General features: G+C 39.0%; 3 protein-coding genes across 3 annotated transcripts; all 3 read right to left on the bottom strand.

Annotated features, from left to right (window-relative positions):
• Positions 1-32196: 32196 nt before the first annotated feature.
• LOC138882831 (uncharacterized) lies at positions 32197-35832 on the bottom strand. Its single transcript, XM_070163466.1, has 10 exons — positions 35564-35832; positions 35407-35488; positions 34980-35160; positions 34784-34917; positions 34471-34689; positions 33473-33758; positions 33249-33306; positions 33037-33169; positions 32297-32415; positions 32197-32200 (listed from the first exon to the last, which is right to left on the bottom strand). Exons 1-10 carry the CDS (start codon positions 35830-35832, stop codon positions 32197-32199), a joined length of 1485 nt encoding a protein of 494 aa, XP_070019567.1.
• On the bottom strand, positions 33681-37432 carry LOC104231873 (uncharacterized). Its single transcript, XM_009784934.2, has 5 exons — positions 36598-37432; positions 35407-36218; positions 34784-35160; positions 34471-34689; positions 33681-33758 (listed from the first exon to the last, which is right to left on the bottom strand). Exons 1-2 carry the CDS (start codon positions 36778-36780, stop codon positions 35832-35834), a joined length of 570 nt encoding a protein of 189 aa, XP_009783236.1. The 5' UTR covers positions 36781-37432; the 3' UTR covers positions 33681-33758; positions 34471-34689; positions 34784-35160; positions 35407-35831.
• Positions 37433-37568: 136 nt separating this feature from the next.
• Positions 37569-42209, bottom strand: LOC104231872 (uncharacterized). Its single transcript, XM_009784931.2, has 9 exons — positions 41877-42209; positions 40493-40625; positions 40243-40343; positions 39194-39319; positions 38972-39092; positions 38778-38862; positions 38380-38493; positions 38224-38263; positions 37569-38003 (listed from the first exon to the last, which is right to left on the bottom strand). Exons 1-9 carry the CDS (start codon positions 42054-42056, stop codon positions 37851-37853), a joined length of 1053 nt encoding a protein of 350 aa, XP_009783233.1. The 5' UTR covers positions 42057-42209; the 3' UTR covers positions 37569-37850.
• Between the last annotated feature and the right edge of the window lie 29880 nt (positions 42210-72089).

Here is a 72089-nt window from a genome sequence, read left to right as displayed (position 1 = left end):
TTTTCCGCTACCCAACATTCATATCCTGATCGATAATTGCGCTGGGCGCGAGATCGGATCCTTTGTGGATTGCTATGCGGGTTATCATCAGATCCTAATGGACGAAGAGGATGCTGAGAAGACAACGTTTATTACGCCATGGGGAACCTACTGCTATCGGGTAATGCCGTTCGGGTTAAAGAACGCTGGGGCAACGTACATGCGAGCAATGACTGCTGTGTTTCATGACATGATACACAAAGAAATAGAGGTGTACGTCGATGATGTGATCATCAAATCTTGGCGTCAGGAGGACCATGTAGCAGACCTAAGGAGATTTTTCCAAAGACTCCGGAGGTATGATATCAAGCTTAACCCGGCCAAATGCGCATTCGGGGTTCCATCAGGAAAGTTGCTAGGATTCATCGTCAGTCGACGGGGGATTGAGTTAGACCCATCCAAAATTGAATCCATCCGAGATTTGCCACCGCCAAGGAACAAAACAGAGGTAATGAGTTTGCTGGGTAGACTCAATTACATCAGCAGGTTCATCGCTCAACTCACAGCAACTTGTGAGCCCATATTTCGGCTGCTGAGAAAGGATGCTGCGGTAGGTTGGACGGCAGAGTGTCAGGAGGCTTTCGACCAAATCAAAGGGTATCTGTCTAATCCACCCGTATTGGTCCCACCTAAGCCCGGGAAACCCCTAATCCTTTACCTGACGGTCTTGGAAAATTCATTTGGTTGTGTGTTGGGGCAACATGACGACACAGGAAGGAAGGAGCAAGCCATCTACTATCTTAGCAAGAAATTCACAGTGCATGAGGTCAAGTACACTCAACTCGAGAAAACGTGCTGCGCCCTAACTTGGGTAGCTCAGAAGTTGAAGCACTACCTGTCTTCATATACTACTTATCTCATATCCCGCTTGGACCCATTGAAGTATATCTTTCAGAAACCTATGCCCACGGGAAGGTTGGCAAAATGGCAAATTCTGCTCACAGAGTTTGATATCATCTACGTAACAAGGACGGCCATGAAAGCCCAGGCACTGGCAGACCATTTGGCAGAGAATCCCGTTGATGAAAAATACGAGCCTTTAAGAACGTATTTTCCTGACGAAGAGGTGATGCATACGAATGAGTTGGAATTACCTGAGGAACCGGGTTGGAAGCTTTTCTTCGATGGAGCTGCAAACGCAAAAGGGGTTGGAATAGGAGCAGTACTCATTTCTGAAACAGGACGGCATTATCCTGTTACGGCTCAACTACGCTTCTATTGCACCAACAATATGGCCGAATATGAGGCTTGCATTCTGGGTCTGCGCTTGGCTGCTGACATGGATGTCCAAGACGTCTTGGTCTTGGGAGACTCGGACCTCTTGGTACATCAAATTCAGGGTGAATGGGAAACACGAGATCTAAAGCTCATACCATACCGACAATGCTTGCATGATCTGAGCAAGCAATTTCGATCGGTAAAGTTCAAACACATCCCGAGAGTTCACAATGAGGTTGCGGATGCCTTAGCCACCTTAGCATCAATGCTGCACCACCCTGACAAAATGTATGTTGATCCTCTACACATCCAGGTCCGTGATCAGCACGCCTACTGCAATGCCATAGAAGAAGAAGCAGATGGCGAACCCTGGTTTCATGATATTAAGGAATACCTCAGAATGGGAATATACCCGGAACATGCCTCTGGAGACCAAAAAAGAGCCCTTAGGCGTTTGTCGAATGGCTTCTTCTTCAGTGGAGGAGTATTGTACAAAAGAACCCCAGATTTGGGATTGTTGAGATGCATAGATGCCGGGCAGGCAACGACGGTTATGGCGGAAGTACATGCCGGAGTTTGTGGGCCACACATGAGCGGATATATATTGGCAAGAAAGATCCTTCGAACAGGGTGTTATTGGCTAACCATGGAACACGACTGTATCACTTTCGTAAGGAAATGCCATCAGTGCCAGATACATGGAGATTTGATTCATTCTCCGCCAACAGAGTTACATACGATGTCAGCACCCTGGCCGTTTGTAGCATGGGGCATGGATGTCATTGGGCCCATCGAGCCAGCAGCGTCCAACGGTCATAGGTTCATTCTAGTGACCATTGATTACTTCACCAAATGGGTTGAGGCTAAAACCTTCAAATCAGTAACCAAGAAGGCAGTGGTGGACTTTGTTCACTCCCATATCATCTGCAGATTTGGGATCCCAAAAGTGATCATCACGGATAACGGTGCGAATCTTAATAGCAGCTTGATGAGAGAGGTATGCCAACAATTCAAGATTACACACCGCAATTCCACCCCATATCGTCCTAAGGCAAATGGAGCAGTCGAAGCAGCCAATAAGAATATCAAGAAGATACTGCGAAAAATGGTGGAAGGGTCCAGACAATGGCACGAGAAATTACCCTTTGCCTTGTTGGGTTACCGCACTACCGTCCGGACTTCCATAGGCACAACTCCTTATTTGTTGGTGTATGGAACTGAGGCCGTGATACCAGCGGAGGTCGAAATTCCGTCCCTCCGAATTGTCGCTGAAGCCGGGATTGATGATGATGAATGGGTCAAAGCTCGATTGGAACAGTTGAGCCTGATAGATGAGAAAAGATTGGCAGCAGTGTGCCATGGTCAGCTGTACCAGAAGAGAATGGCAAGAGCGTATAATAAAAAGGTGCGCCCCAGGAAGTTTGATGTAGGGCAGCAGGTATTGAAGAAGATCCTCCCACATCAGGTCGAGGCAAAAGGCAAATTCGCCCCAAATTGGCAAGGGCCTTACATCGTGACCAGAGTCTTGGCCAATGGTGCTTTGTGTTTGACAGATGTCGAAGGTAGATGTGTCGACATGGCTATCAATTCAGATGCAGTCAAGAGATATTATGCGTAATTTCTTTAAATTATGGCAATTTTGGTTTATTTGTTTGTATTTGGCATTTGTTGAATAATGAGATGACGGAGGCAATTCTTTCTTCTATCCAAACACTTTTAACCCTCGCTTCCCCCTTTGAGCCTTAAGCAAATTCTTTCAATACCCCTCTTTTGGAATCACTAATGGGAAAGATACGAAAAAAAAAAAGAAAGGAAAAGAAAAGAAAAAGAAAGAAAAGGAAAAGAAAATGAAAAGAAAGAAAAGAAAAATCAAGGAATATAAAACCGTGGGAACTACGTTTGACCTGATTCCTCAAAGAGGATACGTAGGCGCCTCACGGCTCGGTCATAGTATGCATCATAGCAAATATAGGATGCATAATGTACATAGTGTGCACAATATAGCACAATGTGCGTAACGCACGTAACTCAACATAAGCGTAAAAAATAAATTCCCCAAGCAAGAAAACCGGGGCAGAGGTTATGTTTTAAATTCCAACAAAGGTCTGATTCCAAAAGTTGTAGCACATCACCCTTCAAGTTGTTTTCATTTTTATAGCCCTTCTTCAATACCACACCAAAACCAACATCAACATCCAAAAGACCTCCCGATCAATGTTCGAGAGATGCCAAGTCCGGCGAATAAGACCGAGAATAATACACTAATCCCCAGCAAAGAAGAGGATCGTGAGACTGAGAATGAATTGATAGTCAAAAGAATCTCCAGAAGAGAGGGTCGTATCTACAACGCCCCGATTCCTCGAAAGAAATAAAATGAGAGAGTCTTATCGGTGAAAACCTTCACAGGCACCGAGAGGCGATGTAAGATGAGGGATATGAAATGAGAGAGTCTTATTGGTGAAAACCTTCACAGGCACCATAAGGCGCCGGGAGATGAGAGAAAGGAGAGAGTCTCATTAGTGAAAACCCCTCGAAGGGCACTATGAGGCGACAAGACGAATCAACAAAAGCTACCACATTTGCAACAGCATGGACAGTCATTTATCATCCCCAGCAAGTCAGACCATCCGGCAAATCGATTGATACAAATAGACTGGGTCGGGAATCTATGGTGCACGTCATGATCACGGGGACCAGTCATGTCCTCCAGATAAGTTCTTTGGATTGTCTCCTCCCACAAAATATTGGTTCAGAAAGTCTTTCTCTTTTCCATATCTTTATTTCTTTTCCTAAAATGTGTCTTGAAAGGATTTTTCAAAGCTTACTACCAGAAACCGAAGGGGAATTCATCCCAATGCAGGATAATACAAACAGTCTTAAGGGCCGGTCCCAGGCAATGCAGTGATTGTGCCCGGAAATTTTTGGAAGAAGTAAGCTCCAAAAGGGAGTGGTTCCGGGAGTTAGAAGCAGACTCCCACATCATGTGTTTAAAGAAAAAGCAGAAAAGGGGATAAATTGAAAACCAATCCCCAACAGGATAGAGACCCCCAACAGGCAACTTTGCCTGCCAACCAATTATGGGGACAAAGAGCAAGAAAGGGGGAAGAGAGAAAGACGGCTCGCCAGAAAGGCACCCTCTACCACCACGATTAAAACTGATTAAATCCTTTTGTCTGCTGCAGGAAAACAAAGGGTTGATGAGGACAGCGAGATGCAACGCCAAGGAAGTCACCAAAACCGGGGCAGAAAATTTTCTACCGATTGTCGAAAATTTTCTCGGAAGAACGGGGAAGCAATTTCAATACTTTTAAGTTCTAGGTCGCCCACCAGTATAATGCGGGAATACATTTCAGTTCTAGGTCGCCCACCAGTATAATGCGGGAATACTTTTAAGTTCTAGGTCGCCCACCAGTATAATGCGGGAATATATTTAAGTTCTAGGTCGCCCACCAGTATAATGCGGGAATACTTTTAAGTTCTAGGTCGCCCACCAGTATAATGCGGGAATACTTTTAAGTTCTAGGTCGCCCACCAGTATAATGCGGGAATACATTTCAGTTCTAGGTCGCCCACCAGTATAATGCGGGAATACTTTTAAGTTCTAGGTCGCCCAACCAGTATAATGCGGGAATACATTTAAGTTCTAGGCCGCCCACCAGTATAATGCGGGAATACTTTTAAGTTCTAGGTCGCCCACCAGTATAATGCGGGAATACTTTTAAGTTCTAGGTCGCCCACCAGTATAATGCGGGAATACATTTCAGTTCTAGGTCGCCCACCAGTATAATGCAGGAATACTTTTAAGTTCTAGGTCGCCCACCAGTATAATGCGGGAATACATTTCAGTTCTAGGTCGCCCACCAGTATAATGCGGGAATACATTTAAGTTCTAGGTCGCCCACCAGTATAATGCGGGAATACATTTCAGTTCTAGGTCGCCCACCAGTATAATGCGGGAATACATTTAAGTTCTAGGTCGCCCACCAGTATAATGCGGGAATACTTTTAAGTTCTAGGTCGCCCACCAGTATAATGCGGGAATACTTTTAAGTTCTAGGTCGCCCACCAGTATAATGCGGGAATACATTTAAGTTCTAGGTCGCCCACCAGTATAATGCGAGAATACTTTTAAGTTCTAGGTCGCCCACCAGTATAATGCGGGAATACTTTTAAGTTCTAGGTCGCCCACCAGTATAATGCGGGAATACATTTCAGTTCTAGGTCGCCCACCAGTATAATGCGGGAATACTTTTAAGTTCTAGGTCGCCCACCAGTATAATGCGGGAATACATTTCAGTTCTAGGTCGCCCACCAGTATAATGCGGGAATACTTTTAAGTTCTAGGTCGCCCACCAGTATAATGCGGGAATACATTTCAGTTCTAGGTCGCCCACCAGTATAATGCGGGAATACATTTCAGTTCTAGGTCGCCCACCAGTATAATGCGGGAATACTTTTAAGTTCTAGGTCGCCCACCAGTATAATGCGGGAATACATTTCAGTTCTAGGTCGCCCACCAGTATAATGCGGGAATACATTTAAGTTCTAGGTCGCCCACCAGTATAATGCGGGAATACTTTTAAGTTCTAGGTCGCCCACCAGTATAATGCGGGAATACATTTAAGTTCTAGGTCGCCCACCAGTATAATGCGGGAATACTTTTAAGTTCTAGGTCGCCCACCAGTATAATGCGGGAATACTTTTAAGTTCTAGGTCGCCCACCAGTATAATGCGGGAATACATTTCAGTTCTAGGTCGCCCACCAGTATAATGCGGGAATACATTTAAGTTCTAGGTCGCCCACCAGTATAATGCGGGAATACTTTTAAGTTCTAGGTCGCCCACCAGTATAATGCGGGAATACATTTAAGTTCTAGGTCGCCCACCAGTATAATGCGGGAATACTTTTAAGTTCTAGGTCGCCCACCAGTATAATGCGGGAATACATTTAAGTTCTAGGTCGCCCACCAGTATAATGCGGGAATACATTCAGCTCTAGATTTTGGAATCAGTCACCCCACCTGAAGACAGAAGGTTACAACAGAGATCCCCAAACGGGAAACAATAAAATCCCCAGCACCAAGAAGCAGACAACTGCAAAAGCAAGCGCACATTCAAAGGGAAGAAGGAACGCGTCTCAAAAGAAGTAGTTTGGGAACGTTGTAGCATGCCCAGTATAACAATTCTGATGAAAAGCCATACCACTGAAGAAACCATTGGAAGATCTAAAGAAGAAAGCCGTGTCCCCAGCAAATCAAGCAAAGTGATGAGAACTGACATTCAGAAAAGGTGAAGGACCAGCATCATCTCCAAGTTCACAAAATAAAGGCGTCGGAGGAAAGCATTAGCCGACAAGAAAGCAAGGCAACAAGAACAAGTTGAAGATGGATGAAATTTCAGGATCCTCAGTTTAACTTAGCTTCTTGTTTTCCTTTTAGAGCAATGTAATAGGGAGATCGGTTGAGCAGTAGCATCCTACAGCAGCATACAACAGCGCACAACAATAGCAAACACTACAGTCACACGGTAGTCCCAGCTACCAAAATTTCCCGAACTACATTGACCTGATTCCTGTTTCAGCCCCGGATATGTAGGAAACCTCTGAAGTAAAGGTTCGGTCAAATCTTTTTCAAAAAATGCTTCACACGGAGTATTCGGACGGGCAAAAATCGCTCGCTTATCTTTGCGCGAAAACCCTTCGTGTCTTCGTGCAAAGAGGGGCAGCTGTAAGCACGTGATTTTTGCTTTACGAGCAATCGCTCCAAAAGAAAATAAAAATAGTGACAAATGATTTCGCTGTACAATTTTTCGATCTTTCCGTGACATGTGTTGTTAGTCGTTTGTGAGTCTGTCCATTTTGCATCTAGTCCTTATCAAACAAAAATACAAAAAATATATGTGGCGTTAAGAGAAAATTCAAAAAATATAAATATATGTGCATCGTCCGTTTTAGGTTGTGATTTAACTTACTTGGTATGATAATTATGTTGAAATGCCATATTGTTATTTGTTTTAATTTCATTTGTTTTATTAATTATTTTTATTTTTATTTTTATTTTAAATTGGAAAACAAAAGAAAGTTGAAATCAATTTGGGCCCAAAAAATAAGACAAAAACAGGCCCAAACCAACGATCTGACCCGGTCCAAACCCAGCCTGCCCAGGCACGGACTCAAACGACGTCGTATCGGCGTCCCCATTTGAAGCCGTTGATCTGATTCAAAGGAACGGTCCAGATCAGGTTGTCCAACTCACCTCAACGACGCCGTTTCAGGCAAGTTGAATCTGAGCCGTCCAACCTCATTGATCCAACGGTCCCTGGTTCCCTCATGACCCGACCTATTTAGCCGGTTTAACCCAACCCCTCACCTAAACCAAAACGACCCCGTTCCCATACCAAACGACCCCGTCCTGTTACCCACCAATAGATCTAAGCCGTTCAGATCACTTGATCTAACGGCTCCAATCTCTCTTCCCCTTCCATATATAAACTTGACCCTTTACCCCGCACCCCCTATCCCTTCAGTCATCTCCTTCCCCAAGCTGAAACCCCAAACCCTAGCAAGCCGCCCTAGCTTCCCCTCCGCCAAAACCCGGCGGCACGAACGCCGGTGACCACCCCCTTCACACCCCTAAAGCATCCAACCACCCTGAACATGAATCCACTAACCACGAACCTCGAATCACCTCCTATCGTCTCGAATCTGGATTTGAAGATTCGAGACAAAACTCGATCTATGCCAAACCACCCCATCTTCATACCAGACACCCCCCTGACCGTCCTCGTGACCAAACCAAGCTTGGTTTGGTCCGAATCTACCCACAACTCCCAAAAATCCAGATCTGAAAATCCAGACTTTAGAACACATGCACATGGGGAATCCGGCCGGTTTGGACATGGGTTTGAGGTCTAATAGACCTTAATCAAAGTGTTCTCATGTGAGAACACCCTGATTAAAGTTTGTTCGGCCTCAAAAGTTCGAAGTTGAATCAGATTTGGGTCTGTTTGATTTAAACATTTTCGGTAAGTTTTCCTTTCTTTTGTTTTATTTCTAAATAAGTTGTCAGCATATTTCTTTGTGTTTGTTTGTTATTTTGTTATTTTTCATTCGGATTTCTTCCATCTCTGTTAAAGGCCTTTTATTTGGCCAATTGTCTTCTGTTTGTGTTCTGAATATACCCTGTGATATACGTGTTCATCAATTAGATTAATCGTCAAGCAAGTTTAATTCATATAAGTTCCCAGTGTTTGAACAAATTTATCTGAGGTCATTCGGGACTCTATACGTGTTGTTTATATGAACGATTGATTGTTATGTGTTACGATTAATATAGTCGAGTCGATATATGTCGTCAATTAGTTTCAATCGTTAATGGTAACAACTTGATTCGTATTTCTGCTGTGATCGTATTTGAGTCTCATTAGGAACTGAATTGTATTGCCTGTTGATTTTGTTCAAATTAAATTAAAAGAACATCTAGGGGAAAGGTTATAATGGCAGATTCAGATTTTGGTTTTTAAACACAATGCCATTTGGTTTGGACTGTGGGCAGCATGTGTATGGTTTGCTTTAAGGAATTAAAATAATCGGACAGCATGTGCTGTCAGATTATATTCCTACTGCCCATACTTTGTTTAAACAAACAAGTGATCAGTACACTTTAACAACCAAAAAGAGAGAGGGGCTGTCAGGGATTTCATGGGGGCTTGGTTATTTAAAACAAGTGAGTGGAAAAGCAACAGGGGGGCAATTTTGAGTTGTAAAACAGACTGTAAAGTGTTAAGGTTAGGCTATAAAAGAGGAGACCTTCCATTAGAAAAGGGGGTTGATTTTCGAGTCTTGAGAGAGTCTATGAGTAAGAAAACTGGAAAAGGAAAAAACAGTAATAAATTTCAGAACATTGTGAATGAGTATTGCCTAGAAGAAACTGTGTAAGAATCCAGTTTGATCAGGTTGTCTTCGTGGCTTTGCTTTTTCTGTCGTTTGCCAAGTTTTCTTGTGGTCATTGGATTTCTGTTGCTGTTACATTCAACATTCTGGGCTGTTATTTCCTACTCTGTTTACTGGGATTGCCCATTTGTTGTTCGACTCTTTGCTGAGCTTCATCATCGTTGTTGCTGTGTTGTTGCTGTGAATCTGTTGTGCTGTTGTTTGCTGTGTACTATTCAGCTGATCCTTTTCCTTCTTCTTTTGTTCCTCTATACCAGGTACACAACTAATACTGTCCATGTAATTTGAAAGTCGAGCATGAATACAAAAGGGAAGATTTGAAGACATCTATGTCCACATGTAGTTGCTATATAGATGATTATGTAGTGTGTAATGGTTTACAATCTTGTTTGGGTATTGGATTTGGTCCTTTCATATAGTGAATACAAAAAAGGTAGTATGGTTTAATATCATATGTTGGTTAGGTTAACAGACAAAAGGATTGGCAGTATACTAGGCTATGTCTTGAAAAATTAGTTGTGTTTTGCAATTAGCGTTCTCTTTTAATGCATGTCAAAGAATAAAACTATCCGCCTTAGTTAATTTTCATTCTCTTTTGATAAACTGCCTCGTTATAATTATCAAGCCACACCCTTATCACAATTAGCACAAGTCCGCGCCCCTCAACCTTATGAAGGTCGAGCCCAGGTCAAAACGGACCAAACAGACCCGCCTCGGATAAACAGTGGCCCAGGTCTGGCCCATCCCGCATGAGCTGGATTTGGGCCCATAATATTCGATCAGCTGTCCGTATGCATGGTCATGTTTCCTTATTCTGTAAAAACGTTTCGGATCCTGCTGTAAATAATCTGCAAGCATGTAAATAATTAAGAGATTTTCTTTTATTTTAGAGACGAACTTAATAGAAAATATAGTCATTATAGGTTCATCCTTTAAAAATAAAAATGAGATGAGCCTCGACAAACAAAAATGTAGAATCTGCGGGGCCCTCTAAATGTATATATTAAATACTTAGATTTCGGGACGGGCCGTTTAGCAAATTTCACGGCCCTTCCTAAAATAATAACGCGATAGTCTTTTAGGCGCGTGTTTAATAATTTACTTTCTTAAAACTTGGGGTGTGCATTTCATGCGACCCAAATCCAAATCCCAAAACGTCAAATAAGATATGTTCCGGATTGTGGGTGCATTTCATGTGACGCAGTCCAAAGACATGTTTTAAGCGACGTTCACATTCCTAATAATAATAATTAATAAAGTGGTTAAAAGATAAAATTTGCACATGGTTCATAATTGTATTAAACATCAGATAAACAAGCCGAATATAACAGTTGAGCGACCGTGCTAGAACCACGGAACTCGGGAATGCCTAACACCTTCTCCCGGGTTAACAGAATTCCTTATCCGGATTTCTGGTATGCAGACTGTAATATAGAGTCATTATTTTCCTCGATTCGGGATTAAAATTGGTGACTTGGGACACCCTAAATCTCCCAAGTGGCGACTCTGAAATAAATAAACAAATCCCGTTTCGATTGTCCTTTAATTGGAAAAAACTCCCTCGCGCCCCTGCGGGCGCGGAAAAAGGAGGTGTGACAGCTCTGGCGATTCCACTGGGGATCAACCCAGAACCACTGGTTCAGGGTTAGAAATTCGAGCTTAGATAAATTGTTATATTTGGCTTTATCTGATTTTTTTACATGTTTTAAGCCTAATGTGCTAAATGTTGCTTTTACCGCTTTGATACTATGTGAACTGTATATAAATTGTGCCGAAATCCATCTTCTCTCTGAGTCTTCTAAATCATGAAGAAGGGCGTACTTCGTATGACTTCTTTTCTGTATAGTGTCAAATCCCAATTTAGAACGAGGTTCGGATAAGTTGCTAAGCCGGTGAAGCTTCTGTATTCCCGGTACGCTGCCCCCTCGGCTCGAGCTGTCCGCTCGGGTAAGCCAGGTCTAGAACAAACACCCAGGTTCTGAACCTAGTATAACAAAGCCACATGCCGGATCCCTAGTAGGAGCGTTTATTTGCATCACGTGCATTTGACTTAGGGGACTCAACACAGGGGTTGGGTCCGTCTAGGAATAGCAACCTGAAATAGAAAAAGGCCATCCTGATGCATCCTACTCACTGCTTGTGCATTTATTTGCTTCAAACATGCATGATGACCGGTTTTGAATGTTGGGAAATTTTTACAAAAAAAAATTATATAAAAAAATATAAAAAAAAATAGAAATAAACAGACCAGTTAGTTTATCACCCGAACTACGTCGGTTTGATTCTCACCGGATGTGAGATACGTAGGCAACCCTCATCGGGTCCAACTCTTTTTCCATTTTTACCAAAAATGATATACCATAAAGCATATATGTATATATGTATACACATGTATATAAATAATTTTTTTTTGTTTTTGTCCAAAGATTTTGGTTAGAGTCAAAATAAAGGTTTTTGTTTTCACCTAAAAGGTCACCCTAATAAATGTGCAGGATGAACACAGAGCAAAATGAACCATTCTCAGCCCTCAGCGAGGTCCCTCTACAACTCCACATGTGGTGGAATGACTTGGAAGCCGATAGCAAAGGGGTAATAGGAAGAATATTGGGAGGTTTTGTAAATTTGTTGGGTGTTGAGCCGAGGACAGATATTCTTGAAGCTCTAATACCATTTTGGGACCCCACCTGCAATGTATTCCGTTTTGCTGATTTCGAACTTTCACCGACACTTGAGGAAGTTGCCGGATATGCGGGACTGAATGAGAAGTTAAGAGGGCAATATTTGCTTTCGCCAAGGCCGGTGTCCCCGCATGCGTTTCTGGATCTACTAAGCATTAGTCGGAAGGTACAACATGACGATTTATCGAGAGGGTGTTGTGATCTCCATTTCTTGTATCAGCGGTACGGAACCCCGCAGGGTTTCGAGGAACCGAACCTTGGGCTAACTCACGGCAGGAACAGAAACAAATGGGAAGCAAGACGTACTTTGGCTTTTATCACAGCATTCTTGGGAGTCATGGTCTGCCCAAGGAAGGACAAAAAGATAGAGATAGGTCTGGTAGGGATGGCCGACGTAGCAATCAAAAGAACCAATAGTACTGTGGTTCCTTTGATTTTGTCCGAAATCTACCGGGCTCTAACTATATGCCGAGAAGGAGGTACGTTCTTCCAAGGTTGCAACCTGTTACTTCAGCTATGGATGCAGGAACACCTCCATCACCGAGTAGGATACATGAGCCACGGGTTGACCGAGAGGAATTGTATCAGCGGATTCAAGAAGCGCATGACAGGCGCCAGATTTCCTGAAGGTGTCGAAGAATGGGTTACACGGTTAAGGTCAACAACATCTGACCAAATTGAATGGGCATTTGGTTGGTTGACTGATACTGAGGTTATCTACATGTCGGCTGAAGAATGTCATGTTCTCTTAATGGGGCTTCGCAGCATCCAGCCATATGCCCCTCATCGGGTATTACGACAACTGGGCAGGTTTCAAGTAGTCCCTAATGATGAAAAATCTGAGCAAGCATGCCTTGGAATTGAGCCCGGGAGTCATATTCCCCGAGGGGAAGATTAGAAAACTGTGGCATGAATGTAGATTCTTGGAGCCCAAAACCATGGTACGAGAGCTAGCTAAAGGTGAGGTAGACCCAAAGTACGGTGCTTGGTTCGAAAGAAGGTTTCAGACTCGGCGAAGACCTGCTAAAAGGGCCCACGTCCAACACTTCACCAATGATTCACAAGAGCAATGGGGATGGTTAAAAGGGAGAAAGGTTACCGGGTCGAAATCGGGAAGCTAAAGCAACAAGTTGAAAGGCTTGTATTTGAGAACAATGTACAAGTCGCCTCGGAGCAGGCTGAAAGAAACAAGTTAGCCCAAGAAAACCAAACCTTGAAGGCCCGCCTTCGCCAAGCCAGTAAGAGTAACGTTGACCGACAGAAGCGTCGCTCTGATGAAAGATTGATAGCAAGTTTGAGAAATCAGGTCATCCAAGGCCAAGAAGAATTAGAACAATCAAGAGCTTGCATAACAAGGATGAAGGTCAGAGGGGCAAAGTACGCAATGGCCCGGAAGCAGCATTTGCAACAGGTCATAAGGGATTATGAAATGAGCGTCAGAATATTAAGGGAGACGAGCTCCACTCTACATGATCGGATCGTCAAACAAGCACGAGACGCCCAGGCCGACAGAAGACAGTGCTACGATGCAATGGACTGCATGGAAAGACAAATGGAGTTGTTTCAGGATCAACTTGCTGACAATGCTCAGGCACTGGGGTTAAAAAACCAACAAATCAGGCAGTTGCTCAGTGAAAGAGATGACATCCGAGCAAGGATTGATGAAATAGGGCATTACATCTACATGAAATGCTTGGCATGTGAGCAAACACCTCGGAAGACCCTCCTTGTTTCCATCATGGGCTGCGTCCGCCGGATTATGAACGAGTTGAAGAACCTGCAAAGAGACCTTACACCTAGAGCCGCGGAAAGGCCGAATGATGCCTCGCGGGCCCTTAAATGGGAGAATTAGTTTTGGTCAAGTCCTGTTTATTTGGCTTTGGTTGTTTTTTCCATATGTTGTTTTCTTTTCATCAAACCAAGTTTAAAACCGTGGAGTCTGTACTTCTGCTATTTTTATTTTAAGTACTGTGTAATAGCAAATTTTGATAATGAAATTAAGTGACTCCAGAAGAATTACTGTGTGTCTTTGCTTTGAGGCAGAACTACGCCTGGTCTGATTCACGCGGGGACGTGATACGTAGGCAATCCCCATAAGATTCGACCGCTTTTAATAAATAAATAAAAGAAAATGTAAATAAAATAAAACGCAGAGTTTCGCAGAATACTCTAAAAAGAGACGAATGAACAAACCGGGATGACGCATGTGGTTTGAAGCAAAGCATGTAGAAACGGTTAACTGCCTAGGTGCATTGCATCCTCTATGTGTTATGATCAAATCTGTTAAGCTCTAACACTAACAAAGTTTGTTGTTGTCTGATACCAGACAGTTAGTTGTTAAAGAATTCTGGCAACACATTCATACCAAACCAGATCCAAAGGACCGGTAGCAACAAGCATGACTACTTCTGAGAATAGTAATGAGGAAGAAAGGCCGATGAGCCAGTTGCTAAAAGAGGCAATGGAAAAGATTGAAAGGATGGGACTAGAGATGCATGCAATGCAGCTAGCCCTGGCCAAAACGCAAAAGAGCCCTGAGACACTGGGACACGTGCCGGAGTACCCTCACTCTGGCCCTTCCACAAGCCGCCCAAATCCCCTCTATCATCAAGAAAGAAGCCCTCATGATTCCCAAGCTCCACCACCCCATCAACCTCTCCCAACACCCAATATTCCCATTTTTGTGGGACCTGCATCAGCCCCTTTGCAGCGAACGACCAGTGAGCCATTGTTTCAGGCTCACGATACACAATACTATCCCCCTGAGCCTACATTCCACGCACCGGAACCACAGGCTTACAATCCCCATTTGGAAATACCGGCAGAGGTTGAGAAGCCGGTTAAGGCCCCTGAACAGGATGAAGTGTTAAGAAAGTTCAAAAGCCTGGAGCAATCCTTCAGGAACTTGCACGGGCTGGGCAATCAAGTCAGCGTGGCATACAAAGATCTGTGCCCTTTCCCAGATGTCCAACTCCCGGCTGGGTTCAAGATGCCCAAGTTTGATTTATATGAAGGGCACGGTGATCCCATGGCACATTTGCGGGGATTCTGTAGCAAAATGAGAGGGGCAGGAGGCAAGGATGAGCTTTTGATAGCTTATTTCGGCCAAAGTCTGAGCGGATCTGCACTGGAATGGTATACCAGGCAGGATTTCAGCAGGTGGTACACGTGGGATGACCTGGCGCAGGCTTTTGCAGGTCATTTCCAGTACAATCTGGAGATAGTCCCTGACCGTCTCACGTTATTGAGAACTGGGAAGAAACCCGGAGAAAGTTTTCGCGAGTTCGGGTTCCGCTGGAGAGAACAAGCAGCTAGAGTCGATCCTCCCATGAGAGAGGGAGAGATGGTAGACTACTTTTTGCAGACATTGGATCCAACCTACTTTGGTCACTTGGTGACAACGGTTGGAAAATCTTTCAACGAGGTGGTCAAAATAGGGGTCATGATAGAAGAAGGTTTGAGGTCGGACAAGATCTTAAACTATTCGGCACTTAAGGCCACAACCCAGGCTATTCAAAGCGGCACGGGAGGTGCGCTAAGAAGAAAGAAAGAAGAGGTTGCCACGATCGAGGCAGGCAGTTGGTCCAGGGCTGGCAGGCCGCACTACAACCAACCCAGGCCTCACAGGTCAAACTACCCATACAACCCACCACAAAATTTCTATCCACCTCGAGAACCACATTGTTCCGTACACCAAGCCCAGGTATACACTCAGCCTCCGGTTCGCCCACAATGGCGCGCACCGGCTCCCCAGAACATATATGCACCACCACAAAACACCTACCCTCCACCAAGGGCATATAGAAACCCTTCAGGGGCAGGTTTCCGGGGAAATCCAGATGCCAGGAATGACAGGTTGCGGAAGCAAAGAACCTTCACCGAACTGGGAGAAACCTACACCGCTGTGTTCCACAAGCTGCGGCAATTGGGTTTGGTTAGTCCTGTCCATACTCGGGAACCAAATCCCCCGCCTCAGAATTTGGATCGTTCAATCAGTTGTGAATACTGTTCAGGGATGCTCGGGCACGATACCGAGAAGTGCTGGAAGTTAAGGCATGCCATACAGGATCTTATTGACACCAATAAGATCGAGGTCCAGACACCGGAGGCTCCTAACATCAACCAAAACCCACTGCCAGCGCACCACGAAACTCACATGATTGAGTTGGTGTGTGAGGGAGGAGAATTAAGAAAACCCTCACAAACAGTGATGATGATCCAAGCTGCCCCAAAAGAAGTCTTAACCAGTGGAGGAACAAATGTACAGTCGCAGGGAGAAGGCGTCAAGCCGGTAGTAATATGGGGGAAGAGCCCGTCCGTCATAGCAAGCAAACCCGAGCCAAGCAAGTTGGTAATACCAGGGATCCTGCCCACACCGGCAGTCATGTTGAAAGGGGTATGTGGAGAACGGGTGACCATAAAGCCGGTGGTCCAACTGCCAATGCTTGACAGCAGGGCTGTGCCCTGGAAATATGAAAAAGCAGTGGTGACGTACCAAGGAAAACAGGTGGAAGAAGTCAGTTGTGAAGCGCAAGGGCTGACTCGATCAGGTCGATGTTTTGCTCCGGTGGAGTTAAGAAAAACCAACCCAGTGGCAACCAAGAAGCCAGTGTCAGAAGAAGAGGCTGAAGACTTCCTGAGGAAGATGAAAGTACAAGACTATTCTGTGGTTGAGCAGCTGAGAAAAACGCCTGCCCAGATCTCACTATTGTCATTACTCCTCCATTCCGAGGAACATCGCAGGGCCCTGTTAAAGATACTGAACGAGGCCCATGTACCCAGTGAGATTTCCGTAAACCACCTGGAAACCATTGCCAGCAAGATTTTCGAGGTGAACAGGGTAACATTCTCAGATGATGACCTGCCGGTGGAAGGTACGGAGCATAACAAAGCTCTATACCTAGCTGTCAAATGTGAAGACTCGGTGGTAACTCGAGTATTGGTGGATAACGGCTCAAGCGCCAATATTTGTCCATTATCCACCCTGGACCAGTTAAAGATTGACCGTGGAAGAATCCGGGAGAATAGCATCTGTGTCCGGGGGTTTGACGGAAACGGAACCGCCACTGTGGGGGATGTTGTACTTGAATTAACCATTGGTCCGGTCCTATTTACCATGGAATTCCAGGTGTTGGACGCCACGGTATCTTACAACTTGCTGTTAGGACGACCCTGGATTCATGCAGCTAAAGCGGTGCCTTCCACCCTACATCAGACAGTGAAGTTCGAGTGGGAAAGACAAGAGGTCGTGTTGCACGGCGAGGATACAACATGCACCATGGGCGGAACCATTGTGCCTTTCATAGAGACCACTGATGACAAGGGTCCCTGGGTCTACCAGATTCTCGATACAGGGTCGGCCAACAAAATTTCTGAAGGAGAAATCATCCCGCACCCTAGGGTAGCTGCCGCAACAGTCATGATGGTATCAGAAATGCTGGGTAATGGATTTGTGCCGGGAAAAGGCCTGGGAGTTGAACTTCAAGGGATAGTCCAACCTGTTTCCCTTCCTAAGAATCTGGAAACCTTCGGGTTGGGGTTCAAACCAACCGCAGCAGACAGGAAGGAGGCGCGAAGAATGAAGAAGAGGGTCTGGTTTCTGCCTAAACCAGTGCCACGCCTCTCAAGGTCTTTTGTTAAAGCAAGTGCCAAGGGGTCAGTGATCCCAAAGATTCGAGGACCTTTGATCGGTATAAATGAAAACCTGAATCAGAGTTTTGAAGAGGTTGTTCGCGGATGTCAGTATGGTGGAAGCTGGAGAAGGTTCCAGCAGAGCAGAGATAAAATTTGTGGGGCCTGAGGCCAAGACCAACAATTGGACGGTTACTCCTCTTCCTGTCCGAGGGGAGTCTTGGTAGTAGGCTTTGATTAATGTTTTGTTTGTTTATTTGTTTGATCGGATTATTCAAGGGTGTAATCCAAATTTTACTTTCGTTTTGTAAAAGTGTGAACCCTTTTTATCCTGCAAATTTAATAAAGTTCTTTTCTTTGGTCCCATTTTAATTTTTGGTTTTGTTCTTTTTCTTTCTGAACAGTTCTCTTTTTACTGGTCCTAATGACATGGCATGCACAACGGATCTTCGACCTAGTCTAATAAATCAATCTGAATCTGACTCAATGATGCAAGAGGTCGTTTGTGATAATGAATCCGAATGTGACGAAAGGGAAGCCTTCGAAGAAATAAATCGAGAACTATGCCAATTTGAAGAGAAACCCAAGCCTAACCTAAATGACACTGAGGCTGTGAACCTAGGAGACGCTGATAACATCCAAGAGACCAAAATTAGTATCCACATTGAGCCAAATGTCAGAGCAGAATTGATCAAAACTCTCAGGGAATTCAAAGATGTTTTTGCATGGTCATATGATGATATGCCTGGATTAAGCACCAATTTAGTGGTTCACAAACTACCCACTGACCCGGCATACCCTCCGGTCAAGCAAAAACTAAGGAAATTTAAAACAGAAATGAGTGTAAAGATCAAAGAAGAAGTGATTAAGCAGTTGCAATCGAAGGTCATTCGGGTCACTCGATATCCCGAGTGGTTGGCCAATGTGGTACCAGTCCCTAAGAAGGATGGAAAAATCAGGGTATGTGTCGACTACCGCAACCTCAACAAAGCAAGTCCCAAGGACAATTTTCCGCTACCCAACATTCATATCCTGATCGATAATTGCGCTGGGCGCGAGATCGGATCCTTTGTGGATTGCTATGCGGGTTATCATCAGATCCTAATGGACGAAGAGGATGCTGAGAAGACAGTGTTTATTACGCCATGGGGAACCTACTGCTATCGGGTAATGTCGTTCGGGTTAAAGAACGCTGGGGCAACGTACATGCGAGCAATGACTGCTGTGTTTCATGACATGATACACAAAGAAATAGAGGTGTACGTCGATGATGTGATCATCAAATCTTGGCGTCAGGAGGACCATGTAGCAGACCTAAGGAGATTTTTCCAAAGACTCCGGAGGTATGATATCAAGCTTAACCCGGCCAAATGCGCATTCGGGGTTCCATCAGGAAAGTTGCTAGGATTCATCGTCAGTCGACGGGGGATTGAGTTAGACCCATCCAAAATTGAATCCATCCGAGATTTGCCACCGCCAAGGAACAAAACAGAGGTAATGAGTTTGCTGGGTAGACTCAATTACATCAGCAGGTTCATCGCTCAACTCACAGCAACTTGTGAGCCCATATTTCGGCTACTGAGAAAGGATGCTGCAGAAGGTTGGACGACAGAGTGTCAAGAGGCTTTCGACCAAATCAAAGGGTATATGTCTAATCCACCCGTATTGGTCCCACCTAAGACCGGGAAACCCCTAATCCTTTACCTGACGGTCTTGGAAAATTCATTTGGTTGTGTGTTGGGGCAACATGACGACACAGGAAGGAAGGAGCAAGCCATCTACTATCTTAGCAAGAAATTCACAGTGCATGAGGTCAAGTACACTCAACTCGAGAAAACGTGCTGCGCCCTAACTTGGGTAGCTCAGAAGTTGAAGCACTACCTGTCTTCATATACTACTTATCTCATATCCCGCTTGGACCCATTGAAGTATATCTTTCAGAAACCTATGCCCACGGGAAGGTTGGCAAAATGGCAAATTCTGCTCACAGAGTTTGATATCATCTACGTAACAAGGACGGCCATGAAAGCCCAGGCACTGGCAGACCATTTGGCAGAGAATCCCGTTGATGAAAAATACGAGCCTTTAAGAACGTATTTTCCTGACGAAGAGGTGATGCATACGAATGAGTTGGAATTACCTGAGGAACCGGGTTGGAAGCTTTTCTTCGATGGAGCTGTAAACGCAAAAGGGGTTGGAATAGGAGCAGTACTCATTTCTGAAACAGGACGGCATTATCCTGTTACGGCTCAACTGCGCTTCTACTGCACCAACAATATGGCCGAATATGAGGCTTGCATTCTGGGTCTGCGCTTGGCTGCTGACATGGATGTCCAAGACGTCTTGGTCTTGGGAGACTCGGACCTCTTGGTACATCAAATTCAGGGTGAATGGGAAACACGAGATCTAAAGCTCATACCATACCGACAATGCTTGCATGATCTGAGCAAGCAATTTCGATCGGTAAAGTTCAAACACATCCCGAGAGTTCACAATGAGGTTGCGGATGCCTTAGCCACCTTAGCATCAATGCTGCACCACCCTGACAAAATGTATGTTGATCCTCTACACATCCAGGTCCGTGATCAGCACGCCTACTGCAATGCCATAGAAGAAGAAGCAGATGGCGAACCCTGGTTTCATGATATTAAGGAATACCTCAGAATGGGAATATACCCGGAACATGCCTCTGGAGACCAAAAAAGAGCCCTTAGGCGTTTGTCGAATGGCTTCTTCTTCAGTGGAGGAGTATTGTACAAAAGAACCCCAGATTTGGGATTGTTGAGATGCATAGATGCCGGGCAGGCAACGACGGTTATGGCGGAAGTACATGCCGGAGTTTGTGGGCCACACATGAGCGGATATATATTGGCAAGAAAGATCCTTCGAACAGGGTGTTATTGGCTAACCATGGAACACGACTGTATCACTTTCGTAAGGAAATGCCATCAGTGCCAGATACATGGAGATTTGATTCATTCTCCGCCAACAGAGTTACATACGATGTCAGCACCCTGGCCGTTTGTAGCATGGGGCATGGATGTCATTGGGCCCATCGAGCCAGCAGCGTCCAACGGTCATAGGTTCATTCTAGTGACCATTGATTACTTCACCAAATGGGTTGAGGCTAAAACCTTCAAATCAGTAACCAAGAAGGCAGTGGTGGACTTTGTTCACTCCCATATCATCTGCAGATTTGGGATCCCAAAAGTGATCATCACGGATAACGGTGCGAATCTTAATAGCAGCTTGATGAGAGAGGTATGCCAACAATTCAAGATTACACACCGCAATTCCACCCCATATCGTCCTAAGGCAAATGGAGCAGTCGAAGCAGCCAACAAGAATATCAAGAAGATACTGCGGAAGATGGTGGAAGGATCCAGACAATGGCACGAGAAATTACCCTTTGCCTTGTTGGGTTACCGCACTACCGTCCGGACTTCCATAGGCACAACTCCTTATTTGTTGGTGTATGGAACTGAGGCCGTGATACCAGCGGAGGTCGAAATTCCGTCCCTCCGAATTGTCGCTGAAGCCGGGATTGATGATGATGAATGGGTCAAAGCTCGATTGGAACAGTTGAGCCTGATAGATGAGAAACGATTGGCAGCAGTGTGCCATGGTCAGCTGTACCAGAAGAGAATGGCAAGAGCGTATAATAAAAAGGTGCGCCCCAGGAAGTTTGATGTAGGGCAGCAGGTATTGAAGAAGATCCTCCCACATCAGGTCGAGGCAAAAGGCAAATTCGCCCCAAATTGGCAAGGGCCTTATATCGTGACCAGAGTCTTGGCCAATGGTGCTTTGTGTTTGACAGATGTCGAAGGTAGATGTGTCGACATGGCTATCAATTCAGATGCAGTCAAGAGATATTATGCGTAATTTCTTTAAATTATGGCAATTTTGGTTTATTTGTTTGTATTTGGCATTTGTTGAATAATGAGATGACGGAGGCAATTCTTTCTTCTATCCAAACACTTTTAACCCTCGCTTCCCCCTTTGAGCCTTAAGCAAATTCTTTCAATACCCCTCTTTTGGAATCACTAATGGGAAAGATACGAAAAAAAAAAAAGGAAAAGAAAAGAAAAAGAAAGAAAAGGAAAAGAAAATGAAAAGAAAGAAAAGAAAAATCAAGGAATATAAAACCGTGGGAACTACGTTTGACCTGATTCCTCAAAGAGGATACGTAGGCGCCTCACGGCTCGGTCATAGTATGCATCATAGCAAATATAGGATGCATAATGTACATAGTGTGCACAATATAGCACAATGTGCGTAACGCACGTAACTCAACATAAGCGTAAAAAATAAATTCCCCAAGCAAGAAAACCGGGGCAGAGGTTATGTTTTAAATTCCAACAAAGGTCTGATTCCAAAAGTTGTAGCACATCACCCTTCAAGTTGTTTTCATTTTTATAGCCCTTCTTCAATACCACACCAAAACCAACATCAACATCCAAAAGACCTCCCGATCAATGTTCGAGAGATGCCAAGTCCGGCGAATAAGACCGAGAATAATACATTGATCCCCAGCAAAGAAGAGGATCGTGAGACTGAGAATGAATTGATAGTCAAAAGAATCTCCAGAAGAGAGGGTCGTATCTACAACGCCCCGATTCCTCAAAAGAAATAAAATGAGAGAGTCTTATCGGTGAAAACCTTCACAGGCACCGAGAGGCGATGTAAGATGAGGGATATGAAATGAGAGAGTCTTATTGGTGAAAACCTTCATAGGCACCATAAGGCGCCGGGAGATGAGAGAAAGGAGAGAGTCTCATTAGTGAAAACCCCTCGAAGGGCACTATGAGGCGACAAGACGAATCAACAAAAGCTACCACATTTGCAACAGCATGGACAGTCATTTATCATCCCCAGCAAGTCAGACCATCCGGCAAATCGATTGATACAAATAGACTGGGTCGGGAATCTATGGTGCACGTCATGATCACGGGGACCAGTCATGTCCTCCAGATAAGTTCTTTGGATTGTCTCCTCCCACAAAATATTGGTTCAGAAAGTCTTTCTCTTTTCCATATCTTTATTTCTTTTCCTAAAATGTGTCTTGAAAGGATTTTTCAAAGCTTACTACCAGAAACCGAAGGGGAATTCATCCCAATGCAGGATAATACAAACAGTCTTAAGGGCCGGTCCCAGGCAATGCAGTGATTGTGCCCGGAAATTTTTGGAAGAAGTAAGCTCCAAAAGGGAGTGGTTCCGGGAGTTAGAAGCAGACTCCCACATCATGTGTTTAAAGAAAAAGCAGAAAAGGGGATAAATTGAAAACCAATCCCCAGCAGGATAGAGACCCCCAACAGGCAACTTTGCCCGCCAACCAATTATGGGGACAAAGAGCAAGAAAGGGGGAAGAGAGAAAGACGGCTCGCCAGAAAGGCACCCTCTACCACCACGATTAAAGCTGATTAAATCCTTTTGTCTGCTGCAGGAAAACAAAGGGTTGATGAGGACAGCGAGATGCAACGCCAAGGAAGTCACCAAAACCGGGGCAGAAAATTTTCTACCGATTGTCGAAAATTTTCTCGGAAGAACGAGGAAGCAATTTCAATACTTTTAAGTTCTAGGTCGCCCACCAGTATAATGCGGGAATACATTTCAGTTCTAGGTCGCCCACCAGTATAATGCGGGAATACTTTTAAGTTCTAGGTCGCCCACCAGTATAATGCGGGAATGCATTTAAGTTCTAGGTCGCCCACCAGTATAATGCGGGAATACTTTTAAGTTCTAGGTCGCCCACCAGTATAATGCGGGAATACTTTTAAGTTCTAGGTCGCCCACCAGTATAATGCGGGAATACATTTTAGTTCTAGGTCGCCCACCAGTATAATGCGGGAATACTTTTAAGTTCTAGGTCGCCCACCAGTATAATGCGGGAATACATTTAAGTTCTAGGCCGCCCACCAGTATAATGCGGGAATACTTTTAAGTTCTAGGTCGCCCACCAGTATAATGCGGGAATACTTTTAAGTTCTAGGTCGCCCACCAGTATAATGCGGGAATACATTTCAGTTCTAGGTCGCCCACCAGTATAATGCGTGAATACTTTTAAGTTCTAGGTCGCCCACCAGTATAATGCGGGAATACATTTCAGTTCTAGGTCGCCCACCAGTATAATGCGGGAATACATTTAAGTTCTAGGTCGCCCACCAGTATAATGCGGGAATACATTTCAGTTCTAGGTCGCCCACCAGTATAATGCGGGAATACATTTAAGTTCTAGGTCGCCCACCAGTATAATGCGGGAATACTTTTAAGTTCTAGGTCGCCCACCAGTATAATGCGGGAATACTTTTAAGTTCTAGGTCGCCCACCAGTATAATGCGGGAATACATTTAAGTTCTAGGTCGCCCACCAGTATAATGCGAGAATACTTTTAAGTTCTAGGTCGCCCACCAGTATAATGCGGGAATACTTTTAAGTTCTAGGTCGCCCACCAGTATAATGCGGGAATACATTTCAGTTCTAGGTCGCCCACCAGTATAATGCGGGAATACTTTTAAGTTCTAGGTCGCCACCAGTATAATGCGGGAATACATTTCAGTTCTAGGTCGCCCACCAGTATAATGCGGGAATACTTTTAAGTTCTAGGTCGCCCACCAGTATAATGCGGGAATACATTTCAGTTCTAGGTCGCCCACCAGTATAATGCGGGAATACATTTCAGTTCTAGGTCGCCCACCAGTATAATGCGGGAATACATTTCAGTTCTAGGTCGCCCACCAGTATAATGCGGGAATACATTTAAGTTCTAGGTCGCCCACCAGTATAATGCGGGAATACTTTTAAGTTCTAGGTCGCCCACCAGTATAATGCGGGAATACATTTAAGTTCTAGGTCGCCCACCAGTATAATGCGGGAATACTTTTAAGTTCTAGGTCGCCCACCAGTATAATGCGGGAATACTTTTAAGTTCTAGGTCGCCCACCAGTATAATGCGGGAATACATTTCAGTTCTAGGTCGCCCACCAGTATAATGCGGGAATACATTTAAGTTCTAGGTCGCCCACCAGTATAATGCGGGAATACTTTTAAGTTCTAGGTCGCCCACCAGTATAACGCGGGAATACATTTAAGTTCTAGGTCGCCCACCAGTATAATGCGGGAATACTTTTAAGTTCTAGGTCGCCCACCAGTATAATGCGGGAATACATTTAAGTTCTAGGTCGCCCACCAGTATAATGCGGGAATACATTCAGCTCTAGATTTTGGAATCAGTCACCCCACCTGAAGACAGAAGGTTACAACAGAGATCCCCAAACGGGAAACAATAAAATCCCCAGCACCAAGAAGCAGACAACTGCAAAAGCAAGCGCACATTCAAAGGGAAGAAGGAACGCGTCTCAAAAGAAGTAGTTTGGGAACGTTGTAGCATGCCCAGTATAACAATTCTGATGAAAAGCCATACCACTGAAGAAACCATTGGAAGATCTAAAGAAGAAAGCCGTGTCCCCAGCAAATCAAGCAAAGTGATGAGAACTGACATTCAGAAAAGGTGAAGGACCAGCATCATCTCCAAGTTCACAAAATAAAGGCGTCGGAGGAAAGCATTAGCCGACAAGAAAGCAAGGCAACAAGAACAAGTTGAAGATGGATGAAATTTCAGGATCCTCAGTTTAACTTAGCTTCTTGTTTTCCTTTTAGAGCAATGTAATAGGGAGATCGGTTGAGCAGTAGCATCCTACAGCAGCATACAACAGCGCACAACAACAGCAAACACTACAGTCACACGGTAGTCCCAGCTACCAAAATTTCCCGAACTACATTGACCTGATTCCTGTTTCAGCCCAGGATATGTAGGAAACCTCTGAAGCAAAGGTTCGGTCAAATCTTTTTCAAAAAATGCTTCACACGGAGTATTCGGACGGGCAAAAATCGCTCGCTTATCTTTGCGCGAAAACCCTTCGTGTCTTCGTGCAAAGAGGGGCAGCTGTAAGCACGTGATTTTTGCTTTACGAGCAATCGCTCCAAAAGAAAATAAAAATAGTGACAAATGATTTCGCTGTACAATTTTTCGATCTTTCCGTGACATGTGTTGTTAGTCGTTTGTGAGTCTGTCCATTTTGCATCTAGTCCTTATCAAACAAAAATACAAAAAATATATGTGGCGTTAAGAGAAAATTCAAAAAATATAAATATATGTGCATCGTCCGTTTTAGGTTGTGATTTAACTTACTTGGTATGATAATTATGTTGAAATGCCATATTGTTATTTGTTTTAATTTCATTTGTTTTATTAATTATTTTTATTTTTATTTTTATTTTAAATTGGAAAACAAAAGAAAGTTGAAATCAATTTGGGCCCAAAAAATAAGACAAAAACAGGCCCAAACCAACGATCTGACCCGGTCCAAACCCAGCCTGCCCAGGCACGGACTCAAACGACGTCGTATCGGCGTCCCCATTTGAAGCCGTTGATCTGATTCAAAGGAACGGTCCAGATCAGGTTGTCCAACTCACCTCAACGACGCCGTTTCAGGCAAGTTGAATCTGAGCCGTCCAACCTCATTGATCCAACGGTCCCTGGTTCCCTCATGACCCGACCTATTTAGCCGGTTTAACCCAACCCCTCACCTAAACCAAAACGACCCCGTTCCCATACCAAACGACCCCGTCCTGTTACCCACCAATAGATCTAAGCCGTTCAGATCACTTGATCTAACGGCTCCAATCTCTCTTCCCCTTCCATATATAAACTTGACCCTTTACCCCGCACCCCCTATCCGAACCCCCCCTTCAGTCATCTCCTTCCCCAAGCTGAAACCCCAAACCCTAGCAAGCCGCCCTAGCTTCCCCTCCACCAAAACCCGGCGGCACGAACGCCGGTGACCACCCCCTTCACACCCCTAAAGCATCCAACCACCCTGAACACGAATCCACTAACCACGAACCTCGAATCACCTCCTATCGTCTCGAATCTGGATTTGAAGATTCGAGACAAAACTCGATCTATGCCAAACCACCCCATCTTCATACCAGACACCCCCCTGACCGTCCTCGTGACCAAACCAAGCTTGGTTTGGTCCGAATCTACCCACAACTCCCAAAAATCCAGATCTGAAAATCCAGACTTTAGAACACATGCACATGGGGAATCCGGCTGGTTTGGACATGGGTTTGAGGTCTAATAGACCTTAATCAAAGTGTTCTCATGTGAGAACACCCTGATTAAAGTTTGTTCGGCCTCAAAAGTTCGAAGTTGAATCAGATTTGGGTCTGTTTGATTTAAACATTTTCGGTAAGTTTTCCTTTCTTTTGTTTTATTTCTAAATAAGTTGTCAGCATATTTCTTTGTGTTTGTTTGTTATTTTGTTATTTTTCATTCGGATTTCTTCCATCTCTGTTAAAGGCCTTTTATTTGGCCAATTGTCTTCTGTTTGTGTTCTGAATATACCCTGTGATATACGTGTTCATCAATTAGATTAATCGTCAAGCAAGTTTAATTCATATAAGTTCCCAGTGTTTGAACAAATTTATCTGAGGTCATTCGGGACTCTATACGTGTTGTTTATATGAACGATTGATTGTTATGTGTTACGATTAATATAGTCGAGTCGATATATGTCGTCAATTAGTTTCAATCGTTAATGGTAACAACTTGATTCGTATTTCTGCTGTGATCGTATTTGAGTCTCATTAGGAACTGAATTGTATTGCCTGTTGATTTTGTTCAAATTAAATTAAAAGAACATCTAGGGGAAAGGTTATAATGGCAGATTCAGATTTTGGTTTTTAAACACAATGCCATTTGGTTTGGACCGTGGGCAGCATGTGTATGGTTTGCTTTAAGGAATTAAAATAATCGGACAGCATGTGCTGTCAGATTATATTCCTACTGCCCATACTTTGTTTAAACAAACAAGTGATCAGTACACTTTAACAACCAAAAAGAGAGAGGGGCTGTCAGAGATTTCATGGGGGCTTGGTTATTTAAAACAAGTGAGTGGAAAAGCAACAGGGGGGCAATTTTGAGTTGTAAAACAGACTGTAAAGTGTTAAGGTTAGGCTATAAAAGAGGAGACCTTCCATTAGAAAAGGGGGTTGATTTTCGAGTCTTGAGAGAGTCTGTGAGTAAGAAAACTGGAAAAGGAAAAAACAGGAATAAATTTCCAGAACATTGTGAATGAGTATTGCCTAGAAGAAACTGTGTAAGAATCCAGTTTGATCAGGTTGTCTTCGTGGCTTTGCTTTTTCTGTCGTTTGCCAAGTTTTCTTGTGGTCATTGGATTTCTGTTGCTGTTACATTCAACATTCTGGGCTGTTATTTCCTACTCTGTTTACTGGGATTGCCCATTTGTTGTTCGACTCTTTGCTGAGCTTCATCATCGTTGTTGCTGTGTTGTTGCTGTGTTGTTGCTGTGAATCTGCTGTGCTGTTGTTTGCTGTGTACTATTCAGCTGATCCTTTTCCTTCTTCTTTTGTTCCTCTATACCAGGTACACAACTAATACTGTCCATGTAATTTGAAAGTCGAGCATGAATACAAAAGGGAAGATTTGAAGACATCTATGTCCACATGTAGTTGCTATATAGATGATTATGTAGTGTGTAATGGTTTACAATCTTGTTTGGGTATTGGATTTGGTCCTTTCATATAGTGAATACAAAAAAGGTAGTATGGTTTAATATCATATGTTGGTTAGGTTAACAGACAAAAGGATTGGCAGTATACTAGGCTATGTCTTGAAAAATTAGTTGTGTTTTGCAATTAGCGTTCTCTTTTAATGCATGTCAAAGAATAAAACTATCCGCCTTAGTTAATTTTCATTCTCTTTTGATAAACTGCCTCGTTATAATTATCAAGCCACACCCTTATCACAATTAGCACAAGTCCGCGCCCCTCAACCTTATGAAGGTCGAGCCCAGGTCAAAACGGACCAAACAGACCCGCCTCGGATAAACAGTGGCCCAGGTCTGGCCCATCCCGCATGAGCTGGATTTGGGCCCATAATATTCGATCAGTTGTCCGTATGCATGGTCATGTTTCCTTATTCTGTAAAAACGTTTCGGATCCTGCTGTAAATAATCTGCAAGCATGTAAATAATTAAGAGATTTTCTTTTATTTTAGAGACGAACTTAATAGGAAATATAGTCATTATAGGTTCATCCTTTAAAAATAAAAATGAGACGAGCCTCGACAAACAAAAATGTAGAATCTGCGGGGCCCTCTAAATGTATATATTAAATACTTAGATTCCGGGACGGGCCGTTTAGCAAATTTCACGGCCCTTCCTAAAATAATAACGCGATAGTCTTTTAGGCGCGTGTTTAATAATTTACTTTCTTAAAACTTGGGGTGTGCATTTCATGCGACCCAAATCCAAATCCCAAAACGTCAAATAAGATATGTTCCGGATTGTGGGTGCATTTCATGTGACGCAGTCCAAAGACATGTTTTAAGCGACGTTCACATTCCTAATAATAATAATTAATAAAGTGGTTAAAAGATAAAATTTGCACATGGTTCATAATTGTATTAAACATCAGATAAACAAGCCGAATATAACAGTTGAGCGACCGTGCTAGAACCACGGAACTCGGGAATGCCTAACACCTTCTCCCGGGTTAACAGAATTCCTTATCCGGATTTCTGGTATGCAGACTGTAATATAGAGTCATTATTTTCCTCGATTCGGGATTAAAATTGGTGACTTGGGACACCCTAAATCTCCCAAGTGGCGACTCTGAAATAAATAAACAAATCCCGTTTCGATTGTCCTTTAATTGGAAAAACTCCCCTTGCGCCTGCGGGTGCGGAAAAAGGAGGTGTGACAATTATTACTGCTACATACAGTTGCATATAACTTACTAATCATTAATGTTGCCTTCATTTGAACACAAATTACAATTTGAATCCAGATTTGCATACATCCATTGTAGTAAGACTTTGATTGTATTTCGTTTTTCAGATTGTTTACAAGGACATCCATCCAACCGATATAGAGCTTGCCATTATTTAGATTCCTCCAGTAGGCGTTGCTGTTGAGAATAGTCCTACTCATTCAGACAAGTCGGCAGAGGATTCAGATGACTTTTCTCCTACACATGATCTTCAGTGTAAGAAGAAACATGCTGCAAGTGTTGATCCATCTTCACCACCGCTCCATAAAAAGTGCAAGGAACAGATTATTCATCCCTCAAATACAGAGAATCAATTCAAGATTCCTCCTGCTGGTGTATCTGAAATTGCGCAAAATGTTTTACCTCACAATCAGCTAGCAGATTCCAAAAATGATGAAGTATCTTCTTTGAGGAAAAACCTAAATTCATTCAAAGAATACGTGAGTTTTTTATCCACACATTACACATTACAGTTTAGTGCTTAACATTCGTATATTTTTGGCGCACTTTTCTAATTATTTCTGTCTTGCTAAGGTTGTGGTTGAGTTCAAGTCTCTGAGATCATTGATCAATGATAAATTTAAGATGCTTTCTGACCATCTTCAAGACAATCAGCAAAAAGAAAGCTTACACCAGAGAAAGAAAACCACAGGAAGACGTGATGATGGTATTGAAATGCCATATGATGCCAACTTGCAAGATATTTCAAAAGGTCACAGACAGACTGATACAGTTGTCGGGGATAATGTTGAGGTTTAACATTTTTAACATCTTTAGCATATGTTTATATCTCCTGTTTGCAATTATTCGGATTAATCATATATAAAACAATTTTGTAACATTGTGAAATACAAGTATATACAAAATAATTCAGTATTTTTAATTATCTTAATCCTATATGCATTTGTATTTTTCTGACTTTATTTCTACATAATTATTGTGCTCTTCTCATGTTGTATCTACATGTATTCATATATATTATAACATGATACTTGTATACATTTAAGCTGTATTTTACTGTATTCAGATGTATTTTAAATGGCATCATTATTATTAAATAATTGCTATATTTTACTGTATTTAGATGTATTTTAAAAGTTCTCAGTAATTGTAACTAACAGATGTATATCAGTACTATGTATTTAATTGCCTCATTAGTCTTGAATAACAACATGTATTTATATGTTTTCAGATGTATTTTAACATCACTATATAGTTGTAAATTAAAGATGTATTTAACTGAATCTGTATGATGTATTTAATCGCCTCATTATTTTTGAATAACTGTTGTATTTAACTGTATTCAGCTGTATTTTAATGTATTCGGTTGTATTATTCTTGAATCTGTGTGATGTATTTAACTGTGTTTTCACTTATCATATTCAGTTTCTATATTGTATATGTATTTAACTGTATTCATACAGTCAGTTACTACACTAACAATGATGCATACGTCTAACAGAATACAGTGGTTAATGCTCTTTGTGTGAAGTCAAGAGTGGAGGGGAATACTACATCAGAGGTGTCGTGCAACATACCACCTATAGGCCAAGAGGGTGTATCTACAGATTACTGTGTATCTCAATTTGAGCTGGACGACAAGTTTCTTCCCAGTCAAATTCCAGAAACTAGAATTGTGATACACAATAGTGCAAAAAAAGTTGAATCAACCCCAGTACCATCTCATAGGAACCGGCGACCAAGTAGATGGTATTCTATGCCTTACGAGTCTAACTTCGACTCCGCATGTTAGTGTTTTATAAACTAATGATCTATTTCCCCATGGTTTTTATAATTAAAAGTCTCTATTCATGAATTCAATGAACAACTGGTACCTCAGTAAAGTTGACCCCTATTTTTGAAAAAAGACACCCCTTTGAGGATGATTCAATAACTGGGCCACATCCTACATTAGTCATTCAGGAATACGACAAATGGGTTCGTGATGATCTTCTCGCTAGACATGAACAGAAGTGAGTTTTTCCCCCGTATGTCTATTACATATTTATATTTTTAAAAATGGATATAATGTTTTTTATATCATACTTGTAGAAGTAATTTGGAAGACCATTACAAGAAGAACAAGTCAACACTTCATATACCATTGGATTTTGGAGTTGATCAAGTAAATTCAAAAAATTGGTTTTACCTTCTATCGTTTGACGGTAAACTATGGGATGACAATGTAAGTTTTACCCCTTCGAACTCCACTGTAATTCATTTCTTTAGTATTGGTTTGTCTAATTGTATAATTCACAAATTGAGCTCACACAAATTTGTCTTACATTACTTTTATGTATTCAATTATACTCAGATGTATCTTTTACATTTGCTGTATTTAGTTGTATTCTGATCTATTTTAACATTACTCAGTAGTTATAAATAACAAATGTATTTAACTGAATCTGTATGATGTATTTAATGGCATCATTATTCTTAAATAACTGTTGTATTTTACTGTATTCACATATATTTTAAAAGTTCTCTGTAATTGTAATCAACAGATGTATATCAGTACTATGTATCTAATTGCCTCATTAGTCTTGAATAACAATATGTATTTAAATGTATTTTAAAATTATTCTGTAGTTGTAAATAACAGATGTATTTAACTGAATCTGTATGATGTATTTAATAGCCTCATTATTTTTGAATAACTGTTGTATTTAACTGTATTCAAATGTATTTTAATGTATTCAGATGTATTATTCTTGAATCTGGAACTGAGTTTTCACTTATCATATTCAGTTTCTTTTTCTTAATTTGATTCATTGTACTAACACTATGTAATTAAATTTGTGTATAGCATATTGACATCATATTCTACTATCTGAGAAAGAAGGGAAAGTACAACCAAACAAGCAACTTCAAGTATACAACTGTTGATTGTATATTCAAGACAAGAATCTCATAAATTACAGCATACCTGTCGAAGATTTCTGCGATTCTTGTCTTGAATATACAATCAACAATTGTATACTTAAAGTTGCTTGTTTGGTTGTACTTTCCCTTCTTTCTTAGATAGTAGAATATGACGTCAATATGCTATACACAAATTTAATTACATAGTGTTAGTGCAATGAATCAAATTAAGAAAAAGAAACTGAATATGATAAGTGAAAACTCAGTTCAAAATTCAAGAATAATACATCTGAATACATTAAAATACATTTGAATACAGTTAAATATAGTAGTTATTCAAAAATAATGAGGCCATTAAATACATCATACAGATTCAGTTAAATACATCTGTTATTTACAACTACAGAATAATTTTAAAATACATCTAAATACATGTTGTTATTCAAGACTAATGAGGCAATTAGATACATAGTACTGATATACATCTGTTGATTACAATTACAGAGAACTTTTAAAATATATGTGAATACAGTAAAATACAACAGTTATTTAAGAATAATGATGCCATTAAATACATCATACAGATTCAGTTAAATACATTTGTTATTTACAACTACCGAGTAATGTTAAAATACATCAGAATACAACTAAATACATCAAATGTAAAAGATACATCTGAGTATAATTGAATACATAAAAGTAATGTAAGACAAATTTGTGTGAGCTCAATTTGTGAATTATACAATTAGACAAACAAATACCAAAGAAATGAATTATAGCGGAGTTCGAAGGGGTAAAACTTACATTGCCATCCCATAGTTTACCGTCAAACGATAGAAGGTAAAACCAATTTTTTGAATTTACTTGATCAACTCCAAAATCCAATGGTATATGAAGTGTTGACTTGTTCTTCTTGTAATGGTCTTCCAAATTACTTCTACAAGTATGATATAAAAAATATTATATCCATTTTTAAAAATATAAATACGTAATAGACATACGGGGGAAAAACTCACTTTTGTTCATGTCTAGCGAGAAGACCATCACGAACCCATTTGTCGTATTCCTGAATGCCTAATGTAGGATGTGGCCCAGTTATTGAATCATCCTCAAAGGGGTGTCTTTTTTAAAAATGGGGGTCAACTTTACTGAGGTACCAGTTGTTCATTGAATTCATGAATAGAGACTTTTAATTATAAAAATCATGGGGAAATAGATCATTAGTTTATAAAACACTAACCTGCGGAATCAAAGTTAGACTCGTAAGGCATAGAATACCATCTACTTGGTCGCTGATTCCTATGAGATGATACTGGGTTTGATTCAACTTTTTTTGCATTGTTGTGTATCACAATTCTAGTTTCTGGAATTTGACTGGGAAGAAACTTGTCGTCCAGCTCAAATTGAGATACACAGTAATCTGTAGATACACCCTCTTGGCCTATAGGTGGTATGTTGCACGGCACCTCTGATGTAGTATTCCCCTCCACTCTTGACTCCACACAAAGAGCATTAACCACTGTATTCTGTTAGACGTATGCATCATTGTTAGTGTAGTAACTGACTGTATGAATACAGTTAAATACATATACAATATAGAAACTGAATATGATAAGTGAAAACACAGTTAAAATACATCACACAGATTCAAGAATAATACATATGAATACATTAAAATACAACTGAATACAGTTAAATACAACAACTATTCAAAAATAATGAGGCGATTAAATACATCATACAGATTCAGTTAAATACATCTTTAAATTACAACTACATAGTAATGTTAGAATAGATCTGAAAACATTTAAATACATGTTGTTATTCAAGAATAATGAGGCAGTTAAATACATAGTACTGATATACATCTGTTAGTTACAATTACTGAGAACTTTTAAAATGTATCTGAATACAGTAAAATACAATAGTTATTTAAGAATAATGATACCATTTAAAATACATCTGAATACAGCAAAATACAGCTTAAATGTATACATGTATCATGTTGTAATATATATATGAATACATGTAAATACAACATGAGAAGAGCACAATAATTATGTAGAAATAAAGTCAGGAAAATACAAATGCATATAGGATTAAGATAATTAAAATACTGAGTTATTCTGTATATACTTGTATTTCACAATGTTACAAAATTGTTTTATATATGATTAATCCGAATAAGAGCAAACATGAGATATAAACATATGCTAAAGATGTTAAAAAATGTTAAACCTCAACATTATCCCCAACAACTGTATCAGTCTGTCTGTGACCTTTTGGAATATCTTGCAAGTTGGCATCATATGGCATTTCAATACCATCATCACGACTCCCTGTGGTTTCATTTCTCTGGTGTGAGCTTTCTTTTTGCTGATTGTCTTGAAGATGGTCAGAAAGCATCTTAAAGTTATCATTGATCAATGATCTAAGAGACTTGAACTCACCCACAACCTTAGCAAGACAGAAATAATTAGAAAAGTGCGCCAAAAATATACGAATGTTAAGCACTAAACTGTAATGTGTAATGTGTGGATAAAAAACTCACGTATTCTTTGAATAAATTTAGGTCTTTCCTCAAAGAAGATACTTCATCATTTTTGGAATCTGCCAGCTGATTGTGAGGCAAAACATTTTTTGCAATTTCAGATACACCAACAGGAGGAATCTTGAATTGATTCTCTGTATTTGAGGGATGAATAATTTGTTCCTTGCGCTTTTTATGGGCGGTGATGAAGATGGACCAACACTTGTAGCATGTTTCATCTTACACTGAAGATCATGTGTAGGAGAAAAGTCATCCGAATCCTCTGCCGACTTGTTTGAATGAGTAGGAGTAGGAATGTTCTCAACAACAACGCCTACTGGAGGAATCTGAATAACGGCAAGCTCTATATCGGTTGGATGGATGTCCTTGTAAACAATCTGAAAAACGAAATACAATCAAAGTCTTACTACAATGGATGTATGCAAATCTGGAATCAAACTGTAATTTGTATTCAAATGAAGGCGGCAGTAATGATTAGTAAGTTATATGCAATTGTATGCAGCAGTAATAATGAAGGCAACAACAACTGTATTCAACTGTATGCAGCAATAATTGTATGCAAATGTATGCAACATTAATGATTAGTAAAATGTAAACTAGCCACGATACAAATTATAAATTACCATGTTCCCTTTGTTATTGAACATGCCGTTCATCAGATAAGCAAAGTTTTGCTGATTTCCGGTGGTTCTCCAATTGAGTATTCTGGGGACCACGTTATCAACTCGGAGTGCAATTTTGGGATCAACATTTGAACAACACTCATAAAACCACACTTACATTGCTAGGGGCATCCCAGCTATCCTGTAGTACTTCTTCTGAGCATCCATCTTCTTGCTAATAGATTTTATCAGGCTTTCAAATGCTTTTAAACCCCATGGATATTCAGAATAGCGTCCACTCTCTACCAAGTCAAAATGTAGCCTTGGGATGGTTGTGTTGTTCTTCTCGGATGAAAAAATGAAGGAGTGTATGAAATACAACACAACTATCTTCAAGGCATCCCCATCATTGTCGTGACCCCAATTCTTGTCAGCAAAACATTCCATCAAATTTTTCTTTTTGACAAGATTGACACCTCCAAAGTAAGTCTCAATAATCTGGTTAGGAACCTTTTCATTGAACTCAAAATCAGCAAGGTTACCAACACAAACGCAAACTCCCTTATTGAGAAAGATAATGAAGTACCATTGGCGTGTATTACAAATACATTGTCAGTACTTCCTTCTAACTGGAGAGCCATGAAGCATCTGAAGAGTTGATGTTGGACTTCACACCGCTTTATTTGAAGAAAATTTCCAAAACAAGTATCACCCAGTTGTTTGTACTGCTCTGGAGTAAGATTTTCGTTTAGCTCGGAGACTATGTCAGTGTTAGTATATACACTGATATGTGGTGCAAATATAGGCTGTTTTTTCACAAACAGCTTAATTCCCTGCATTTAACAAGAATAAATACATATAAATACAACTGAATACATTTCATAGTACAATTGGCATGAATACAACTAAATACATACTGGAAAAATAAACTGGAGTAAGATATCAGTGATAGAAATATATGTACTAATATAATACATACGCATACAACAAATAAAGACATTGCAATTAGAATAAAACAGTGATGGGAACTTTGAAAATCCTTATAAATACAACTACAAGAATATATCAGAATACATATACATATCTGTATCATCGATTTCTATAAGTACAAAAATACATTGAATATCCCTTTTGAACAGAGAATTCAACAGGTTTATACATATAAATACAAGTGAATACATCAATAATACAGATGAATACATCAGAAATTACCTTTTCTTCTAGTGTATCCGAGCTTTTACTTGCTTCAACCTCCTTCCCCTTGACAGATGAAGCTTCAGAAATATGTTTTTTCCTCTTTTCCGCAATGGGAAGTCTTGTTTCCTTCAATGATTTCTCGACTTGGGTTTCTTTGAAATTGTCATGTCGAGATTTTGTTCTCTTCTCCAATGCCATATTTTTGGCTAAACCTGCATCCAATTCCCCTTGAGTGATTTGCAAGGAGAAAGAGGACCCATCGAAAGTGAGAATTTTAGTAGGTATACCTCTAGTAATCAACTTGAGGGGTGTATTCTCAGATATTGTGAGAATACGCTTGGATAGTGTTGATTAAGGTAAAAATTCCTTTTTTTTATTTTACTATCATATGGGCAAAGTGCACGAAGTCGGTTTTAGGACCCTATTTTGGAAAAAGTCAAAACTTAAAAAAGTTTTAAGAATTGACCACCTCAGAATCAATTTCAGACATACAGGTACAAAGTTGAAATCACAGGTTCGAAGTTTTCAAATAAAATCTACAGGCCTAAAACTGGGTACTGCCAAAGCCTAACTTCATACCAATTTAAATGAAGTTCAAATTAAGTTAGGCTTTGATGGTACCCAACTTCAGACTCATAGGTTCTTAATTTGAATTTTCGCTTTTCAATCTTCAGACCTAGACCTGATCAGAGGAGTATGAAGTTTGCCCAAACAAACTAAACTTTGAGAATAGTTTTTAAAAACTAAATATATTTTAAATAGGGATGGTACAAGCGACCTGGTTTATTTGGCTATTAGAATGTCACTTTTATTTAGTTTTACAAGAACTGATATAACATTAATTTTAAAAAAAAGGTAAATAAGTGAAACAAAAATGTCAAATAGTTATACGTGAGTCAATCTAACTCTAATACATTAGTTACAATATGCTATTCTTATTTAACTTTAGGTTGTGAAACTCTGTAAAACCACCCCAATCACCTGTCTTCTCAGAAGACCCTTCAAGCCCGTTATCAGTGAATCATTCTTCAACATATAGATTACATTCTGGCAAGGTGAGCTAATTTATGTTGAAAATTGGCAGTGGCCCCGAAGGTTATTACAAGGTCTTGCTTCGGAAGACAATTACTAACTAATATTTTTATAAAAGTTAAAAGTAAAGGTCTAGTTGATACTCGTCCTCCAGAATAAAGTAGAAATCTAAAATAGTACTTCCGACCTAGTTGTCATGAATTGTGTCCTATGTCTTGCTGCTGTGTTCTACCGTTTTACCTGAACCACCATCTCTGAATAGTAGAGATAGGAGTATGCATGAATGGAGCATATCTTTGAATCAGAGGATTTACATGCCTCCCGATCTTAGCCCACATGTTCTGATGGTAACCAGCAGTAGCAGGAGCTTGATACATAAGCTTCAATAGCTGCACATGAGTTGAATACGCGTCAATGAGAGTTAGTGATAGTAGTGGCCTGACGTAATGTAATGTACTGACTGACATGATGGAACACGAGATGTAACTTGATGGAATTTTTACGGAGCAAGAAGCTGAAGCAACTAGAACTTTTAGAGTTCACTCATTTAGAATTTACAAGGAAAAAGAAGCTGAAGTACTTCAATGAAAATGACAGAATGACACATACCTGCCAATACATGAAAGCTTGTATTATGTTACGCTGCCACCTGCATTTTTTAGGATGTGGAGAATTAAATGCAGAAAATGGAAAGAACAATGAGAATAACAAGTACCAGCATCAGTTACAGAAACTTGGTGTAAGAAAATGAGCTCTGATACTAACGATAAGAGGGACACAATTAGAAGAAATCCAAGCCCAATCTCAGCCTGTGAAGACAGTATGCTAAGAGTAGTTGTGTTCGACTCGATCCATACACAAGCCTCTTCCAAGTATTTCCTGCAGATATTGCCATGTAAGTCAGAAATAAGGAAAAACTTTCTAGGACCTCCCCCTCCCCCCCCCCCAACCAACAACACACACCACAAAATAATCAAGGGGAAGCAATAATAGGCAAAAGCACATCTAGGAGATCTACAACATGAATAAATATTTTGCCATTATATCGAGGATTTCCTAAGGTTTGTTCTACAGCTTTTGTAGGATATTATCAATTTTAGAATCATTCATTTCAAGAGAAAGAGCTCTTTTTCATGATACTTAAGGAAAAGCAGTTCTGCTACCTGTACAAAGAAGATGTGCTGAAGTTGCGTCGAAGAAACTTCGCAACATGTTCAAGTGCTCGGCATAAAACAGGAATCAAAGCAACTGCTTAGCATTGATCAATTAACACATGTTATTGAACCAATAGACCACATTTCTATAAAATCACAGAGAACGAGAGGGACAAACAAAAATAGACCAAAGTGAAGCTCACATTTCAAGTAAAGATGTGAAGTGACAAAAGTAAGGCAGTAAATGAAGTAGATAAAATCTTTCGTCACAATAACTGACTGAAACCAAACTTGCACGGCCTGCAAATTCCAAGCGCTAGGCTTCTGCAAAAAGGGGATTAGATTATCAAAAGTCACCTCATAGGCCAAAAGACGTGAACTAGCCTCAACAAAGTAAGAGGGGCGAATCTGCATTCAGAATTTACCCCATATAATGAGTATAATGAATATAGGGAAGAACATGCAGTTCCTGCAAAGGCCAGTCGAAATGCTCTGTTTGACAGATTTGCAGGTATAAGTGGTAAGATAGCAAGAACTGCCACAACAAGGACCTGCAGAGAAGAGTACCAAAAATTAATCGAAAGAGATGGCTAGCTATTCTGTAATCAAATCAATCGCAAGAGCGATAAACCCAATCATCAAAATCATCTAGCGCATGATTTCCACGCTGAAAGTCAATGGCACATTAGAAAGCACAATGGAACAGGCAGAAATGCTTCAGTGAGATTAAGATAGAAGTTTATATGAAGCTTGATCTCAGAAATCCCAAGAGCTCTTAACAGACAATTTTCAGAGCTAATGAAATGTACAAAGGGCTCTCCCCTCTGCGCTGCAAGAGACAGGGCATCACTGACAGAAGGAATTAACGTACTGTGACATCTAAAAGGAAATGGAAACCAAATACAGTATTTATTTTGGAAAACTGACAAACACCCATTGATGAGTCAAGTTTTTCCATAGCTTGTCTCCTGGAACTTAAACAGCAAATTCAAACAAAAGGTGATATCAAGAAGAGGTAAGATATCATGCAATGATATTTCTGATTAACGACAAAGTGGCCTCTTTCTTCCCCCTTCTCTTTCATAGCATCCCCTCTCCCCTCCCCAATTAATCAAGGCTAAAAGAAGTCATGATGAAAAGCAATACTTCTACAAGGAATTTTTCCATAATGCATCCTGTTCATAGAGAGGCATCACCTGATAGTAAAAGTTGGCATGTGGTAAAGCCTGCATATCAGATTCCATCACTGTAAAGGAGATGAGGTCCTATCCTTGAAAGTATATATCCAATTTTGGACTCTTTTTGCTAAAAAGAGTTAACAATTAATCGTGTATCACATAGAGCAGTTACTACATTTTAATTTGTTGGAAGAAGGAAGCAGCCAATCAAAACTTTCTCGCACAGAAAATCATGGTGCAAAAGATAAAAAGAAAATGTTAAAAAAATTCAAATCACTAAGATGAATATATGGTACCCAAGCATTCACTGAAAATTGTAGAGTTTGTCGATTCCATCGCAGCAATGTTGCACTTGAAGCTGGAGTCGTGGATGTTCCAGAAGTTCTACTAGCTGGCCCTGAAATAAATATCATTTGGATGAAATACACATTTACATTTGAAGTGAAGATGTCTACCACGCAACGGGGCTTTTTTGTAACCTTTTCTCAACCAAAAAGGGGCACTTTTTATTCATTCAGAGTTCACTAGTAAGAAAGAAATTTATACCAGAGTTACGTTGTCTTGGCTGGTTGTTAGAAGTTGATGATGACGACGACGATGAAGAAGATTGTGGGGCTGATGATCTTGCTGCTTGGGACGAACTGCTGAGAGTCATTGGTTCAACAATTAGACCAGGATCCTGGGCACATAGATACAATCAACAATGTGAACCTCAGAGGAAATTTCCCCACAATTAAAATAATAATCATCCCCTGATTATTTAGATCATCTGAAATTCTACTGTCAGTTACAGCCAAGCTTCAGAGCCCGTCAGAAAGGGTAGATAAGTCACTTATAGCAAAGTTTAGAATTGGAATACACTTTCAAGTTACTGCAAGTTAAATATCTCTCGCTGTTACTCAGTCCATAGTATAGTACTGGTATGTCAGGACGGTTTACACCACTATATAACATATAACAGAAAACCAACGGAGGAGAGTATTTCATATGCTCCGGTACAACAAAACAATACGCAACTATGATCTAAACATTAGGAACTTATACAGTAATGCAAAACAATCACATCATAGAAAGAGAAGCAAGTGATACACTTGACCCATGAGAGGAAGAAGCAGAAGAAGAAGGAAGTGGGAACAGCCAAACGAAGCAAACATGAAAGTCTCTTCCCAATTTAATCAAGTCAAACTTTGTCAACATTGTATTCATCAGCAATGGATTCATATAAAAACAAGCTAAGGAAGAAGAGGATGAGACAAAGTGACCTGAATGAACTTCAGAGATAAAGGCCTCCGTGTGGTCAGGGAGCCTCCATAAATTTCATTTGGCACCATATGACATAATGCAAGGGATAAGAAAGCAGTGCACTACAGTTGATGGGGCTGTAAGAAAAGGCCTACGAAAACCTCATACTTAACACGCAACTCCACAAGAGCAAGAAAAAAAAGGATAATTTGTGAAATGTCAAATAAACAGTATCAGCTCAGACTGTAATAAACCTCAAACACTGAACTAGGGCAACTAAAGTACACATCGGAGAAAAGCTGAACATGCAGAGAAGAGAGGTATTATGGTCAAAAAAGCCAAAAACCAGTTCTGCACATACACAAACTCATAATCGAATGAAATCGGCATCCCGGCATCAAGATTACCCCGGAAACTAAGCCTTCCGAATCAACAGAGGGACATTAGATCCATTATTATACCACAAAAAGTCCGGCATTAATTAACAGGCGAAATACAAGGATCTCGGAGCAGTTAGAAAAGAATACTGTAAACAGATATAGTGTGTATATACAAATGAAATGCAAATTCAATAAGTTCATCAACTAAGCACCAAATCTCAAGCTAATTGGAGTCATCATCTATATATGTTCCATTCAATTCGGCCCATCAAGGCATATGATGAATAAGAAAAAGAAAGAAAACGTACAATGTAACGCTGGTAGAACTTGCGCTTGAAATGGTGGACAACATCGGAGCGGGAGCCCATGTGGGGAGGAATGAGGATGTTGGACCAGTAATCGGCCCATCTGGGATCATTCTCATAGTCATACGCCGCCGCCGCTATTCTCTTCAATTTCTGTGGATCATCTACTCCTTCTTCTCCCATCGCTCCCTCGCTCCCTGCTACTGCTAGTAGTTGTAAAAATCCGTGGAGTAGTCGATGCTGCTTCTACTACTCTTCACAGTCGTTTAGTAGCAGGGAGTTCTTTGGAACTCTTTTGACGGGCAGCGCTGGAGAAGGATGTTTCCCGAAAGAATATTCCAAATACATTAATTTTGTTATAAAATAAAAGCAATGCACTAAAATATAAATAAACAACAACAACGACCCAGTAAAATCCCACAAGTGGAGTCTGAGGAGGATATAGTATGTATGCAGACCTTACCTCTACCACAAAGGAGTAGAGAAGCTGTTTCCGGAAGATCCTCGGCTCAAGGTAATAAGAAAAACAAAATGTAAGAAGTCTTTTCTTCTTTCACTTTGGTTTATCTTTCCACTGCAATTACATAGCTTTTTGTGATGACCCGCCATATCATCATGCCACATAGGCGTCATTTGGCATATATTATTGCCTTGTGGAAGCTTACATAAGAAGAAAGCTAGCATTTGTGAGAAGATTCTAGATCGTTATGGATATTTCCTTAGGAAGAACCTAGATCCTTATGGATTTGCTAGGAAAGTGCTTGGAATCTTCTAGGCTTGTAGAGAATTCTAGAAAAAGTCCTTATCTTGTAAATATCAAGGACTTGTGTAATAATTAATATTTACACAATAGCCCCTAAGAGACTAGTATATAAAGTGGGTCATTCATTTGTAATTCATCAAGCAAACAATTCAAGTTCTCTCTAATACAAAACTTCCTTTAATAATTCTCTTGTGTTCTTTCTTCCATTCTCTTAGCGATCCTAAGTGTAGTGAGGCTGACTTGACATAGCAAGAACGTGAGCAAGTTGTGCAAGATCGTAAGCGAGTTGTCAAGTGTCGCACGTGTACTTAGTTAACAACTAAGGACGTGACACTTTTATAGGCATAAAAAGTAAAGATGATGGACATAAAGTAGGAGATTTAATCTTTAAGTTATTCACAACATGGACATCCAATGTAGCATACAATGTACAAACGATGTTATTCACAATATGGGTATCCAATGTAGCATCCAATGTACAAACTATTTATAACACTCTCCCTTGGATGTCCATGTAAGATAATGTGCCTCTTAAGAACTTACAAAAAAATATTGGGATGTACATAGTTATTTATAATAGGCATTACTTGTTGCCTCATTAAAAACCTTATCAGAAAAACCTAGTGGGACAAAACCTTGGTTAAAGAAAATAGTGCAGCGTGTAGTTACTCCCCCCTGATGAAAAATCACTTAATGTCTCGAAGACGACGTATTCCAATCTTATATATATATCAGTTTTTCAAATATTGAGGTTGGTAATGCCTTAGTGAACAGATCAACCAAATTATCACTTGAATGAACTTGTTGTACTTCTATTTCACCATTCTTCTGAAGATCATGGGTGAAAAAGAATTTCGGTGAAATGTGTTTTGTTCTATCTCCTTTGATATATCCTCCTTTCAATTGAGCTATGCATGCAGCATTGTCTTCATACAATATTGTTGGAATATTCTCTTTCGAAGAAAGACCACATGTTTGCTGAATGTGTTGAGTTATAGATCTTAACCAAACGCATTCTCGACTTGCTTCGTGAATGGCTATTATCTCTGCATGATTTGAAGAAGTAGCAACCATAGTTTGTTTTGTCGAACGCCATGATATGGCTGTACCTCCACTTGTAAATAAATAGCTTGTCTGAGATCGACTTTTGTGTGGATCAGATAAATATCCTGCATCTGCATAACCAATCAATGATGGTTTGGATTCATTTGAATAAAATAAACCCATATCAATGGTCCCTTGGAGGTATCTGAATATATGTTTAATACCATTCCAGTGTCTTTGTGTTGGCGAAGAACTAAATCTTGCCAATAAGCTTACTGAGAAAGCTATATCTAGTCGGAAATTATTGGCAAGATACATTAATGCCCAAATTGCACTAAGATATGGTACTTCGGCACCAAGAAGCTCTTCATCATTTTCATGAGGTCGAAATGGATCTTTCTTTATATCAAGTGATCTCACAACCATCAGGGTACTCAATGAATGTGCTTTATTCATATAGAATCGCTTTAAAATCTTTTCGGTGTATGTTGATTGATGGACAAATATTCCATCTTTCATATACTTAATTTGTAGATCAAGACAAAATTTTGTCTTTTCAAGATCTTTCATTTCAAATTCTTTCTTCAAACAATCTACTGTTTTTGGAAGCTCTCCAAGAGTTCCAATGATATTTAAATCATCAACATACACGGCGATTATAACAAATTCAGATCCAGCCTTTTTTATAAAGACACAAGGATAAATTGGATTATTCTTGTACCCTTCTTTCAATAGGTATTCACTCAGGCGATTGTACCACATACGACCTGATTGTTTCAATCCGTATAAAGATTTCTGAAGCTTTATTGAACAAGTTTCTCGAAAACTTTTATATGCTTCTGGCACTTTAAATCCCTCAGGTACTTTCATAAAAATTTCGTTGTCTAATGATCCATACAAATAGGCTGTAACAACATCCATTAGATGCATATCAAGTTTTTCTTGCACTGCCATATTTATGAGATACCTGAAGGTGATAGCATCCACTACAGGAGAATATGTCTCCATATAATCAATTCCAGGCCTTTGGAAAAACCTTTGTGCCACAAGTCGTGCTTTATATCTAACGACTTCATTTTTATCATTTCGTTTCCGCACAAAAACCCATTTATACCTTATTGGCTTTATGCCTTCATGTGTTCGAACTATGGGTCCGAAGACTTCACATTTTCCAAGTGAAGTTAACTCTGCCTGGATAGCGTCTTTCCATTTTGGCCAATCATTTCTCTGTCTACATTCATTGACAGATTTTGGTTCAAGATCCTCATCTTGTTGAATTATTTCAACAACAACATTATAAGCAAAAATGTTATCGATAAAAATATTATTTCGGTTCCATCTTTTCCCGGTTGAGACGTAACTTATGGATATCTCTTCATTCTCATTATTTTCAGGTACCTGGACCTCCCCTAAGGTCTTATCATTTGTTACGTCTTGGGGCTCTTCTTGAGCCACTACCTCTGTGTTATGTTCACTTTGATCACTTGCTCCTTTTCTTCTTCGAGGATTTTTATCTTTAGAACCGATTGGTCTACCACGTTTCAAGCATGGCTTAGACTCATTTGCTTTAATTAATTGTCCTGCCGGGATATCAACTCGAATTGGAGCATTAGCAGTTGGAATATGTGACTTAGTCACCCTTGGTAGGTCAGTGAATGCATCTGGCAATTGATTTGCAATATTTTGCAAATGAATAATCTTTTGAACCTCTTGTTCACATTGATTTGTTCGAGGATCTAAATGAGACAGTGATAATGCATTCCAATCTATCTTCTTTTTCAGCTGCTTATTTTCTCCCCCTAATGTTGGATATATTGATTCATCAAAATGACAATCAGAAAATCTTGCCGTAAATAAATCTCCAGTCATCGGCTCTAGATATTTTATAATAGAAGGAGATTAATATCCAATATATATCCCCAACCTTCTTTGAGTACCCATCTTTGTGCGTTGTAGTGGAGCAATTGGAACATATATCGCACAACCAAATATCCTAAGATGGGAAATATTTGGCTCCTGACCAAAAGCCAATTGCAATGGGGAGCCTTTATGATAACTTGTGAGCCTTATCCGCACAAATATTGTTGCGTGCAAAATAGCATGACCTCATACTGAAATGGGAAGTTTTGTTCTCATAAGCATTCATCTAGCGATTAATTGGAGGCGTTTGATCAATGATTCTATTAGACCATTTTGTGTATGAACACGAGCAACCAGATGCTCAATTGTTATCCCAGTTGAAATACAATAATCATTAAAGGCTTGGGATGTAAACTCACCAGCATTATCCAGACGAATTGTCTTAATTGCATAATTTGGAAGTTGTGCTCTTAGCTTTATTATTTGAGCCAACAATCTCGCAAAAGTCATTTTGCGAGTTGATAATAAGCACACATGTGACCATCTTGTAGATGCATCTATCAAAACCATATAATATTTGAATGGTCCACATGGAGGGTGAATGAGCCCACATATATCACTCTGTATATGTTCCAGAAATGCAGGGGATTCCATCCTAACTTTAATAGTTGATGGTCTAATAATTAATTTTCCTTGAGAACATGCAGCACAAGAGAATTCCTTAAATTGAAGAATCTTCTGATTCTTCATTGCATGTCCATGTGAATTCTCAATTATTTTACGCATCATATTAGAACCAGGATGGCCCAGCCGGTCATGCCAAATAATAAAATTATCTTGATTAGTAAAATTCTCGTTTACTACGACATGTGTTTCAATCCTGCTAATACTTGTGTAGTATAAGTTGGAGGAAAGAGCAGGTAGCATTTCAAACACATATTTCTTACCGGACATTATTGTAGTAATATAAAAATATTCAATCTTTTCATCATTTGTAGTTTCAATATGATATCCATTTTGTCGAATATCATTGAAACTTAATAAGTTTCTTTGAGATTTACTACAATATAGTACTTCATCAACAGCCAAATTTATTTCTCCTGGTAGTAATAAATTGGCTCTTCTAGAACCTTCAATTAATCTTGTACTACCGGATATTGTATTAACATTCACTTCTTTCATCACCAGATAAGAGAAATATCTCTTATCTTTTAAAATAGTGTGTGTTGTAGCACTATCCAGAAGACATATATCATATTTATTAATCTTGAGTCCAACTGAAGACTAGAGAATTTTTATATTCTTAATAAAATATGGCTCAACTTAATGGGAGTTAAGAATAAAATTAGAGCTTCGTGCTGATAACGTGTCATAAAATAAAAGCAATGCAGTAAAATGTAAATAAGAAGAGATAGAAAGAAGGAAGAAGTCTTTTCTTCTTTCACTTTGATGTATCTATTACATAGCCTTTTATAGGCATAAAAAGTAATGATGATGAACATAAAGTAGGAGATTTAATCTTTAAATTATTCACAATATGGGCATCCAATGTACAAACTATGTTATTCACAACATGGACATCCAATGTAGCATCAAATGTACAAACTATTTATAACAAATTTGTCATTTATTTACTTTTTGGGGCGAGTATAATCGCTCAAAAGCGAATTTGTTTATTATCTTTAGTGGCGACTAATATCGTCACAGAAAATAAATACATGCGCCAGTAGGTCGCTCTTCCAGCGACAAAGAGTTACTTTTGATGGCGACTCGCAACTGATATATCATTCGTTACACTCAATCATTTGTAATTTAGCTTATTAGTGTAACCGGTTATGATATATTTTTTTTGATGGAAATATGGAATTCTTATTACTTAACTAGTATTATTACAAGGATAGAGAGTCTTATTGGGCTCATTCATTTGTTATAATTTTCACTTCACGCTCATTCTAGACAAATTCTTGTAATTAGCTTTCACGTAATCTAAATATTCCTTACAATCAATCATCTATATCTATATTTATATCTATTTATCTATCTATATATATATATATCTATCTATATCTATATCTATATCTATATCTATATCTATATTATTATAAAAGCACGAATACAATGTCGGTTTACAAAAATAACCTTAAAAATAAATTTTATATTAGACAAAATAGTCATTTTACTATTTTCTTAATATTTAGGATTTTGAAATCAATTAAAATTATGTTTATAAGTCTTTACTTATTTGATTAATATTCCTTTGGTTTTGGTAAGTTACATTCTACGATGAATAAAACTATACCATAAACTTAATATCATAAACTTTTGCTTTCTCCCGAAACTATATAGAGACAATAAATATTTATTGTCTGAAGTTCTCCCATCCAATGAAACTTTAATTAAACTACCCTAATTATAGTTAACAAATTCTTGAGTCAACAAATGATAAAATACCATTCAATAGCTGTATTTTTTCTTCAAAAGATAATTCCGTGTTGGAAAAATTAATTATATTTTGCTACAATATATGATAGATAAAATTATAATCACCATTAATAATTTAAAGTTTAGATGAATCGATAATTATTCTAACATCTGTTATAAATTAAGAAAAAATAAGACCTATTTCCTTCTAATAGGAAGTTTCTTTTAAAGTTAAAGATTGCCCAGTAAATCTACTTCTTCGGAAGGAAAAAATCCTTATCTTAATTTGAAATGATTTTTTTAATTTTCGCAATCAAAAAAATTGATAAAGTATTTTTAATACAATAACAGTAATGACTATGCCTCGATCCAAAACAAAAATGAACTAAACAGCTTTAAATTATATATTAGTTATCTACAACCAAACAACTTTAAGTTATATATCGATTATTACAATCAGCTAAATAAATATTTTCAACTAAAGAAGTAATAGTTTTCACAATATTTATGCAAGTTATACAAATTTAAATTATTTCTTTAATCTTGGTAATAGCACTTGAAAACTGAAAGTTCTAGACCGAATAATAGAGAAAAATGAGAATATATGTCAAAATTTGTTGCATTAATAAGAAGTGAAAGAGAACAAATAATAATTACAAGTAATAACTGATATTCAAAAAGAAGTTTATCGCTTTGGGGATTTCTCGAAAATTTAGGCATCACAACTACTTCCAAGTTAAGAGCTATTGTTTTAAAACTACTATTCGTATTGAATAAAAATGTACTAATATTTAAGATTTTGCTTAATTTTAGAACTTTAAATCCAACCAAAACTGTTATTTGACTATAGTAGTAACATTAAAGTCCTAAAACTTAAAATATCGAACTTTCTCCTAAGCCACGTGGCAATTCCACAACGTGGCAATATTGTATTAGAATTGGGAAAAAGAAATTAGAGCTAAACCTCAATCGTCTTAGACTAATTCTTTTTACTTCTTCTCTTTCATAACTATATTACAAAAAGTCAACTCTAATATTGTTGGATTGTTCTTTGTAGATAGATGCTGAATTGAAAGAATATTCTTATATTGTACATAACTTGAAATACCGAGAGGCATGATAATGTTACATATAAGAGAAAATGGATAAAGACCCCATTCAACTTGTCCTTGGAAATTATTTACATATCTAAGCTTTACAGGTGTCCTAACACCTCACTATTGTTAAAACAATTGTATTTATTTACCCCCTCCTAAGCCCTGGCCCAACTATATTAACTTGAGTAGGGAACACGCGCTTTATTAGTAAGACACGTAATTAAAATGTCTAGTAAATAAAAATAACAGTCTTTAAACGAGCTTTATTCACCCCATCAATTAAAAATTCCTAAATTGAAGAACCCTAATGCCCCACCAAAATCGATTTGCTTGAACACAATCAAAGTGACCAGTTACAAAATCCTTCGATTTCGCTGTTATTTAGAGTTCCTGAAGAGTTGGAGGAAAACCCGTAAGTCGAAGTTCTTTGAAGAATCAAGCTATAACATTAAAGTTGAATTATCTGCGAAATATTATTACGTTTGGAGGAGAAAGATTAACCTTTGCTTTCAAAGAGCAAAACTTCAAAGAACAATTTGATGCAATTTCGGCAGAATTTAGAAGAAGAAGAAATTAGGATTCTTCAATTGGATTTGGTAAAATATTGGGGAAGAATGAATTTACCGTTAGTTGGGGATTATATTGAAGTTAAAATTTTATTTTTTTAATTTTTTAAGGTTTTTTTAATGATTAAAAGAGAGCAAAGACGCGCTCAATTCCGTTGTCTAAGACGCGCGGCTTACCAGGACCTAAGAGGGAGTAAATAAATACAATTATTTTAACAATAGTGGGTTGTTAGGACACCAATAAAGTTTAGGTGTATAAATAATTTTTTCAGGACAAGTTAAATGAGGTCTTTATGTATTTTCTCTACATATAATAACAAGTGGTATATATAGCAATAATGACTTTATCAAGAGGTCATATTGTTCACTCTAAATTTGACATACCTCTTTAAATAATCGAGATAACCATCATAAAAATATCAAAGTATAGTGAAGATATGCTATATCGATAGTAAAGAAAAATTAATCTGGGATAAACCACTTATATGGAGAAGCGTCATACCATCGACACTGACGGTATGAGCTTTATAATGGACGTCGAGGAATTATTGGGCAAAAATATAATTTTTGAAGGTAATTTATGTCAAGTACTATCAGTAGTTCCAAATCAATAAATACATAAATTGTAAATGCAACACGGTAACTTCATATTTACGGCATCAAATTGAAAAGATTAGGCTAACAAAAAATATAAGAGTGTGAATGAATCTGATATCCAGTGATATTTTGTTTCTTGTCAAAACAAAGAAGAACATACAATTAAAGATAATTGATCTTTCTTCCAAACCAATTGATGTCAAGCCCAATGGTGATAGTGGTATTGAAGATTGCTTAATAAGAAAAATATGTTCATCATAAAATAAAAATAAAATTACGAAAAACACATGATAAAAATATCTATCTTAGCTTAGGAGAAATAAACATGCTTCGAATTAGATGTTGATGGCAAGTTTCCTGTTGAGAGCAGAGCATTTATTTATTTTGATTTCACACAAAATGATACCAATAACTATTACAAAGAAAAATATTTAAAATACTTAGCACCAAATGATTTTCACTATACAGGTTCATTGTCTAATTTAATTATCTATCTCTCTCTCTTTCGCTTGGTAACTATCTCTCAAATTATATAGTTTTGAATTCAAGTATTATGTTAATATATAATAACAATTGCATTTTTCACATCAATTTCATTACAACAAATATTTTTGCTTCGTACAAATTTTTGATAAATGTAGTTTATTATTCTTTCATTCAAAAATTGGTTAAATACACGTATATAGAAACTAGATTGCAGAACAATCTGTATGTTGTACTTTCAAGAGGGGTATTTTGTTTCTTGTCAAAACAAAAAAGAGCATACAATTAAACATAATTGGTCTTTCTCCCAAACCAATTAAATGTCAAGCCCAATGGTGATAGCAGTATTGAAGACTGCTTAATAAGAAAAATATTTTCATCATTAAATAAAAATAAAAATAATGAAAAATACATGAAAAAAATAGCTTTCTTAGCTTAGGAGAAATAATCATGCTTCGAACTAGATGTTGATGTCCAAGTTTTCTGGTGAAAGCAGAGCATTTATTTATTTTGATTTCACACGAGATGATACCAATAACTATTACCAAGAAAAATATTTAAAATACTTAGCACCAAATGATTTTCACCATAGAGGTTCATTGTATAATTTAATTATCTCTCTCTCTTTCACTTGGTAACTATTTCTCAAATTATATAGTTTTGAATTCAAGTATTATGTTAATATATAATAACAATTACATTTTTCACATCAATTGCATTACAACAAATATTTTTGCTTTGTACAAATTTTTGGTAAATGTAATTTATTATTCTTTCATTCAAAAATTAGCTAAATACACGTATATAGAAACTAGATTGCATAACAATCTGTATGTTGCACTTTCAAGAGGGATATCAAGATCGACAACAATAGTTCTAGTTAAGGCAGAGCAACCAAATCATTAGGAGGAAACATACACACAAAAAAATATCGTCAACAAAGAAGTGTTCGGTAAGATACCATCACATTAAATACTTTTAAATTATCCTCTCTCCGGTCCACTTTAAGGTTAATATGGTCAATTACATTGTTAATTAATGTTAAAAAGTCGATTCCTTAATATGTGTGAAAGCAATCAAAAATCACTTAAAGTGGACTAGAGGAAGTAATACATAATTATCTAACTAACATGACAAAATTGATCATTTTTGTAAGTTTTGATGATGTCCTTTTATTTTAAATTCATGTATAATGCAAATGTAATAATACTTTTCGGCAATTAGATGAGTGTTGTGTTATTATACATAAAATTTCTTTCATTAATTAAATTTTATTGTTCGTTCATATAAATAAATGTTTAAACTATCAAGTACCATTATTAACGTGCAACACATGCTCGTAGATACTAGTCTATCTATATTTATCTATCTATATCTATATTATTATAAAAGCACCAATGTTCCACGCTAAATGTTAATCGACTAAAATATCCTTAAAATATTGATCGACTTTTATGCCCTTCAAAATATAAAATATATCTTCATTAAATTAATTCACAATGGACAAAGTTGTAATGTGTAAGACTTTTCCTAATTTCACATAAATTTCTGATGCCGATCAAGTTCCAAATTTTTAGATATGATGTCCTACTTTTACTTGAAGTTTTAAATCATACGAATTCCACATTGAGAAGGAGATTGAAGCTCTCTTACCACTATATGAATAGTTTGCGGATTGAATTCTTCAATAATCGACTTTATCAGTCGTTGCCTCACACACAATGTTTTGCTTAAAAAGTTAATTTGCATGTCTTGCAGTTTTTACACATAATTTGTATATATTGCCGTTTGATAGCATGCGATTCTGCCGGAATGCTCAAACTGATTACATGGACAATACATATGCATCTATAATATTGAGTTTTTATTTATTTTTCACTGATGAGCAGATGAGCAACTGTGACGACCCGACCCGTCGTCTCATGAGTTACCGCTCTATTTTTCCCATTCTCAGCTTCTTTATGCTTTATTATCCGTATCTTATGTGATCGAGTTGGTTTGGAGTGGTTTTGATAAGGAATGAGACACTTAGTCTCTTTTAAGAAGGCTTAAGTTGAAAAAGTCAACCGGACGTTGACTTATGAGTTAGAGGGCTTGGATGTGAATTCCGGCGGTTCGGTTAGCTCCGGGAGGTAATTTGTGACTTAGGAGTGTGATCGGAAGTGGTTTTGGAGGTCCGGTGTAGAATTTGGCTTGAATTGGCGAAGTCAGTATTTTGGCGAATTCCGGTTGATAGGTGAGATTTTGATCCGAGGGTCAGAATAGAATTACGAGAGTTGTTGTAGCTTCGTTATGTAATTTTTGATGTGTGTGCAAAATTTCAGGTTATTCGGATATCATTTGGTTGGGTTTTTGATCGAAAGTGTATTTCGGAAGTTTTTGGAAACTTAGGCTTGAATTCGATGAGTTTTGGGTAATTTGATGTTGTTTGAGGTATTTTGATGATTGGAACAGGTTTGAATGATGTTATGAGTTATGTTGACATGTTTGGTCGGGGTCCCATGAGGCTCGAATATGTTTTGGAAGAGTTTTTAGAAGATTTTGGCGTTTTGATATGAGCATGTAATGATCCAAAGGTCCATTTTTAGTTCTAGAGATTGAAATTTGATTTTGAGACTTCCGGAATTTTGATAATGAAATATAGGAGTGATCTCGAAAGTTTGGTCTAATTTCATCAAGTCGCGATTGAGTTTTTGACGCGAAACATGAGTTAATTGTTTAACGAGCGAAATGGGTATTGAACTGAGCAAAATGAGCTCCGAATTGAGTTTCGACTGAAGGGCTATATTCGTATTATTATTCGTGACTCATAGGAACAAGAATCATCGAATTCCAAGGTCCCAGGCCCGAGAAATAAATTTTTGAGTAAAATTGCTTTCTGAAAATATTTAAGGAAAATGGAAATAAAATTTGATTAGAAAGTGATGGTATAGGGCCTGTATTTTGGTTCCGGTGCCCAGTACAGGTATTACATATGGTTTAAGCACTTTCTGTAAAGTTTGGTTGAAAATGGACGTCGTTTGACGTGTTTCGGACTCAAAATGGAAAATTTGATGTTTTAAGAAATTTGAAGGAATTCTTGGATTTTAAAGCTTAATTCGTGGTATATGACGTTATTTTGGCGATTTGATCGCACGGTTAAGTTCGTATTGTATTTTGGGACATGTTGGTATAATTGGTTAAGGTCCCGAGGGCCTTGGGTGGATTTCGGAAGGTTAACGGAATGGAAATCGGATAAAAGGATTGCTGGAATTTTCTGTTGTAGAAGCTGTCTTGGACAGCAACTGTGCAATTGTGGAGCCTATTTTGGAAGCTTATATCTCAAAGTACATAAGGAATCTGTAAATTTACAAAACATGAAAGTTGTATCCCTTGCATCCTAGTTTCCAGAAAGCTAAACCATTAATTATTTCGACATTTATACAGAAAGTTATGATCGATTGAATAAGGGTTGGTAAAGCTGTTTTGAATTTTTTCAGAAATGTTTGATGCGAGGAGGCTACTTTGGAAGCTTATACCTCGAAATCTATAAGGAATCTGAAAATTTGCAAAACATGAAAGTAATAGCCCTTGCATTCTAGTTTCCAGAAAGTTAAACTATTCATCATTCTGATATATGTACGGAAAGTTATGATAGATTTAGTGAAGGCTAGGACTGCCTTTTGTTTTGGCTGGAAATAAGTGCAAGTCGCATTTCATAGATGCGACTTGCCTGGAAAACATCTTATATTCGGGAATTAGCCATTTTTATTCATTTGTGACGATTGTAGAGCTTGGGAAAAGCGATTTTCAACAGATTTTTCAAGGGAAACATTTGGGGTAAGTGTTCTATATCCGAAAGTGATTATATTTCATAAATACATGGTTATATTCATCGTTTAATTCGGATTTAAACGGAAGAAATTGGAATTTTTGCAAAACTTTTAAAAAATGAAAAATTAAGATTTGGAGGTCGAGTTGTTGTCGGAATTTGATAATTTTGGTATGGTTGAACTCGTATCGGAATGGGTTGTCAGATTTTATGAGTTTCGCCGGATTCCGAGACGTGGGCCCCATGGGCGAATTTTGAGTGTAATTTCGGATTTTTGATGGAAAATGTATAATTCCATATGGAATTAATTCCTATAATTTTTATTAACTAAATCGAATCGTTATGGCTAGATTTGAGGTATTCGGAGGTCAATAAGGGGCAAAGGCATAACGAGCTAGACTTTGACCGTCTTGAGGTGAGTAAATGATGTAAATGATGTCCTGAGGGTTTGAAACCTCAGAATTTCACATCGTAACGCTATATTGAGGTGACTTGCACGCCGGATAACGGGCGTGGGGTAGAGCACCATTGGGGATTGTGACTTGGTCCGTCCCGAGAGATGTTTGTACCGTATTTTTTACTTGAACTAAATCGAGAATCATCCTTACTTAGATTTAATTGTTACATTTGGGCTTCTTGCCAATTATTTGAATCCTTCAGGGATTGATATCACTGCTTTCGCATATTTTGCATATCATTTGACCTCAATCCAAAGTTTTAAATAATGTTTTGCAAACTCAGCCATCTTTCTAAGATTTAAAAACTTAAATGATATTTCTAAATGATATTTCGGGCTGACTACTGCTTTACAAATGCCCAAGGGGCTTATGATGGTTTCTGGACTGAGCATGGATCGGGCTGCGCACCGCAGCAGTATTACATTGATATTGAGGACGAGAGCCTGGTTGAGTACATTGATATTGAGGTCGAGAGCCTGGTTGATTATACTGAGATTGATATAAGGCCGAGGGCCTAGATTTGATGCCACGAGATGGCTTGATATTGCGCTTGGGCTGTAGGAGCCCCTCCGGAGTCTGTACACACCCCCAGTGAGCGCCGTCGACGATAAATAAATGGATGGCTCGGGCTGCACGCCGCAGTGGGTACTAGAGTGTACCATCATATGCATTGCATTGCACTCATGCATTTGTTTTTATCTGTTATACCTGTCTCAGTATTTGGTACTCTAACTTAATTGACTTGTTGCTTCACTATTTGTTGTTCTAAACTGCCAGTTATAGTTTACTTTGTATTTTTCCATGATTTCTTATTCTCAGCCTTATTTATGTTTATTACTCACTGGGTCGGAGTACTCACATTACTCCCTGCACCTTGCGTGCAGATCCAGGTACACCACAGGCTAAGTGAGGAATTGTTTAGCTGAGCAGGCAGTATCCGGGAGTATTGAGGTAGCTGCATGGCGTTCGCAGCCTTGATCTCTCCCCTCTATCTCTATCTTTTATTCCGTATTTTTCCTAGACAGACTTGTAATAGGTGGATATTCTGTATTAGAGGCTCATATTCGTGACACCGGATTCTGTTGGGCTATGGTGTGGTATTTTAATTGAACTTTCGCAGATTTTATTATTAATTATACACTTGAATGAAATGACTTAGTAAATTCTCTGTGATATTTATCTATAATCTGAATAAGAATTTGGGATAATGTTGTTGAATGGTCGGGCTTGCCTAGCAGTGTGTTGGGTGCCATCATGACTGGAGTTGGGGTCGTGACAGCAGCAAGGGCGGCTCAACGAATTTAGTGGCCTAAAGCCGAATTTTAATAAGAATCTAAATTTTATACACCTATACAAGTATATGCAAAAACTTTGATGTTGTCTTTTTTCCTTCTGTACTTATTTATATAATAGTATTCATACAAGATATTTGACTTTTAGCTTCATAGAGTAATATTATTATTATTTATATTAGCAAGGGTTAATTCAAGTTAATAAGATGTTAGCTATATGTTTGTCATACATTACCTTGGATCTTAATGTAAAAAACTTTATTTGCTAATACGAAGATTTGAGTAGTTTATTTCAAAGTTCTAGAATATTTCTTATGTTAAAATGTAAATATTCTTTGTTTTTTTAAAAATCTTTTTATACGGATTTTATACTTTTTTCTACAAAGTTCAAAATTGCCTAAGTCAAAATATTATTACTTATTTTACTATTAACACTTTTTGGGGCTGTCACGACCCCAAACCGGCCCGGTCGTGATGACGCCTCTCGTGAAGACAAGGACAGCCGACACAACACTCACCTCAACCCTTTAAGCATTAAGAGTCATTTTTAAGTCTTTAAATTAAACACTGTTTCATAATAAAATCCTGGAATAACAGTGCGGAATAAAATACCAGCCCGACATCGGGGTGTCACTAGTCATGAGCAACTATCAAGGTCTGAATACAACAAAAGGTTAAAAATGTACTAAATACAGTAACAACAATGAGAGGAAGGAAGCGGTGCTGCGAACGTCATGCAACCACCTTGCTAACTCTGATGACTCCGCGGCTGAGCTATCAACACCCGATACCGGGTTCCGATATACCTGAATCTGCACACGAGGTGCAGGGAGTGATGTGAGTACTCCAACCCAGTAAGTAATAAGAGTAAATAAAGGATGAGAAGTAGGAAACAATGAATCCACATTCACGTTAGGCTCAATAAACACAACAGGCCTTCAAATCATAATACGAGTCAATCTTCCCTTTTAAAATCCAGCTTTTAGTAAAAATCATTTTGAAATACTTTCCAGCAGTTTCGGTAGGGGTTCAATACCATTTAAGATAATAATAGAGATTAAAGCCATAATCGGCCCTTCGGGCAAAACATAGTTTGTAAAACAGCCCCTCGGGCAAAACAGTAATCATAAACACTTCATAACTTAAAAATCTCAGTGGAAATAACCAATGCCAAATCTGTGATTAATTTCTGAACATCTTATAAACCCCAGTTTAAATAAAAGTTGTTTTAAAATATTTGTTCAACTTTCTGACAGAGGCTCAATATAAAGATAAGTGAAAACAATCGATAAATCAACATATTCGATAGAAATTCACTTTAAAGAGGAGTGAAATCAATAAGTCCATAAATAGGCCTCTCAGGCAAAAACATCACTCATATGCATGTATATATCTATCGCCCCTCGGGCTAGCCTCTCTGTCACTCGTGACTCAATTCTTATCAATCAGTACTCGCACTCAACATTCACGCTCAATTGGTACCATATAGTAACCGCTGCGGCGTGCATCCCGATCCGTATATCTCTCACAATAACTGAAATCAAAGTAACCACTGCGGCGTGCAGCCCGATCCATGTATCGCTGTGGTGCACAGCCCGATCCATAAAATAGTCGACTGCGCTCACTGGGGTGTGCAGACTTCGGAGGGGCTCCTACAACCCAAGCGCTATATTGTTGCGGCACGCAACCCGATCCATATAAGTATCGTTGCGGCGTGCAGCCTGATCCATATACACACACACATATATATATATATATATATATATATATATATATATATATATATTGCTACGGCGTGCAGCCCGATCCATAGATATATAATTCTTACAACTAGGCCCTCGACCTCTCTCAGTAATTAACCTCACCATCAGACTCTCAGTCTATCTCAGTCATCAATCTCACAATCAGACCCTCGGTCTATCTCAGTAAAACAGGGAACTCAGCCCAAAATAATTTCCACATTTTAATAATATAGTGATAAAGCCAGATTTGAGCAATAAACATGTAAAACATGACTGAGAATATGCTTTCAAACTAGAGTGAGGAAAGATAGTAAAAATGCCCCTAAGGTTCTCAACAAGTCGGCACAAGGCCCCAAACATGGCATACAACCCAAAAATATAATAATGTCAAACAATAACTATCAAATACGCATTAAAATATTCGTTCGGGATGGACTAGGTCACAATCCCCAGCGGTGCTCTACCCCACGCTCGTCATCCAGTGTGCAAGTCACCTCAAAGTAACACAACGACGTATAATCCATGGTTTAAAACCCTCAGGACAGTATTTACAATCATTACTTACCTCGAACCGGCTAATCCCCTAGCTCGCGATGCCTTTGTCTCTCAAATCGGCCTCCGAATGCCTCGAATCTAGCCACAATAATTCGATTCAGTTAATAAAAATTATAGGAATTAATTTCATATGAAATTCTACATTTTCCACTAAAATCCGAAATTGCACTCAAATTTCGGCCGTGGGGCCCACGTCTCGGAACCCGACAAAAAATACGGAATATGAAACCTCATCCAACCACGAGTTCAACCATACCAATTTTACTAAAATCCGTCATCAACTAGACCCTCAAATCTTCAAATTAAACCAAGAGGGTTTTCAAGATTTTCCGAACTAAAATCACCAATTAAATGCCAAAACTAGTAATAGATTTAGGTAATCTAACCAAAATTAAGTTAAGAACACTTACCCCGTTGTTTTCTCTGAAAATCTCTCGAAAATCACCTCTCCCCGAGCTCCAATTTGATAAAAATGGAAAATAGGACGAGTCCCATTTTCAGAACTTAAGAATCTGCCTAGAAAATGTCGGGGGCACTGTTCACGCGTTTGGGTACTGTTCACACGGTACTGTTCACTACACTATTCATGGTGTACTGTTCATATGTACTGTACACGGGTAATGTTCATGTTTACTGTACATGGTACTGTTCATGTTTACTGTACATAGTACTGTACACGGATACTGTTCACGCAGGTGTGGTTACTGTTCACACGTGCGAAAAATGCAGCAACTTTTCTTTTCACTAAAAAGGCTCTAACTCCATCATACGAACTCGGAATTCGATGATTCTTGTTCCTATGAATCAAAAATTATATTACGAACATAGCCCTTTAGTCGAAACTCAATTCGGAGATCATTTGCTCAGTTCAATACCCATTTCGCTCGTTAAACAATTAACTCATGTTTCGTGTCAAAAACCCAATTGCGGCTTGATGAAATTAGACCAAACTTTCCAGATCAGTCCTATAATTCATTATCAAAATTTCGGAAGTCTCGAAATCAAATTTCGATCTCTAGAACTAAAAATGGACCTTTGGATCATTACATGCTTATGCTCACAACGGCAAAATCTTCCAAAAGCTCTTCCAAAACATATCTGAGCCTCATGGTACCCCGACCAAACATGCCAACACACCCCATAACATAATTCAAACTTGTTCCAACCTTCGGAACGCTCAAAACAATATCAAAACATCAAATCACCCTCGGATTCAAGCCTAAGAATTCCAAAACTTCCGAAATCCGAATTCGATCAAAAAGCCAACCAAACGACGTCCAAATGACCTGAAATTTTGCACACACATCACAAATGACATTACGAAGCTACAACAACTCTCGGAATTCCATTCCGACCCTCGGATCAAAATCTCACCTATCAACCGGAATTCGCCAAAATATTAACTTTGTCAATTCAAGCCAAATCCTTCCACGGACATCCAAAATGTATTCCGATCACGCTCCTAAGTCATAAATCACCCAACGAAGCTATCCTAATCATAAAATTTCCGATCCAAGCTCATATACAAATAAGTCAAGTCTTAGTCAAACCCTTCAAATTCAAAGCTTTCAACTGAGACTGTTCCTTCAAATTCATTCTGATTTTTCCTGAAAACCAAAACCAACGATCTACATCAGTCATAATACGTTACACAGGGCAAGTCATGCCCGGGAACTGGCAATCAAAGTGCAAAAGTTTAAAACGACCGGTCGGGTCGTTACATCCTCCCCCACTTAAACACACGTTCGTCCTCGAACGTACCCAGAGCTATTCTAAAAGCCCACCAATCGCTGAATAACCTTACCATGCATATAGCCGGGGGTGATACCACGTCACCCTATCTCATATAGGTCCAATAACACCGTTTAACTAAAATTACACAATCCAATCTAGCCCATAAACCATAGAACCACATTTTCACTTCTAAAACCATCAATACGATCAAAACCTCACACCTATACTTTGAATAGACCCAAACTAGCTGTAGTAACCCATGTCTGCAACCTCGAGAGCAATCCCACGATATACCATATAACTCTAACGCTCGCAACAATAACTTCTATTCACAACAGCTGCCCATAACAACCAAATACCGATAGAAAACCTCTTATTAGCTAAAGTCTCATTCCAACACTTTCATAGACTGCCAACGATAAATGAAACACGTAATAAACCATAACTATTTCTCAGATCAACCATTCATGAAGCCATTTCTCCTCTGGCAATTACCATAGCAAATCTTTTTTTGAACCGAACCTCGATGTTTACCCATCAAACATGCTAAAATTGAATCCGTTTATTTTCATTAATGATCCCAACGATCTCCTCTGACCCAACATACTACCCTGGTGACATGTCACACCAATAGTGGCCTAAGCCATATCTAGCATAATACGCGCACCAATAAGCAACGGTCCGAACATACTCAAATCATGAAAAGGACTCAAATGAAAGGATTGTACCTCAAGCTCACCAGTACCATCACAACGCAGGGCTGAGAACCCGTCTCACATCATAGAATAGGACACACAAATCTAACTCGCAAGGTCATATCTCCACATAGCTCCGCTACAATGCGCGATCCTATCCAAACACTGCTCCACATGGGACACCTCAAGTCACTATGATCGAAATTGACAACCACGCACAATTTGATGTCTGGAACCAAAGCAAATCATTACACCAATGGTGAAACAAGTAACATATACCACGCAAACCCGATAGGACGTAACCGATACACCATTCACCGAGCAACACCCGATTACTCTTCCCGCTCGACTTCCACTATGAACCCCATTAGAACCGCACCATATGTGCCCATAACCAATAAATCATAATGTCTCGCAACACATAAAGGCAACTCATAGATCTCCCCAGATCACTAATAAGCTAAATAAAGGTCGAATCAACCTATCCCTCAACAATACAATTCGGGGCCAACCAAGCCGACTCGAGCTAGAACACGCATCCACATAGGTCTACCAATGGACCATACATCAAGTCTAGTCACACACAATAGATAAATAATCCTCCGAAGGTTCACAACGACTGAATCATAGCACATACTACCCTCTGACCAACCTTAGCTATTTTCTCATAGTCCACAACCGCAATACCTATGATGTATTATTAACTCAACCACATTTCCCTCTTTCTGAAGTGCATACCGTTATCAAGACACACCATTTAGTAATATCATTTAACCTAGTCATCTGAAACTGCCTGTGATGTCTAAGAATTTATGACCTTCCTTTCAAAACTGAATTGCGACCTTACATATGCCAATCACCGCCCTACACAACATACCACATATAACATGTCATCCTATGATAAATATGAGAACGAGCCACAATCAACTACATATTCACTAGTCATGAACCTTCCATTGGTCCCATCTAGAAGGAAAATCACTATACATCCCATGTCCACAGAAAATATACATTCCCAAACCGCGGTAAAACCATCAAGAACTCTCCGAGTTCCCTTTGCACAAATCAGACATGTCAGGACTGAATCCTTCTAACTCAATCAAGCTAAGCAAGTCATCAAAACCTAAGAGCATCGCCGCAAAATACCTGAAAGAACTCATTACCTCGAACACACGCACATAATTAATCATATCCTTACCATACCGATTCGGTCTACTATCAAACTATTCCATCTATCTAAATTTCTTTCTGATTCATTTTCAACTTGATATTCTCTCTTGCTATAGCACTACAATATTTCAACCCAGGATTACCACACGAGACCCAAGCATAAAACCACACTGTCTAAGACTCATAAGCCGCTGAATACTCTCTTAAATATTCCCAAAAGCACCACATTCGAAATACTTCGCTCTGAAGAACTTCCTGCGGATCTAAATCCGTTACCTCCTAATACTAATACATAGATTCCCACAATTAATATAGAAAACACCACAAGTTTTGACGTCTTCCAAGGAAACTCAGTTTCTATCCATAAGTATAACTTGAAAGCCTCCAATTATTGCATGTAAAATTTGGAACACAATAGGACCATTCTCTAGAGGCATCCACTCTACTCAAACCGCAGTTAGATTGATTAAACGAACCGAACAACCTGTGCTTCATTTGCACTCCGACACTGCAGAATGTGACCTCATTTCAATATAACCAAGCAATTTCCTGCCCTATGCACCGAGCATTCCTTACCAACCACAACTCAATTCATTCCCCGATTCTCGTACACCCATAAATCATAACATAACCTTTATTGAAATTTCCTTTACTCAAGCCATAAATAATTCACAAATACGCCTCAAACTGGAACCATTAGAGCACATAACCGTGCAATCAACTATTCAATAGCGGACTCCCCCACTTGGCTCGAAGCCATAGATCAACACACGCTCAATAACTCATAACGATTATACTCTATTGATGCCATGATACCATAATGAGATTAAACTCAAATCTTTTATAAGCTTGTGAAAACACAGATCATCTAGAATTTTAACTCTTCTGCAAATCTCGCATTCCACTCTCGCAACAGTTACACCCACTCACTAAGCAACCCAATTTAAGTTGCAACACATATCCTTCACTCGCAAATCTAACAGACACATAAGGATCGTACAACCTCAGAACACTTCGCATGAGATAACCCACCTTCTTCGCCTTAAACTAACATTTATGTATACCTTCCACCGTCATAACCATTACGTAGTCACTTAGTCTTCCTGAGTTTGAACTCATATCGCAACATGAAATTTACTTCACTCCCAACTAAGACACATGAAAAGACTCTTTGCACACCCATAACTCGGGGCTACACCTCAAATCAAGATGGATACATATCGCAGTACTAACATACTCATCACATAGTTATCCAATCATCACTCCCACTAATAGGGACACTACCGAACATATAAGTTCAAAAATATTTGCTCACATAATCAGCACCTCGGTGCTCAAGCCATAGGCAAATATTTGGCCTCAAGTCCTCCAAACTGGCCCAACATCAAACTCACAAAGATCACATCTCGCCCCTCGATCGGGAAATCACAAGCCATCAAGGCACATCTGATACTGAGCGCTCATGCGCGCATACGAACGCGTGGAAGGAATTCAAAGAGTTACATTTCAAGCTAAATCAAAGGACGCACGATAAGAATTCAAGAATGTGAAGCTTTCCTAAAGGTTCTGCAGCCTCTCGAGGATAAATACAAACGTCTCCGTACCGATCCGCGAGACTCTACTAAACCTGATCATGACTTGTGAGACCTATGTAACCTAGGCTCTGATACCAACTTGTCACGACCCCAAACCGGCCCGGCCGTGATGGCGCCTCTCGTGAAGACAAGGACAGTCGACACAACACTCACCTTAACCCTTTAAGCATTAAGAGTCATTTTTAAGTCTTTAAATTAAACAATGTTTCATAATAAAATCCTGGAATAACAGTGCGGAATAAAATACCAGCTCGACATCAGGGTGTCACTAGTTATGAACAACTATCAAGGTCTGAATACAACAAAAGTCTAAAAATGTACTAAATACAATAACAACAATGAGGGGAAGGAAGCGGTGCCGCGAATGTCATGCAACCACCTTGCTAACTCTGATGACTCCGCGGCTGAGCTATCAACACACGCTACCGGGTTCCGATATACCTGAATCTGCACACAAGGTGCAGGGAGTAATGTGAGTATTCCAACTCAGTAAGTAATAAGAGTAAATAAAGGCTGAGCAGTAGGAAAATATGAATCCACATTCACGTTAGGCTCAATAAACACAACAGGCCTTCAAATCATAATACGAGTCAATCTTCCCTTTTAAAATCCAGATTTTAGTAAAAATCATTTTGAAATACTTTCCAGCAGTTTCGGTAGGGGTTCAATACCATTTAAGATAATAATAGAGATTAAAGCCATAATCGGCCCCTCGGGCAAAATATAGTTTGTAAAACAGCCCCTCGGGCAAAACAGTAATCATAAACACTTTATAACTTAAAAATCTCAGTGGAAATAACCAATGCCAAATCAGTGATTAATTTCTGAACATCTCATAAACCCCAGTTTAAATAAAAGTTTTTTTAAAACATTTGTTCAACTTTCCGATAGAGGCTCAATATAAAGATGAGTGAAAACAGTCGATAAATGAACATATTCGATAGAAATTCACTTTAAAGATGAGTGAAATCAATAAGTCCATAAATAGGCCTCTCAGGCAAAAACATCACTCATATGCATGTATATATCTATCGCCCCTCAGGCTAGCCTCTCTGTCACTCGTGACTCAAATCTTACCAATCAGTACTCGCACTCAGCATTCACGCTCAATTGGTACCATATAGTAACCGCTGCGGCGTGCAACCCGATCTTTGTATATCTCGGCGTGCAGCCCGATCCATGCATCGCCATGGCGCACAACCCGATCCATATAAATAGTCGACTGCTTTCACTGGGGGTGTGCTAACTCCGGAGGGGCTCCTACAGCCCAAGCGCTATATTGCTGCGACGCGCAGCCCGGTCCATATAAGTATCGTTGCGGCGTGCAGCCCGATCCATATACATATATATATATATATATATATACGCCCGATCCATAGATATATAATCCTCACAACTAGGCCCTTGGCCTCTCTCAGTCATTAACCTCACCATCAGACTCTCAGTCTATCTCAGTCATCAATCTCACAATCAGACCATCGGTCTATCTCAGTAAAACAGGGAACTCAGCCCAAAACAATTTCCACATTTTAAGAATATAGTGATAAAGCCAGATTTGAGCAGTAAACATGTAAAACATGATTGAGAATATGCTTTCAAACTAGAGTGAGGAAAGATAGTAAAAATGCCCCTAAGGTTCTCAACAAGTCGGCACAAGGCCCCAAACATGGCATACAACCCAAAAATATAATAATGTCAAACAATAACTATCAAATACGCATTAAAATATTCGTTCGGGATGGACTAGGTCACAATCCCCAGCGGTGCTCTACCCCACGCTCGTCATCCAGTGTGCAAGTCACCTCAAAGTAACACAACGACGTATAATCCATGGTTTAAAACCCTCAGGACAGTATTTACAATCATTACTTACCTCGAACCGGCTAATCCCCTAGCTCGCGATGCCTTTGTCTCTCAAATCGGCCTCCGAATGCCTCGAATCTAGCCACAATAATTCGATTCAGTTAATAAAAATTATAGGAATTAATTTCATATGAAATTCTACATTTTCCACTAAAATCCGAAATTGCACTCAAATTTCGGCCGTGGGGCCCACGTCTCGGAACCCGACAAAAAATACGGAATGTGAAACCTCATCCAACCACGAGTTCAACCATACCAATTTTACTAAAATCCGACATCAACTAGACCCTCAAATCTTCAAATTAAACCAAGAGGGTTTTCAAGATTTTCCGAACTAAAATCACCAATTAAATGCCAAAACTAGTAATAGATTCGGGTAATCTAACCAAAATTAAGTTAAGAACACTTACCCCGTTGTTTTCTCTGAAAATCTCCCGAAAATCACCTCCCCTAGCTCCAATTTGATAAGAATGGAAAATAGGACGAGTCCCATTTTCAGAACTTAAGAATCTGCCTAGAAAATATCGGGGGCACTGTTCATGCGTTTGGGTACTGTTCACTACACTATTCACGGAGGTACTGTTCATATGTACTGTATACGGGTACTGTACACAGATACTGTTCATGTTTACTGTACATAGTACTGTACACGGATACTGTTCACGCATGTGCGGTTACTGTTCACACGTGCGAAAAATGCAGCAGCTTTTCTTTTCACTAAAAAGGCTCTAACTCCATCATACGAACTCGGAATTCGATGATTCTTATTCCTATGAGTCACAAATAATAATACGAACATAGACCTTCAGTCGAAACTCAATTCGGAGCTCATTTGCTTAGTTCAATACCCATTTCGCTCGCTAAACAATTAACTCATGTTTCGTGTCAAAAACCCAATCGCGGCTTGATGAAATTAGACCAAACTTTCCTGATCAGTCCTATAATTCATTATCAAAATTCCGGAAGTCTCGAAATCAAATTTCGATCTCTAGAACTAAAAATGGACCTTTGGATCATTACATGCTTATGCTCACAACGGCAAAATCTTCCAAAAACTCTTCCAAAACATATCTGAGCCTCATGGTACCCCGACCAAACATGCCAACACACCCCATAACATAATTCAAACTTGTTCCAACCTTCGGAACGCTCAAAACAATATCAAAACATCAAATCACCCTCGGATTCAAGCCTAAGAATTCCAAAACTTCCGAAATCCGAATTCGATCAAAAAACCGAGCAAACGACGTCCAAATGGCCTAAAATTTTGCACACACATCAGAAATGACATAACGAAGCTACAACAACTCTCGGAATTCCATTCCGACCCTTGGATCAAAATCTCACCTATCAACCGGAATTCACCAAAATATTAACTTTGCCAATTCAAGTCAAATCCTTCCACGGACTCCCAAAATGCATTCCGATCGCGCTCCTAAGTTATAAATCACCCAACGAAGCTATCCAATTCATAAAATTTCCTATCCGAGCTCATATACAAATAAGTCAACTCTTAGTCAAACCTTTCAAATTTAAAGCTTTCAACTAAGACTGTTCCTTCAAATTCATTTTGATTTTTCCTGAAAACTAAAACCAACGATCTACATCAGTCATAATACATTACACGGGGCAAGTCATGCCTAGAAACTGGCAATCAAAGTGCAAAAGTTCAAAACGACCGGTCGGGTCGTTACAGGGGCATCGAAATTTTTGGGGCCTAAAACAAAGGCTTTACTAGCTTCACCCTTGAGCCACCCATGATGAGCAGTAGAATACTCGAGAAGGAGATGACATAGAAAGGAATATGGTTGTGAATTTGCGATTCACATGCGCTGCCATTTTAATTAACTCTCATTGTATATATTTGAGATGGGATGATCAGACAATTTTGATTTGTGAGATTTTGAGCAAAGCAAAAAATCGAGAAAGGCAATATTTTGACGAATATTTTATGAAATAGTAGCTGAATTACTTATAAGGTATGTTTATTCTTTGAGTATAAGATTTTTGCATTGATGGTGTAAACGTTATTTAATTCTTTTGTTGTTTCGTATTTAATGCTATTGAATCTCTTTCAGTATTGTATTATTATATGCATATATAACTTATGATGCATATATAATGAATTTCGGGAACTGAATAATATAACTATATTCATTCTAATAAGATTTATGGAATGTTTGATTTGATGATCAAATTTAGGGACCTCCGGTGGCATTACCTACAGGCTACAAAGTGCATCAGTTCAGATTAGCTTAGTTGGAAAACTTATCCGCCAATATTGTAAGTTTTAGCGTGATCCTGTGTTAATTAATTTTTTTGTTAAGTATTTTCACCTTATCAAGAAAACGTTATCATGTTTTAATTTAGATTGCGTTAGCATTATTTTAAGAATATATGTGGAAATGTCTCTCCACTGTTATCCATATACGAACAAATATTTATAGTATCATCGAAGTACTTGAAATCGCAGTCGTCGATAGTGATTTATCACCTAATAGCTTACAAGTGATACCACCTTAGCGATATCAATGAAGGAGCACTCATAAATATACACAAAGAAATTAAGGAAGATATTGCTAAAACATATTTGTACCTTATAAATAAAAAGTAATACAATCACAAATTATATGTAACCCTTGTATGGTGATCCTTTAGAAGGACAAGCAACATCCAATTACATTTTAAACAGAAATATTAGTTTATCCACAACGGTAACAAAATAGATACATTAATTAGTTCTATTGTATTGCTCTAACAAATAATACTATTAGAATATATACGCGATTAAAATTTTACTGTTTTCGTAAAATTATTTGATACTTGACTTATATTCGTGCAATGCACGAGCATATAGACTAGTACTGTTTAACCAAAAATAGTAATTTTGGTCAAAGCTTTATTTTAGAAGAACTCGGATTACTGATAATCAATATATAAAATGAATAAAAGAAAGTGGCTTTGATAATAATCAGATGAACAAAAGAAAATAAAGTAAATCAGTATATTTCGGTGATATTTCGTGTCCTTACAAATGATCAATCTTCTCCTTATATAGCTATTTATTAGTGGTACGTTTTGTTTCTTCCATAATTGAGCCATTATTGTCAATTAATGGCATTTAATGACATTTAATATAACGTTACAATCAGCAATCATATTTGATTCAATACAGATTTCTTTACGTTTCTGTATTTAATGCCCAATAGTTTGTATCTATTCCTTATTTTTTATTCGATTCATTCTCTTCCGTCATAAAGAGGTTCGAGCACCTGCCGTCCTTGCCTTTTATCTGAATGACTGCCCGTGCCTGTTGAAGCTCGTGCCTCTTTGATTATTCTTCATCACTTGTGTAAGCACGTGATTTTTGCTTTACGAGCAATCGCTCCAAAAGAAAATAAAAATAGTGACAAATGATTTCGCTGTACAATTGTTCGAGTTTTTCGTGACATGTGTTGTTAGTCATTTGTGGATCTGTCCATTTTGCATTTAATCATTAACAAACAAAATACAAAATATGCATGTCAGGGTGATTAAACCATAATTCGGTCAGTAAAAGAAAATTCAAAAAATATATGTGCATCGTTCGTTCTAGGCTTTTAGTTAACTTACCGAAATATTTTTTGTGATAATTGTGTTAAAATGTTGCATTGTTGTTGGTTTTAATTTCATTATTTTATTGTTTGTTATTTCATTTTTTGTTTTAAAAGAAAAAATAAAATAGAAAACAAAAAGAGGGATTGAAAAACGGGTTAGGCCCAGGAAATAAAACAAAAAAAAATGGGCCCAAACCAGCACAAGTCCGGTCCAGACCAGGCCTGCCCAGGCACCTCCTGAAACGACGTCGTTTCAGGGACGGTTAATCTGGGCCGTTCATTTCCATTGATCCGAGGGCCCTTATTAGCCCTCATGACCCGACCCATTCCCGTTTTTGACCGACCCCTTGATTAACCAAACGGCACCGTATGGTCTAGCCTCCCCAATCCTGGCCATCAATTTTAATCAATCCAACGGCCAGGATTGAATCAGCCTCCCCGTATATAAGCCTCCTATCATACCCCACGCCCCCTATTCTAACCCCCCCACTCATCGTCTTCATCCAAACACTGAAGCCCCCCAAACCCTAGCAGCCGCCCTAGCTTCCCTTTCACCAGAACCCGGCGGCATGGACGCCGGTGGCCACCTCCTGAACACCCTAGGACCACCTCACTGTCCTGAACACAAATCCACTAACCACGAGCCTCGAATCACTTCCGTTCGTCTCGAATCTTCATTTGAAGATTTGAGTCGAACCCGGATCTATGCCAAACCATCCCATCTTCATACCAGACACTCCCCTGACCTTCCTCGTGACCAAACCAAGCTTGGTTTGGTCCGAATCTACCCACAACTCCTAAAAATCCAGATCTGGAAATCCAGAACTTGAAACACATGCACCTGGGGAACCCGGCCAGTTTTGACATGGGTTTGAGGTCTAATAGACCTTAATCAAGGTGTTCTCATGTGAGAACACCCTGATTAAAGTTTGTTCGGCCTCAAAAATTCGAAGTTGAATCAGATTTGGGTCTGTTTGATTTAAACATTTTGGTAAGTTTTCCTTTCTTTTGTTTTATTTCTAAATAAGTTGTCAGCATATCTCTTTGTGTTTGGTTGTTATTTTGTTATTTTTTGGATTTCTTTCATCTCTGTAAAGACCTTTTATTTGGTCAATTGTTTTCTGTGTATGATTTGAATGTATTCTGTGATGAACATGTTCGATTAGATTAGTCGTCAAATGAATAAACTTATATAGGTTCCCAGTAATTGAACACAAAATTGTCTGATGCCCTTTAGGTCCCTGAACATATTGTTTATGTGAGCGACTGATTATTACCTGCTATAATTAGTATAGTCGACTCGATAAATGTCGTTGATTAGTTTCTATAACTAATGAATCAAACGAGCTAATAATGTCGCATGACTAATTGATACTTTGCCACTGATTGAAGGCCCCAGCATTGTTTGAAATAGTTTGTTTGCATTGAAAAATGACTGAAAGGTTCAGTCTAGGCAGTCCTGAATTTGAACTTTCATCAGTTCAAAAATGCCCTGATGCTGCAAAGGGTCAAGACAGTGATAACCAGGGTTTAACAGGGGTAGTCTGGGGTTTGCAAAGAACAAAAATGATTAGTTTAAATGAGCTGACAAGTAGGGTACTAATTTGGGATTAAATTAATGCCAATGGGGAACAAGACATAAGAGTATGGGACTTAAATTGAATAAAAAATGATGCCCATAACTCCTGATTAAACAAAACCAGGCGTGGGAATAAAGGGGGCTGACACCAAAAGATGCTTAGGCATGGGCTTTAAAGAGTATGGGCAGGCTGCAAGTTGCAAAAAAAAAAAAGGCAGCTTAACTGCACTGGTTTTTGGCTTATAAAGAAGCCATTTTGAGAACTTAAACGGGGGCTGGACTTTTGAGTCTTCAAAAAGAAAAAAACTTTAGTCTGAAGAGAGGTCTAGTGAGTCCCAAATCACAATAGCGTAAACACAAGGTAGTTTCCAATAGACATTGTAACCAAACACTGCCTGAAAGTTGTACAAGAGTGCATATTGGTCAAAGCTGTCTTGGCCAAGTTCTGTTGCTTGCATTGGCTGAGTTGTTTGTTGGTTGTTGAACTGTTAGTTTTACTGCATTGAATACTCTGGTATTGCTGTTGTTTCATCACTCTTTCCTGGGATTGCTCATTTGGTGCTCGACTATTTGCTGGTTTTCTTTGTTCTGGGAAATATTGCTGGTTGTTTGTGGGCTGTGGAAAACATTTGTGGTTGTTGGATTGTTGCTGTGTTATTGCTGTTTATCTGCTGTTGTTGTATTTGCCGCATACCACTCAGCTGATCATTTCCTTCTTCTTTTGTTTCTCTATACCAGGTACATGACTAATACTCTGTCAAATGTAATTGGAAAGTTGAGCATGAATACAAAAGAAAAGACCTGAAGAGTGACTTTTATACATAGATTGTTACATTAGATATCATGTACTGTATAATAATTTTCATTCCTGTTTTGATAATGGAAGTAGCCTGTATGCCCAGTATATATCAATGTAGATTAGCTGAATGTTAGTTTATATATGTATGTTGTTAGGTGAAAATATTCCCAATGTAATAGGTTGTATCTTAGACTTAGTTTAACTGTGCAGTATATTCTTTAATAGGCCAAGCATGAAAACTATCCACTACTAGTTAATTTCTTTCCCTTTAATAGGCGATCCTTTTATAACTGATAAACCACGCCAATAGAACCCAGAACAAGTTCACGGCCTCAACCTCACAAGGGTCGAGCCCAGGTCGAGGACAGATCAGGCAGGCCCGCATCGAGCGAGCAGTGGCCCAGGTCTGGCCAACCGCGCGTGGGCTGGATTTGGGCCCAGGATTATTTGTTTGGCCGACTGTGCACGCAGCTTCGGTCCCAACTTTTGTTAAGCA

Source organism: Nicotiana sylvestris, chromosome 2 (assembly GCF_000393655.2).
Source record: "Nicotiana sylvestris chromosome 2, ASM39365v2, whole genome shotgun sequence".
Taxonomy (NCBI): Eukaryota; Viridiplantae; Streptophyta; class Magnoliopsida; order Solanales; family Solanaceae; genus Nicotiana; species Nicotiana sylvestris.
The sequence above is the reverse complement of the archived record's forward strand: the minus strand, read 5'-3'. Positions and strand labels throughout refer to the sequence as shown.

Excerpts from the sequence above, each read along its gene's own strand:
- LOC138882831 (XM_070163466.1), bottom strand. The coding sequence starts at position 35,832 with ATGGAATGTTTTGCTGACAAGAATTGGGGTCACGACAATGATGGGGAT. Across the intron at positions 34,690-34,783 it reads TAAATTTATTCAAAGAATAC|GTTGTGGGTGAGTTCAAGTC; the intron begins GTGAGTTTTTTA and ends TGTCTTGCTAAG. Across the intron at positions 33,307-33,472 it reads GTCTAACTTTGATTCCGCAG|GCATTCAGGAATACGACAAA; the intron begins GTTAGTGTTTTA and ends ATCCTACATTAG.
- LOC104231872 (XM_009784931.2), bottom strand. The coding sequence starts at position 42,056 with ATGGGAGAAGAAGGAGTAGATGATCCACAGAAATTGAAGAGAATAGCG. Across the intron at positions 39,320-40,242 it reads AATTTTCAGTGAATGCTTGG|GTCCTTGTTGTGGCAGTTCT; the intron begins GTACCATATATT and ends TCTTCTCTGCAG. Across the intron at positions 38,863-38,971 it reads TTCACATCTTTACTTGAAAT|TTGCTTTGATTCCTGTTTTA; the intron begins GTGAGCTTCACT and ends AATGCTAAGCAG.
- LOC104231873 (XM_009784934.2), bottom strand. The coding sequence starts at position 36,780 with ATGGCATTGGAGAAGAGAACAAAATCTCGACATGACAATTTCAAAGAA. Across the intron at positions 36,219-36,597 it reads CGGATACACTAGAAGAAAAG|GGAATTAAGCTGTTTGTGAA; the intron begins GTAATTTCTGAT and ends TGTTAAATGCAG.